The following is a 53,668-nucleotide window of genomic DNA, read 5'->3' as shown; positions in this document are numbered from 1 at the left end:
AAGAGCAACAATAATATAACAGTAACGAGTCTATATACAGGGTACCGGTACAGAGTCAACGTGCGGGGGCACAGGTTAGTCAAGGTAATTGAGATAATAAACTCAGCAAAAAAAGAAACTCAGGACCGTGTCTTTCAAAGATGATTCGTAAAAATCCAAATAACTTCACAGATCTTCATTGTAAAGGGTAGCCTAGAGGCAGGTAGCCTAGTGGTTAGAGCATCGGACTAGTAACCCAAAGGTTGGAAGATTGAATCCCCGAGCTGGCAAGGTAAAAATCTGTCGTTCTGCCCCTGAACAAGGCAGTTAACCCACTGTTCCTAGGCCGTCATTGAAAATAAGAATTTGTTCTTAACTGACTTGCCTAGTTAAATAAAGTTTTTAAAAAAAGAAGATTATATTTAAAGTAATGTTAATGAATATGCACCTGCAGAACGGCCGTTAAGACGCTTACAGGCGGTAGGCAATTAAGGTCACAGTTATGAAAACTTAGGACACTAAAGAGGCCTTGCTACTGACTCTGAAAAACACCAAAAGAAAGATGCCCAGGGTCCCTGCTCATCTGTGTGAATGTGCATTAGGCAAGGAGGCATGAGGACTGCAGATGTGGCCAGGGCAATAAATTGCAATGTCTGTACTGTGAGATGCCTAAGACTGCGCTACAGGGAGACAAGATGGACAGCTGATTGTCCTCGCAGTGGCAGACCACGTGTAACAACACCTGCACAGGATCGGTACATCCGAACATCACACCAGCAGGACAGGTACAGTATGGCAACAACAACTGCCTGAGTTACATCAGGAATGCAAAATCCCTCCCTCCGTGAGAGGCTGGACTGAGGGCTTGTAGGCCTGTTGTATGGTAGGTCCTCACCAGACATCACCGGCAACAACGTCACCTATGGGCACAACCCACCGTCGCTGGACCAGACAGGACTGGCAAAAAGTGCTCTTCACTGACGAGTCGGGGTTTTGTCTCACCAGGGGTGATGGTCGGATTCACGTTTATCATCAAAGGAATGAGTGTTACACCGAGGCCTGTACTCTGGATCGGGCTCGATTTGGAGATGGAGGGTCCGTCATGGTCTGGGGCGGGGTGTCATAGCATCATTAGACTGGGCTCGTTGTCATTGCAGGCAATCTCAACGCTGTGCGTTACAGGGAAGACATCCTCCTCCCTCATGTCCTACCCTTCCTGCAGGCTCATCCTGACATGACCCTCCAGCATGATAATGCCACCAGCCATACTGCTCGTTCTGTGCATAATTTCCTGTAAGACAGGAATGTCAGGAATGACGAACCTGGATCTCAATCCTATTGAGTCCATCTGGGACCTGTTGGATCAGAGGGTGAGGGCTAGGGCCATTCCCCCCCAGAAATGTCCTGGAACTTGCAGGTGCATTGGTTGAAGAGTGGGGTAACATCTCACAGCAAAAACTAGCAGATCTGATGCAGTCCATGAGGAGGAGACGCACTGCAGTACTTAATGCAGCTGGTGGCCACACCAGATACTGACTGTTACTTTTGAATTTGACCCCCCTTTGTTCAGGGACACATTATTCCATTTCTGTTAGTCACATGTCTGTGGAACTTGTTCAGTTTATGTCTCAGTTGTTGAATCTTGTTATGTTCATACAAATATTTACAATATTTAAAATAAACGCAGTTGACAGTGAGAGGACGTTTCATTTTTAGCTGAGTTTGTGTACATGTTGGAAGAGTTTAAAGTGACTATGCATAGATAATAAACAGAGTAGCAGCAGTATAAAAATGGGGGGGTTCCTTGCGGTCGGAGGCCAAGCAGTTGCTCTCGATGGTGCAGCGGTAGACATTTTTGAGGATCTGAGGACCCATACCAAATCTTTTCAGTTTCTTGAGGGGGAATAGGCATTGTTGTGCCCTCTTCACGACTGTCTTGGTGTGTTTGGACCATGACAGTTCGTTGGTGATGTGGACACCAAGGAATTTGAAGCTCTCAACCTCCTCCACTACAGCCCCTTTTCCTGTAGTCAACGATCATCTCCTTTGTCTTGATCACATTGAGGGAGAGGTTGTTATCCTGGCACCACATTGCCAGGACTCTGACCTCTTCTCTATAGGCTGTCTCAGCAAATGTAATGATGGTGTTGGAGTCGTGCTTGGCCATGCAGTCATGGGTGAACAGGGACTACAGGAGGGTACTGAGCACGCACCCCTGAGGGGCCCCCGTGTTGAGGATCAGCGTGGCAGATGTGTTCTTACCTACCCTTACCACCTGGAGGTGGCCCGTCAGGAAGTCCAGAATCCAGTTGCAGAGGGAGGTGTTTAGTCCCAGGGTCCTTAGCTTAGTGATGAGATTTTAGGGCACTATGGTGTTGAACGGTGAGCTGTAATCAATGAATAGCATTCTCACATACAGTGGGGCAAAAAAGTATTTAGTCAGCCACCAATTGTGCAAGTTCTCCCACTTAAAAAGATGAGATAGGCTTGTAATTTTCATTATAGGTACACTTCAACTATGACAGACAAAATGAGAAAATAAAATCCAGAAAATCACATTGTAGGATTTTTTATGAATTTATTTGCAAATTATGGTGGAAAATAAGTATTTGGTCACCTACAAACAAGCAAGATTTCTGGCTCTCACAGACCTTCTTTAAGAGGCTCCTCTGTCCTCCACTCGTTACCTGTATTAATGGCACCTGTTTGAACTTGTTATCAGTATAAAAGACACCTGTCCACAACCTCAAACAGTCACACTCCAAACTCCACTATGGCCAAGACCAAAGAGCTTTTTTGCCCCACTGTATATAGGATGAGCCATGACTATAATACAGTATATACATATGAAGTGGGTAAAAATGTAAACATTATTAAAAGTGACCAGTGTTCAATGACTATATAAATAGGGAAAAGCAGTCTAAGGAGCAGGGTTGAGTACCGGGAGGTAACTGGCTAGTAACAGCGAATAAGGTTCAGGACAGTGCACTGTTTACATTGTCTTATAAACGTACATAGGACACTGTATATAGAATTTTAACGTTTAAAAAAAAGATTAGCTGCAAAGGCTGGACAAATATTAGCTTTGCATAATACACTGCGACTCTTATCAAAATGTATTTAAAGATTCCAAATAAAAACATAGCTAGGTTGTTATAACATTAACTTAAAGCATGTTTTAATAGTTTTTTTGCACTGCATGGATCATGGTGTGCTTGAATGCAGCACTGCTGTATGGTGAGCTCAACTTGTTGCAGTTGAGTAGTCAGCCGGCTACTGCTCAAATGTTGCTGTAATAGGCCTACATGTTTCTCCTTCGCAATGATGTTTTGTTGTAGGTTTGTTATTTTGGTTATTCATTGTTAAGCTTTAGAAACCTAGGACTGTGGCATGTCTGTGCACTTTCACTCCACGGCGAGTGAAAGCCACATTGAATTCAGGCTGAAATTTCATAAAGTAGATGACAATTTACGACTCCTTAATACTCGCGAGTGCCCTAGTGTCATTTAGTAGTAATTTATGCTAGAGTGTGTCCTTTAGTAGTAATTTATACTAGCGTGTGTCCTTTAGTAGTCATTTATACTAGCGTGTGTCCTTTAGTAGTAATTTATACTAGCGTGTGAATCCTTTATTCACACGGAAATTAAACTTAGCAATGACATTTAGCTGGTAGAAGATTCGGTCAGTGTCATTAGTAATGATATGAACTGCACACTGGCTGACTCATGTGTGTGGGTCTGGGAGGAGGGGCATGTGTGGCAACGTGCTGCCATTTGGCACAGACAGTTGGCAGTGCTTGCTGCCTGATAGAAATGTGTCCTTGTGTTTGACACATGTCACTTAAACAATGGGGATTTTTACACCTGGCCAACCTCAGAGCAGGCTCAACTTGCTCAGTTCACTTTCCCCAGACTGTCAGAGTTCCCAGTTGTCTTGACTCTTGAAGGCACTGAAGTCTGAGATTTCCCAGTTGTTTTAAAAATGTAATGTGTCAAGAAACCTGCCCGTTTTCCTCAAAAGTACACAATGTCACGATTACAAAGCTTTACCATTTTCAGAGAACAAGTGAATTATATAGCAGCTCTGTATTTTTGTTGTACTTCTTGTTGACGAAATTCATGCGAATGTCCCACAATCACCCAGAATGCACCACGCGGCCCATTGACGTTGCATGGACAATGAGCGATAATATGCGTTTCCCACACTGCGGTATAATTAAGCAATAAGGCAGGAGGTGTTGTGATATACTGCCAATAAGAACAGCTTATTCTTAATAATAATAATAAGAACAGCTGTTCTTAAGCCGAACGCAATGCAGAGTGCCTGGATGCAGCCCTTAGCCGTGGTATATTGGCCATATACCACAAATCCCCAAGGTGCCTTGTTGCTATTATAAACTGGTTACCAACGTAATTAGAGCAGTAAAAATAAATGTTTGTCATACACATGGTATACAGTCTGATATACCATGGCGGTCAGCCAATCAGCATTCAACCCCTTGGGCCTTATTCCTTAATTAATCATCTGATGCTTTATCACCTGAAAGGACTGGTCGAGGCTCCTAATGTTGCTGTAACAATTTACAAACATCGCGAGACTTCCGGGGAATGCTTGCGAAGCAGGCTGAGGTTTGAGAAGTCAATGAGAGAAGTAACCAATTATTTTTTAGTTGGCACAACCTAGATTCGCGCCAATGTCTTAAGTAGTTGAACATGTTTTTACTCCAACCTTGTGAAGGTGACAAACTGACACGTTTTTATTTAATCAAAAACAAAGGAGTGTCTTTGTTTTGACAGCCTGCACATGTACAGTTCGGCGCCAGACGCCCGTTAGACCCGATGACGTTAATGCACATGTGCTTAGCTAGCCAACGTCACCTACAAGCGTGATCTGGGATTTTTTTGGACAAGCAGTTTATGCCTATCTTTATACTGTACCGTTTTGCTAAAGCTTCGTCAACATATTTCACGTGACTACCAGCGGGGAGGGGCCACTTCACGTGGCCTAAGAATAGATGCAATAATGAGGTCAATAGAATTCAACCCAAGCAATGGAAACGCGTGGGTGAAAGATGCCATAGGGGGAAAAGTGGGTGTGTTCCAGTCAGTTCCAGTGTCAAATCTAGGGGATGGTTTTTGTAATGTATGCAATGTTGACATGCATTCAATAGTTTCATCTTTAAACCCTATTATTTTCAACATTGGTTGCATACACACTGGGGCGGCAGGGTAGCCTAGTGGTTAGAGCCTTGGAATAGTAACCGGAAGGTTGAGAGTTCAAACCCCCTAGCTGACAAGGCAGTTAACCCACTGTTCCTAGGCCGTCATTGAAAATAAGAATTTGTTCTTAACTGACTTGCCTGGTTAAATAAAGGTCACATGGAAATGAGACTGAAAAAGATAATGGTACAAGAGGTTAAAAGTGTTATAAAATTGTATTATCTAATAACCTAATCAGGGTGGACAAAAAAAAAGACATCCAAAGACTCAGAGATATCAATCAAATGTAAGAATCAACCAACCTCTCCTTAAAACAATGCCGTTCTGATACAGGATATGAGATTTTTGAAACATAATATTTCACGTGAATAAATTACTGTATGGGAAAATGTCTAAAAAGGAGGAACACCAGAAAGAAACAAATATAACATTGCAGTTTCCTCTTAAGACAAGAGGCCTGCCAAACTACTACACACAAAAAATGGACGTACAAAAAGCATCAGTCGCAGACGCAACCATCCCAGTTATAATATATATTATTTCAAAGATTGAATTCATTTTCCATAACCAGTAAGTCTTTGCTTTAGTGTTCGTAGGCGGGTGGCAAATATTCCTGTAACTTGATACTCTCTATATACAACAGTAAATTAAGAACACCAATAATGACCCAAGGGCAAGCCTCTCAAACAGGATACAGTAGGATCATCAAAGAGAAAAACTAAAGGAGTGAGACGAAGACATTATGAAAAGAACAGAGCAGGTCTTGTAACCTGAAGCTCTGCACTTGAGGTCTCAGACTGAGTTCTTCCTTTACATTTGGTCTCGGAGTTTGGCAAGCCTTGAAGACAGCTCATCCTGAGAACAAAAGATAACAGGCAATGTTGCAGATCTCTAAAAACATAACATTTTCATTCTTGTGTGAAAATGGGCTAAGGACCATTTTTTGGGGCTAAGGACCATTTTTTTGCAAGCCTGGGACACAGCTACTATAATCATATCAGCATTGTTATCATTGCTCTATTATCCCAATCCTTTATTTGAAAGATCATGTTAAGTAGACAATTGAAAGTGTGGTAGGGTTTATAATAGCTCTTGTTCGGGGCCTGTTCCTGTACCTGCTCTGCTGACGCTACACTGGTGCCCACTGATCCAGTCTGTCCCTGTGGGAGTTCCATGTTCAGGTCCAACCTACACACAAATTGATGTGCATTAATTTTCTCACTTTTAAAAGATTTCTTTTCTTCAACAATAGAACCACAAAATAAGGAATTCTTACCCTGCTTCATCAGCCAATTCGTGCATCAGTGAATCCACTTGATTCTGAAACACACGTCGCTGACTGTTAGTCTCCATTGATTGTGAACAGAGCAGAATAAACTAATCTCAATAAATGTATCTTGTCATGATCTGCACTTGTATGCATTTACTGTTACAGACTTGAAGATCAAAGGCCACAGATCTGGTCAAAGACCAAAAGTCTGTCTAGCAGGAGCCCAGAAAATAATCATTACCTGTGGGGTGGTTAGTGTGGTTGTGCTACTCATGGTGTCCTCCATTTGAGCGGTCTGTACATCTAACGTCTCAAATTGATGCTCAAACTTGTCCATGAGCCCAGAGATCTAGAGAGATGAGACATTCATTAACAAATTTCCCTCTCAGATGGTGAAGAATATAACATGTATACCGTCATAAGTGTGACAACTATCAAATTGATGTATTTGACTAGGAGCAAGCTCACACACACACACACACACACTACCTTCTCCAGGTTCATACTCTTCAGTGTGGCATCCATGCCTTTCACCACTCCAGCCATAGATTTAGTGACCTGTAGAATGAACGAACATTACTAAAATAGAAAGCTACCTTGCTGTGTGGTTGGAATCAGCAATCGTTGCAGTAGTAACCTAGCACTCTTTTACAGATATTGCACCAAATTTTCCCTCCAAAGTAAAAGTGGGCCAATCTTAAGCAGAATCAATGTCTCAAACCAAGAATGTCATTGTATGAAGTCTTGTAGGAAGTAGGTATGTAAAACAACTGCACCTTGTTCATTGTGACTGCTGTTTGGACCCTGGCGGCCACTGCATCAATCCTAGCACTCATCCTTAGGAAGTTGACCGACTGGTTCTTCTGTCTGATGGCGTTTTCCGCATGGATCCGTGCCACTTCCACATTTCCTTTTTGGATAGCCTACGGTGAGGATAAAGGTTCAGTCACTACATTCTCAGTTGAGAATGTTCAGAGCTATGATGAGGTGATTGGAGGATTGACTAATGAGGTAAAAGGCCTACTTACTTTTTTGACTTTGGCCTTCTCTGCCTTTTCTTCTTTGTCACATTTCTTAGAGCTTCGTTGCAGTTCTTTGGCTGCAAACTTGAGATTAAAGAGATGCTCTGGGATGGGAAGTTAAAGGGCCAATCAGCAGTTAGAAAATAACAACAGCCTCTCTGCCACTGTTTTGGTAAAAAGCTGAGGGATGGTCTTGGAGAAATGTAACCACTAATATGTATAGACATAGCTATGGATGCTAGGACTGACCATCCATATCAAAATTATTGTTTTAACCATGTTGAGGCTTTACCGTGTTTGTTTACAAATATTGGAGTAAAACAAGGTTATATTTTGGGTTCTTATGGGGTAGGAAAGTTGAACTCAGCTCATGAGGCATTTATGTTATATTCTTCAATAATCAATGGGTACATATTTATAAGTCCACAAATGTATGTAGCGACTGCTGATTGCGTGTTTTAATACGGTTTCAAAAATGGCATAGCTACATAACTGAAGCTTCCAGTATTTGTTCCCCTTATTGGCACTCTTTACAAACCTTAAATCGATGGTGTGCTCCCACCACAGAACTAAAATACCTGTGATGTAATCATGTGAATAAAATTGAAATGCCAGCCATGCTACCAGGCAATGGGTGTCTTCAGACGAAAGTAAACTTGTTTACTAAACGTGTTGTACTGACTGTTATGCCCCTGGCAGATACACAATACCAATAACAGCAAACAAACGTTTATCTTTGTCACCAAGCCATCCAAGTATAGACTATAAGCATAAATACGAATCGAAACCTGATATGGCTTTTGAAATTCATATTCAGACGAGTCACGGACTAAAACAACAGGCCTTTCACTTTGTCTAAATTTCCTGGTGGCAATTTAATGCATCTAGTAGCTAGCAAACATTTCCGAAAGGATACTCTCCATATTCGACATGCTGGTAGGCTCCTTGATGGTCCGAGAATGAATGTAATTTTATTGTTTTTCTTCTCGATTTAGACGTAATGCAAAAGCTTTTCTTCTTCAGATATTCCTCTCCTTGATACTTCCGGCTACACTACCCAAATATAAATACGTCACGGTCACATGTTCAAGGGTGCGTTCTATGCGTTCCAATTGACGTCACTAACAACCTTATTTTTGTCAGTGGATGACTGAATGGACATGTAAAGTTCTGACATTGAATACTAAGATGGATTGTTACATTTTCTACGATATATTATGTTTACAGTTTATATAGGAATATCCCTCCCTCCATCCCTTATCTCTGGTGGTATGTCAGTGCAGAGACAATCCAATCAGGTTGGGGGCTGGGGGTTCTCGTCAGACAGGCGGTGGCGTAACTGAGGTGTGGGCGGTGAGCGAGCTTGATTGATGTTAAGGTTTGCGTCTCTGGATCACGGCAGTGAGCGAGAGGATGACTCACCCTCTGTCTGATATGATATTCACCCTCTTTGCAGCAGCTCAGCCAGTGCATACCTCCCAAGCTCCTCCTGCAGTGCTCTGTAAAGGTCTGCTCAATCACCCCTAAATTATACTTATGCTGCTTTCAAAACAACTGGGAACTCGGAAATCTCAGACTTCAGTGCGTTCAAGACAACTGGGAACTTGGGGAGAAAATGAGCTCTGACTGGGAAAAATAGTTTTGAATGGTCATCCAACTCAGAATTCCAAGTTGGGAACTCGGGCATCTTTCTAGCGTTCCGACTTTCCGACCTGAAGATCATAAAGGTCATGATTTGACCTAGAACAGGCACAAACCCTCTTATAACACTATCCTAGACTCCTACAATAATTTTCTAATTGTCATCTGAGTGGAGTTGTAGCCTACTTGCACATCGTTTCAGCCCTTCACATTAGCCTTTAGAGGACATCTATTTACAAATGTTGAAAACATTGCAAACATAATTATTCTTTGTGGTGTGGATAGGGCTACCTACACAGTTTACATTTCTTTGAATCTGTGTATCTGTCTAATATAAATGTCACACCAGTGCATCACTAATCACTTGACAGACAGACGAGATAGATAGATACACTACATCACCAAAGTATGTGGACGCCTGCTCCTCGAACATCTCATTCCAAAATCATGAACATTAATATGGAGTTAGTACCCTCTTTGCTGCTATAACAGCCTCTGCTCTTCTGGGAAGGCTTTCCACTAGATGTTGGAACATTGCTGTGGGGACTTCCTTCCATTCAGCCACAAGAAAATTTGTGAGGTCAGGCACTGATGTTGGGCAATTAGGTGTGGTTTGCAGTCGGCGTTCCAATTCATCCCAAAGGTGTTCGATGGAGTTGAAGTCAGGGCTCTGTGCAGGCCAGTCAAGTTCTTCCACACCGATCTCAACAAACAATTTCGGTATGAACCTCGCTTTGTAAACGGGGGCATTGTCATGTTGAAACAGGAAAGGGCCTTCCCCAAACTGTTGTTCTTGTCATTGTACGCTGTAGCGTTAAGATTTCCCATCACTAGAACTAAGGGGCCTAGACTGAACCATGAAAAACAGCCCCAGACCATTATTCCTCCACCAAACTTTACAGCTGGCACTATGCATTTGGGCAGGTATAGCGTTTTCTCCTGGCTTCCACCAAACCCAGATTCGTCCGTCGGACTGCCAGATGGTGACCCGTGATTCATCACTCCAGAGAACGCATTTGCACTGCTCCAGAGTCCAGTAAGGGCAAGCTTTACACCCCTCAAGCCAACACTTGGCATTGTGAATGGTGATCTTAGGCTTGTGTGTGTAACAGTATAACTTTAGACCGTCCCCTCACCCATACCCGGGCGCGAACCAGGGACCCTCTGCACACATCAACAACAGTCACCCACGAAGCATCGTTACCCATCGCTCCACAAAAGCCGCGGCTCTTGCAGAGCAAGGGGAACCACTACTTCAAGGTCTCAGAGCAAGTGACGTCACCGATTGAAACGCTATTTAGCGCGCACCACCGCTAACTAGCGAGCCGTTTCACATCCGTTACACTCACCCCCCTTTTGACCTCCTCCTTTTCCACAGCAACCAGTGATCCGGGTCACGACACCAATGTAACAGTATAACTTTAGACCAGCTGCTCAGCCATGGAAACCCATTTCATGAAACTCCCAATGAACAGTTATTGTGCTGACATTGCTTCCAGAGCCAGTTTGGAACTCAGTAGTGAGTGTTGCATCCGAGGACAGAACATTTTTACACGCTACATGCTTCAGCACTGTTTGTTGCTCCTAGAAGCATCCACTTCACAATAACAGGCACTTACAGTTGACCGGAGCTGCTCTAGCAGGACAGAAATTTGACAAACTGACTTGTTGGAAAGGTGGCATTCTATGACGGTACCACATTGAAAGTCACTCACTGAGCTCGTCAGTAAGGCCATTCTACTGCCAATGTTTGTCTATGGAGATTGCATGGCTGTGTGCTCGATTTTACATACCTGTCAGCAAAGTGTGGCTGAAATAGCCAAATCCACTAATTTGAAGCGTGTCCACATACTTTTGTATACATTGTGTAGATATCTGATAGATAGATAATCCCATAATGAACAAACAGAGCTTCGTGAGTTACCTTAAAGTCGTGACGCCAGATTGCCATGGAAACTAGACTACGCTCGCAGCTGAGAGAAAACAGTGCGCTGTAGAACTTCAGTTTGTTTCCTTAAGCGCCACTGTCGTGTTGGGTTGGACAGCGATCAAGAACGAACCTACATCTTCTAAAGATAATAGCGCATTGTGCACGGTGTCTACGGGTCGGAGATCCCAATTTAACCTGTTGGATATCACTTATTGTTGTTTTGCTTACTATACTTTGGCTAAGTTCTACCCTTTCCTCAGCAGTCAGGTGAGTAGGCTAAAGTATATTATTTAATTGTATGATCATTGTCATGCTACATTTGATACAGGAATCATTTCGAAATGCATAAGGTTTGTGCTTTATTATTTCTTTATGTCAATATCAATCAAATGCACATTTGGTAGGCTAATGAAATGCATTGCTCACGGATTGATTAAACAATAGCAAACAGTGTTGGCCAGTGTGTAAATTATACCTTACAATATTGCATCAGATGAAGACGTGGAAGAATAGGTGTAGGCTAAACTCAACATGTTTTATTTTTTTATTTTAAATAGGCAATTTTATTAGTTTCTGTTCAATAAAATGTGTTGTTAATCATTTTTATATAGCTTACGTGGTCTGTGAGTGTTTGCTAGACTAATAACGGGTTTGTAAATATTATTTTGGTAAATTGCATAGACTGTGCACGTGCATTATGATTTCGATGAGAATAGGCTAAAAATGACTGTAAAATAAAATAAAAACTCAAAGAGAACTGATTGATAGGCTAGCCTACACCATTTTTTACTAGATCGAATCTGATTATCAAGAACAACACTCCCGGCTTTAGCCTTTATACAATATTTGTATAGCAAATGTCTCAAATATACAACGAGAAATTGTGAATATGTGAGAAGTGGCGATTGTTTTTTTTACACGCATGCAGAAAATCCAAGAGAAGACGCAGCGAGAGTGCTTTATTCAGTGACTGTATGACTCATACGGTCTTATCTAAAGAGTGGGAGCAGGCGGGCGGGCGGGCGAGATGGGGTTGCACATGAGACCAAAATTCTGCAGCATGCGACTATTATTCTAGTACATGATGGATTCCATAAGAACTGTCCGTGCAAACTTTTGGAACATGAGGGAAAGTAGACTATACATACCCCAAGTGTTGACCTCCCACCACTGTTCAAGTTAAATCTGTAAAAGTAAGCTAACCTGATTTGTGGGATATCTTCTTAAAATGTTTACATAGCCTTATTGATTTGTTTATACACAAGAGTATTATTCAATGAGTTCATTTATCAATTACTAAGTTGACAATAAAGCCATTATAACCTCAAACAAGGTCAAGGTATGCTCAGTCATATTACTTATCCTCTAAGAGAAAGTTCCAAGCTGGTCACCTTCCTGTTGAATTTTTTATTTGACATCTTCCACCCCCTGTGTGCATGTGTTGTGTGTATCTTTGTGCGTGTACTGCTCTTATGCTTAGTAGTAACACCACATCTTTTTTAGTTTTTAATTGTGCAATCTGCGCCTTTGGTGTCTCTTGTGTTTCAGACACCCCTGAACTCAATGTGAATGAATGATACTATGAATTACTTAGTAGTGTTTCTTCCCTTGTCATAAAACACAGAATGTTTCCCATTGAACACACATTTTGTTGCATAAAATTACCCAGCTGACTGTACGACTGAATTACCCAGCTTCTTCCAAATACAAATACAATATTGTCTCCTTTTGCAGTTAAACCCAAGATAATTGATCTCCAAATGGATAGAAGATTCCACAACTTGACTCTGGAGCAAGTCCAGACTCTGGACCAGGTGTTGACAGAGGTGATCCCCATCCACGGCAGAGGGAACTTCCCCACCCTGGAGGTGAGACCCAAGGACATCATCCACGTGGTGAAGGACCGGCTGTTGGAGAGGGAGATCAGGGTCAGGGACATCCGCCTCAATGGCTCCACCGCCAGCCATGTGATGGTCAGGGACAATGGCACGGGCTACAGAGACCTGGACATCATCTTTGGAGTGGAGCTGCCCAGACAGGAGGACTTCCAGGTCATCAAGGAGGTGGTGCTGGGCAGCCTGCGTGACCTCCTTCCCCGTGGGGTTAACAGACGCAAGATCACCTGCCTCACCATGAAGGAGGCCTATGTGCAGAAGATGGTCAAGGTCTTCAATGAGCACGACCGCTGGAGCCTTATCTCACTGTCCAATAACAGGGGTAAAACAGTGGGGCTCAGGTTTGTAAGTTCCCTGCGACGCCAGTTTGAGTTCAGTGTGGACTCCTTCCAGATTATATTGGACCGTATGCTGGAGTCATACTGGGAGACTGAGAGGAGGCAAGAAATTCAGTGTGAGGGATTGGAGTCACACAATGGCATTGTGTTACATCCAGATAGAGGGACAGAGAAAGCCATAATGGTACCCCAGTATTCTTCCACCTCTGAGAATCTAAAAGAGGATAAAGACAAAGATCCAATGATGACTCGCTTCGCTGACAGTCCGTGCCACAGTGAACAGGTTGTTGTTCAAGAGGAAGAATCATCACATCCAATGAATGTGCATGCAACTGGAAAACAAGAGCCACTGGAAGTGTTAGAGATAGAGAGAGCAGAGCTAGACCTGGGGACTCTGGAGAATGAGGAAGAGGTAGAAGAAGAGGGGGTGGTAAAGGTTGATACAGTACTTGAGATAAGAGTAGAGGAAAAAATGCCATTTGTTCAGAATACAGATTATCCCTCACTTATATCCTCCTCCAAAATATTGACAGACGTGATGGAACCTCTGGTGTCAAATATATCTGTAAACCCTCAAAGTAACATAGAGGAGTCACTGATCTCTGAGTCAAAAGACATCAAGCCATCCCCAGTGTTGCTCACAGAGAACTCAGTGCAAGAACAACTTCAAGTGATGCCTCAATCCACATCCCAAGCCTGCACTGCTGTCACACAAAACATACATCTTGAACATTTATTCCCTCCGCCAGCCAAGAAAACCTGTAACACATCCCAGGGAATTGTCCCTGACTATTGCCCCTCACCTAAACCACCAAGGAAGATGTCACGGAAGATGAGCAGCATCTCATCACTCCCTGAAAAATGGTCTTTGTTAAAAGATTTGTCAGATCTGACAACACAGCTGTTTGAGCCTATAGAAATACTTCCAACACCTCAACCAAATCACTCTTTATTAGACACTGATCAAGGCCATTATTCATCCTCCTCAGGGTCCAGACAGAGGAACTCAGAGGGCACTAAAACATTCACAGACCACCTTACTCCAGCCGTTTCATCCCAGGATAAAAACATCTCACCCCGTACCGTAGAACAAATAGTCAGGGTGAAATATTCAAAAAAGCCTCCAGACTCAGAAGCTTCTGAGGAATCATTGTCCCTTCAAACAACAGGGAACCAAGTCCCAGAGACTGAACCTGCTGCTACTCAGGAACTAGCGCCACCAGAGACAACCACGGTCTGTCCACGGGCAGGGGCAAGTTCGGCCCCAAGGGACAAGGCCAGCATCACTGTGGTAGCAGAGTGCATGTACGGGGACTTTGAGCAAGCCATGGATCATCTGCGTTTCCGACTGATTGCCACCCATAACCCAGAGGAGATCAGAGGAGGTGGGCTTCTGAAGTATAGTGACCTGCTGGTGAGGAACTTCAGGCCAGCCAGCGAGACAGAGATCAAGTCCCTAGAGCGCTACATGTGCTCCCGCTTCTTTATTGACTTTCCTGACGTTAGCGAGCAGCAGCGCAAGATCGAGGCCTACCTGCGCTGCCACTTTGTTGGCGACGAGGAGACTAGCAAGTATGACTATCTGATGACCTTGCGTCGGGTGATAGATGAGAGTACAGTGTGTCTGATGGGACATGAGAGGAGACAGACACTCAATATGATCACTGTCCTGGCCCTGAGGGTACTGGGGGAACAGAACGCCATCCCCAACACTGCCAACGTCACCTGCTTCTACCAGCCTGCGCCATACATGGCTGACCCCATATTCAGCAGCTACTACATTCCCCAGTCAGCACAGCCACCTCTGCTTTACCACCCCTACCCTTTACATGTCCACATGCAGACCGGCCTGGTGTAGCCCCAGCATGTGAGTGGGGGAGAGCATGCGGGCTGCATTCTATATGGTTCTACTCTGTAACCAGAGGCACAAAATTGATTTTAAAAAGAAGAGGCATGAGCGCAATTTGTTCAATGCTTTGAAAAGACGCTGCCTATGACGTGAGACAGCGGACACAAAATGGGGAGAGTTGGAGCTTTATCTTTGGATAAAGGCCACCACGTCACTCTTTTCAAATGAAAAATGTTTTGATTGGGAGAGAGAATAGCTGATTACTCACTGAGAGCAAGCTGCAAGGGAAAATGTCACAGAGGGAAATGACAGTTTACGTGGCTGTTTCAGCTGCGGCAGCAGGCTAGGCTTCGTCTTTGTTACCTTCCTGTGACGCGGGAATCCTGTACTGTCAATTAATGACAAAGTTGTTCAAACATGACAGAAATACTGTATGAACAGTTGACTGAACGTTTCTTATCATATACTACAGTGAGGTAGAGGACGGGCAAGTATGCTGCAGTGGATGAAGGTATAAACACTTCAAAATAATTAGACATACCATAGTTGATTTAGACAAAAATCACAAGACATTATGTTGAAATTAGACAGTATCTGATCAAGCCAAAAAACTGCGCTGTGTTTTAGAGAACCTGATGAGTTGTTCTTCACGAATGTAAGTGAATGAACTTTCTTGAAGTGATCACACTTGTGTTTAAAGGTAGACTCAGCAAAATGACGTTGCCACAAGCAACACCACAGGGACAGCAGGTAGCCTAGTGGTTAGAGCGTTGGGCCAGTAACTGAAAGGTTGCTGGATCGATTCCCTGAGTTGACAAGGTAGAAATCTGTCGTTCTGCCCCTGAACAAGGCAGTTAACCCATTGTTCCCTGGTAGGCCGTCATTGTAAATAAGAATTTGTTCTTAACTGACTTGCCTATTTAAATAAAGGTTCAATTTAAAACATTGTCCCCAAAAAATATTGAGATGCAAGACCAGTCACACACAGTATCTGCACAGGTTTGCTTTAAGCTGTTCACAGCATTGTAGCCTGGGCACTGAAAAACCAGGGAAGTTGAGCCTCGCGCTTTAACGCTCTTAGTTCTTGCGGGAAATTGACCCACTATGCTGTCATATCGCTGAATCTACCTTTAATATTGTATTGTAACGTCACAAATCTTGATATGACATCATCAGCTGTGCTTAGGTCTTGGGAAAATGTGGCGTAGAGTACATATTGATTTGTTTTCTGGGTGTTAATGTCTGACTGCATCCTTGGTAAATGTTTGAGTGTCTAATGAGTGACTACATGAATTTATCAGGGCGAAATCAGGGTTGTTAAGATAAGACAGATTCCAAAGTGTTTTAAACTATCACCCCTCAGTTTCGTTATGTGGTAGTATTTAGAAGTAAGATTTAGAGATCTAAGTTGTAACTGTGAGACAGAATGACACTCACACCAAACATAGATTCACTGTTACTTATTTCTGTGTGCCATTTCATTGTAAAAGACACCCAAGAGGTCATATGTAAAAATAAAAAAAATAAAAAATGTATTTTCAGCACAGGCGTGGCGGAGGTGAGTTACCCTAACGGGCAATTGAATCTGAAGCACAATGTAAACGTACGCAACCTTGTTGTTAATTAGTGAACTATAGATGTATCGGATGTATGTGTGATTCACCAATTCAATATCGATGAAAGTCTAATGTAAATGTAACTGTGCAGTAATCTGGTACTTCTCATAAACCATAGCGTTGATTGTAATTGTAATACAGTAATCTATGTTGGGATTCTTTAGGTATAATCATTTTGTCTCATTATCGGAACTTTATCTGGAGCTACTGTCATGTATCGGTAGAGAAACATCATGCATTTTCATGATCTCTGTATCCCCATTCATATTCAAATATTTGCTCAATTTGTATGGTCATTTTGATAATAAACCTCATTGAAACATCCTCAGATTACTTGCATACAGCCTCTAGACAGTGATGCTGATTGCACTGGAGTGAAAAGTATCTGGTTGATGCTGAATGTAATTATCATGGCTTTCTGACAGGAGGTGACTTCAGCATTCCAAAGGAAGTAACACACTTAAAAAAAAAAATGTATTTTTTTTACAGTTTAATAACAGCGCAAATTGATACATTTGCCTGTTTCCATCCAGAGACCCTCAACATCACTGCAGTCTTTCTGGGCGTGCTGAAGCACCATGCGTCAGAGGAGTGTTAAGTATTGTTGCTAGCTGAGTGTCTGACTCATCTCTCCAGTCTTCAGTGCATTATCTAGTGGAGGTACCTCCATCACAAGGCTAACTGGATGAAAACCAACCAACCATACCACCAGACTTGTCCACTCTCCTCCTAGCTTCCATACCCTGTCCAACACATAGGCTGCTACTCCTCCTCCTCACTCTCTCTGAGATAGAGCAGGTAACTGTGGGACAGTGGTGTGGGGTAGTCAGGGGCAGAGGCGGGGTGGGACTGACATCACTGCAGAGATATGGCCCATGGTGCATCTTTATGACTCATCATCATGGCTCTTTGAGGGGGCAGCCAGAGATGACTCACCAAGCCAGGGATGGGTTTTAAACAGCCAGACAAGAGTGGCTATTGTGGAATACACAGGGCCTGGTGAAGAGTGGCAGCTCAGCTTGTGCCAAGTGTGTTGACTGGCAGGATGTGAAAATCCTGCCGTGATGACTCAAACAATAACACGTCAACAGCATGGGGTCTGGGAAAACAAATGAGGTACAGGAGAAAATGGCTGGAACACATAGAGGAAGTGTGAATTCACAGTACCATTTTGCCATGAGTAGTGGCATAACATTATATACAGTGGGGAGAACAAGTATTTGATACACTGCAGGTTTTCCTACTTACAAAGCATGTAGAGGTCTGTAATTTTTTTATCATAGGTACACTTCAACTGTGAGAGACGGAATCTAAAACAAAAATCCAGAAATTCACATTGTCTGATTTTGAAGTAATTAATTTGCATTTTATTGCATGACATAAGTATTTGATCACCTACCAACCAGTAAGAATTCCGGCTCTCACAGACCTGTTAGTTTTTCTTTAAGAAGCCCTCCTGTTCTCCACTCATTACCTGTATTAACTGCACCTGTTTGAAATCATTACCTGTATAAAAGACACCTGTCCACGCACTCAAACAAACAGACTCTAACCTTTCCACAATGGCCAAGACCAGAGAGCTGTGTAAGGACATCAGGGATAAAATTGTAGACCTGTACATGGCTGGGATGGGCTACAGGTCAATAGGCAAGCAGCTTGGTGAGAAGGCAACAACTGTTGGTGCAATTATTAGAAAAAGTTCAAGATGACGGTCAAATCACCCTCGGTCTGGGGCTCCATGCAAGATCTCACCTTGTGGGGCATCAATGATCATGAGGAAGGTGAGGGATCAGCCCAGAACTACACGGCAGGACCTGGTCAATGACCTGAAGAGAGCTGGGACCACAGTCTCAAAGAAAACCATTAGTAACACACTACGCCGTCATGGATTCAAATCCTGCAGCGCACGCAAGGTCCCCCTGCTCAAGCCAGCGCATGTCCAGGCCCATCTGAAGTTTGCCAATGACCATCTGGATGATCCAGAGGAGGAATGGGAGAAGGTCATGTGGTCTGATGAGACAAAAATTGAGCTTTTTGGTCTAAACTCCACTCGCTGTGTTTGGAGGAAGAAGGATGAGTACAACCCCAAGAACACCATCCCAAACATGAAGCATGGAAGTGGAAACATCATTCTTTGGTGATGCTTTTCTGCAAAGGGGACAGGACGACTGGGCCGGATGGATGGGGCCATGTATCGCGGGATCTTGGCCAACAACCTCCTTCCCTCAGTAAGAGCATTGAAGATGGGTCATGGCTGGATCTTCCAGCATGACAACGACCCAAAACACACATACAATCATACAATGTGATTTTCTGGATTTTTGTTTTAGATTCCGTCTCTCACAGTTGAAGTGTACCTATGATAAAAAATTTGACCTCTACATGCTTTGTAAGTAGGAAAACCTGCAAATTCAGCAGTGTATCAAATACTTGTTCTCCCCACCATATCATGTTTTTCTATGGTGATTAAAGTGGGCATGTTTGTATTGTGTTTAGAGAATGTGACAAAATGAGCCAAATACCAGGGGCACCAAGTTGGGAGAATCTATGTCGCTCCTTTATTTTAAAAAACAAAACACAATCAAAAATATTGTGTAGAAAAAAAAAGTCACGTTTATTATTACACCTAGAATGTCATCATTGCTGGATTCAGAAACTACTAATCTGCTGCTTAAAGGCAAGTCCATTTACCATCTACTATATTAAGAGAACATGTTCACAAATGATTGAGTAGGGATTTATCCATTGGCCCTAGTGATGTGTTTTCAAACTATACCCACAGTTTGCAGATGACAGTTACTGCTGTCTCGCGATTAACTAACGAAAACCTTGATTGATTTTGCAGTCCCATCTCTTTCCCTAGTGTGGCAACATGACTAGCAGTAGCATGGCCCATCAGATGACACCTAAGGGGTATTTCAGAGACCCTAAACCAGAGTGTAGTAGGCTGATTCATGGGGTAGTGGAGCGGGTGGATCCTGTGGGCATGGGGAGCACAGGAGGGCTGAGTCCTGGAACACTTAGCGTATGACACACAGAGCACCTTATGTTAGGAAGTCGAAGGAGAGAAGAGAACCTGGCTGTCTGTAGCCTTGGTTTCTGTTTCTTAGGCAACGTTGCCAAGTGGCTCAGCTGTGTCGGACCCTCCGACCTTTGACCAAGCAAACACAACCCTCTGGTTCAATAATGCTCACAAAACAATCTATCACAAAACAGCCCAGAAAAGGTGTATTTGTATGCAAATGTGTTGAATATTATTGGCACAATTTATCTGCGCTTTGCACACAAAAATAAAAAGTCCTTCGTTGTTTAGAACTGCATGGAGCGAAATCTGTTCTTTGCTCTTTGTGGCTTGTCTGGTCATCCAATATTGTGATTAAGAGTAAAATCAGAGGGCAGGATAGCATACTCAGCCCAACAAAAAATCTCAAATTCAGCTGCCACATACAATAGATACATGTGCAAACATTTCACCATCATTAATATTAGCTAAGGAATAATTGCAAAGTGTATAATACAGTGAAAAAATATAAATATTTCTGTAGTAAAAAAAATGTCCTTTTCAGTATGAGGTGGAAGTGAGTGGTGGCTATGGGCGAGCCTCTCCCCAAAGTACCATGATGCACTTTGGTTTGTGTTTGAACCAATGACTGGTTTGAACATGCTGGGTTGAAGGACAGTGCCCTGGAAGTTATAAATTAATGCGTGCATTTGATTTAGATCAATGAAAGTATGTTCCGACCAACAGAAATAGAACTCAATGGTAGACCCTTATACAAGCGCTTTGCATTTCTCCTTTCCAATTACCCACACTCTTTCACTACACTAGCTACCACACTAGACATCACTCAACCATAACAACCACACGCTACAGGAAGAGGATACGGCAAAGCCTCTATTAACCTATTGTATGTGCAAATATACAAACTCTACAGAATTGATAAGGATTACGGGGGATATAGCATTGAAAACATTCAGTGGCCCAGGAGTTAACTAAGGAGGTCTGCCTCTGATTCAATGGCAGAACATTGTACTGTAGGCATGCAGCATTTTATTAGTAGACATAATTAATGATGAAAGAAGTCACCACCTCAACTAATTAGAATCAATACGTTCCCACGCAAAGATAGTCTGAGAACTAAAACCCACAGACACAGCAGTCCTCTAAGACCTAGCCTGGATGCCAAAAATAGATTAATGAATGCGGTGAATGAGCACACCAGAGTTGACCTCCCAAAGTGAAGGATGGGGGTTGGGGAGGATGAAGCATAGTGGGAGGGTTAGCGTCAATCAGACAACCCAACACTGAGAGGGGGTCATGTGGAAGAGGGTAATTTAGGGAGAGCTGTACTGTAGTGTTCAGACAGAACACAAACAGAGAGAAGGAAAGGGAGCATCAGTCTGTCTGTCATCCAGATGTAGAGGACAGCAGAGCTTAGTCTCCTTGAGCTATAATATTTGAGCACCAGTTTTTGGCATCTCTTGAACCTTTGTTGTTGTATGATCAGGAAGATCGGAGGTGAGAAGGAGGGTAAGAGAAAGATGGGGGAGGAAAACTGAGGATGAGAAGGAGAAGAGTTATAGGTTGATAGAAGAAGAGGAGTAGGGGAGTCTTTAAGGCCCAGGAGAGCAGTAAGTAAGGCGGAGGTGAGTGAGTTGACTTGTGGGTCCATGTTGATGAGTAGCTTTGAAGACCAGGGAGGGAGATTCCTTGGCAAGATAAGGAGCACCACTGCCAGTAGAGTCGTAAACAGTCTCGTACACAAAGCAAAATGATACAAAAATCAATAAAAAAATTAAAGCAAAATCCCTGAAGTATTAATTTAGTCAATTGTACAGTCTCCAGTTTCACGCCTGGTGGGTAAGGTAGATAGGTGGTTGGTAGAAGGCCCAGTTTAAGGTGGTTTGAGGGGGTTGTGTGAGTCAGTGGTTCCAGCCCATAAGGTGGCTGACCCGGGCCTTTTCGGTCATGCGGCGTAGCCGTCCTGAGCGGGACATGCCTAGGTTGAGTGGGTCCTCTGTGGTCCCTGACTCGTCATCTGACTCGTCGTTGTACAACACTGTCCTGCGGCCCTGGTTCCGAGTGTTCACCTGACCAGACTTACTACGGCTGCTGCTTTTCTGACCGCCCTCTGCCCCACCCTCACCCTGCTCTGAGTCCTCCTCTTCTGATTCCTCCATTTCCTCAGGCTCCTCTTCGTCCTCAGGCTCCTCTTCGTCCTCAGGCTGCCCCCCTTCCTCTTGCTGCGGTGGCTGTGGCTGCTCCCCCTCTTCCTCCTCCTCCTCATCTTCACCTTGTTCGTCTTCATCCTCTTCCTGCTCCTCTGCCTGGACTCGTGCTCTCTTGGCTCTTTCTGGAGCCTCCTCTTCTTCCAGCATCCTCTTCCCAGAGACGGCCATCTTGCCCTTGACTTTGTGGCCCGTTTTTAAGCGGGGAGCTTTGCTGTAGTCGTGATCTCCCCCGTCCACAAACTTTCCAACCTCTGACTCACTGTCCGACTCACTGTCTGATGAGGAGGAGGATGATGAGGAAGACGAGGAAGACGATGACGAAGATGAGCTATTGGATCCTCCAGATCCCTCTCCCTCATCCTCCTGCAGCACTCGTCTCCTGTGGCTCTGTCTGGTGCCGTTAGTGAGAGGTCTGTTACCCTCTGGGGGGGGGGGGGGGGGAAGAGAGAGAGAGGGGCACACAACGCCTCCCTGTTAAACATAGCACAGCAACACCTACTAAAGTAGCCTCCAGTAACTGCTGCCAAGTAGACTTACATGATAACCCTTTCTTATTGTGTGATTTTGGCAGCAGTGAAAACATAGTAATGATGTGATTAACTGCAGCGATTTAACCAGGCTGACTCCAAACATTCAAGCAGTTGGCAAAATCATACATTTGTCTAGATAGCGTGGTGAAACAGCTCTATGAAGGACTATTTATCCACTGCCTGCTGGAGTTGGTTACCCTGTGTAGTAATACCTGAGTTCTTGACGGGAGTGGTTTGGCTGCGGGTGACACGGTCGGCCCCTGGACCCCCACTGTGGCTTCCTGTCCCTGAATTAGACGATGATGAGGGTTGGCTGTCCTCATCCACCATCACACTGCTCGTCTCTGACATTGCAACAACAGCAGCACGTCACGTAACCACCCAACCCACAGTTCACACTTCTCTAAAACACATACCGCCACACAGCGACACAAACATACACTCACGACAAGAGTGTTACCTTGAGATGGCCTGCGAGGCCGCTTCTTGGATGAGGTCTGTAATTCTTTTGGTGTTGGTTTCTTCCTTGACTTGTGCTTCCCTTTAGGACTAGAGTTAAAGAGACACCAAGACATAGTGTTTTAGGTGGAATCTGAATAGATCCTACAAGGAGTGGAACATAATAGTTGGGGTTATTGCAGTGGATTTAAGAGTTGTAGAGAAGGGTTCCAGCCAGGCCAGTACCTGGAGGGTCGGCTGGTGGGAGGGGAGCTGCCTCCGCTGTGCAGTCTCTTCCTGTAGCTGACACTCTGGCGACTCTTCCTCCGCTGGTTCTGGACTGCAGACTTGTAATCCGAGATGATGGAGATGATTTGTCTTTCAAAGAAGGCTGATAGGCTCAGGGTCATGGTGTAGATCTGGAGATGAAACAATGAAGATCAAAAATACCATTCTCGCACAAAACACAGTGTGCCTTCAGAAAGTATTAATTATTCCACATTTTGTTACAGCCTGAATTCAAAATTCTATACACAATACCCCATGATGACAAAGCAAATACATGTTTTGAGAAATTTTTGCAAATGTATTGAAAAGGAAATGCAGGAATCTAATTTACATAACTATTCACACCCCTGAGTCAATACATGTCAGAATCACCTTTCTGAGTATGTACAGTTGAAGTCAGAAGTTTACATACACTTAGGATGGAGTCATTAAAACTTGTTAATCAACCACAAGTTTCTTGTTAACAAACTATAGTTTTGGCAAGTCGGTTAGGACATCTACTTTGTGCATGACACAAGTCATTTTTCCAACAATTGTTTACAGACAGATTATTTCACTTAATCACAATTCCAGTGAGTCAGAAGTTTACATACACTAAGTTGACGGTGCCTTTGAATAGCTTGGGAAATTCCAGAAAAAGATTTCATGGCTTAGAAGCTTCTGACATAATTTGAGTCAATTGGAGGTGTACCTGTGGATGTATTTCAAGGCCTACCTTCAAACTCAGTGCCTCTTTGCTTGCCATCATGGGGAAATCTAAAGAAATCAGCTAAGACCTCAGAAAAAAAATTGTAGACCTCCACAAGTCTGGTTCAGCCATAACAAAAGGGGTTAAATACTTATTTTTTTAAATAAAGAAAAAAAAGCTTTTATTTTGTTATTTAATACATTTTTTGTAAAAAAAACTTTTTAATTACCCCCGTTTTCTCCCCAATTTCGTGGCATCCAATTGGTAGTTACAGTCTCGTCTCGTCGCTGCAACTCCCGTACGGACTCGGGAGAGGTGAAGGGCGAGAGCCGTGCGTCCTCCGAAACACAACCCAACCAAGCCGCACTGCTTCTTGACACAATGCCCACTTAACCTGGAAGCCAGCCGCACCAATGTGTCAGAGAAAACACAGCGCACCTGGTGACCGTGTCAGCGTGCACTGCTCCCAGGCCCGCCACCGGAGTCTCAGTGCGCGATGGAACAAGAATATCCCTGCTGGCCAACCCCTGCCCTAACCTGGAAGATGCTGGACCAATTGTTTGCGCCCCATGGGTCTCCCGGTCGCGGCCGGCTGCAACAGAGCCTGGACTCGAACCCAGAATCTCTAGTGGCACAGCTAGCACTGCGATGCAAAAGTGTTGAATGCTTATTGACTCAAGACATTTCATCTTTTCATTTTTAATTAGTTTGTAAAAATGTATAAAAACCTAATTCTACTTTGACATTATGGGGTATTGTGTGTAGGCCAGTGACATCTCAATTGTATCAATTTAAATTCAGGCTGTAACACAAACATGTGGAAAAAGTTAAGGGGTGTGAATACTTTCTGAAGGCACTGTATAAGGGTCAGGGTTATAAATTGTTGAGATATAGTTGACCCACCGCATTTCTTTCCCCTCTTGAATCTTGTAAAGAACTCAAGGGCACTCATCCAATCAACGTTAGTTGAGGTGCAACCCAAAAAATGTATCCTCATTGAAAATCTTGTCAGAATCAGTACACTAACCTGTGACTTCTTGTTGGGCGTGTAGGCCTTGGAGTTGCTGAAAATTAGGCGGACATCTTTGGCAAACTCCATGGGGTTCTCGTAGTTCCCGATGATCAGAGTCTCTGTTACAGTCCCCAGGTCCATGGGAGTGTCTATGATGTCTCGATAGTCCTTGGAGAGGAGGGAGAAAGTGCAGTGTTTAGGACATCTGAAACCACAAAGTAACTGTCCAGTGTTTCCAGATTTCTATGAAATATGACCTATAAGCAATGTTCACCCAAGTTATTTTTTTTCGGCTAGCTGTTCTATCATTCAGCCTACAGTAGCATCCAATGTCTGGTGTTCAATGTAGGCCTACATTCCATGAGATTTTAGGAAAAAACAATATGCAAGGCTTGACGTTAACCTGTTAATCCACTTGTCCTTCGGACAAGGTGACTGAAAACGTTGTGTTGTTTGATGTAAAAAAACACTTTACAAAATAAAATGCATTATTAATCCCATACCGTTATTACAGAGAATAAGACAAATTATGTTAGCCTCTGCCTATTGGCTACCGGTCTCAAAATACAACACTGCCCCTTTTAAAGACAAGAAAAAGCTCTTTACCTGACTCACTTTTCAAAGCTGTAGAAATGTACACATTTTGTGCTCTTGTAGGAAGCAATCACTCCCCCATTGCTGACTACAAATTATATAGAACTGGGCTAATAACTCACTAACTAGCAAAGGATATGAACAAATGTGCACAACGTGGCTACATGCAGCCCTCACTTTGATCTCAAAACAAGCGCATCTACTCAAGACCGGTCATGCTGTAAACACAGTCCAGTTCAAAGTGAATGGCACAGATCTATATATGGCAATGGTATATTTGCATATAGCTAAAGGAGTCCTGATATCTCCAGGAGTGATAAGTATAATTGTTCTCCTAGGCAATCAGCAATTAGTACAGGGAGGTGAGCTCTCCACCTCTGCTAGGCAATTAGCGTTAGTTCTTCAGTCTCCGCTGGTTCTCAGTGGCAGCTGTGGCAGTTTTGTTGCAAAACTAAGACCGTCACTGAAACAAAGAAGGTGCTGTAGAGTTGTTCTGCTGAGTTATTTGAGGAAGGAAAGAGAGGAAGGCTCCACACCACTCTCTTACTTGAGTATCTGAACTAGTTATTTACAGATTCTCATTTTGCTCTTTTGTAGCTTTGTCAAGTATGTGTGTGTTTTCTATACCTGTTTGAACCTCTCCCTGTAGGCTTTACAGACAGACGCTCATCACCCCTTGGCTGCAACCCTTCTAATTTAATGTACCCTGTGCGCACAACCCATGTGGAATTCCAGGTCGTTTGGAACTGCGGTCAAGAACGCAGAGTTCATCTCAGCCTATGCTGCCCTTCAGTCCCTTTACTTTTTTGGCCCTGTTGGGCGCCATGGATCACCCCAGAGAACACTGCTACTCCAGCAGCTCTCATCATCTGACTGTTTTCTCTCATAGTCCAAGAGCATCTGGTCGTTGCGGTGGTGGTACAGGTCTACTCATTTATCTTAAGTGGAGATTCTGTTTTCTCTCTCACCTGTCCAGCTCCTCATTTGAATTGCATGCCGTCACTGGACGATGGCTCACCACTCTTTGTACATGGCGACTTCAACCCCCTGATGTCTGCCTTTAATTTCTTTCCAACTCTCATTCACCTCCTTGCCTCTTGACCTCATCCTTCCCCAATCAACTCCAACTCACAAGGCATAATATACTCGACCTCACCTTTACTAGAGGCTGTTTGCCTACTAATCTCACTGCACCCCCCCTCCAGGTCTCTGATCACTACTGTTTCCTTTTTCTGTCTCCCTCTTCTCCAACCCTACCCACTAACCAGAGGGTCATGCGGCGTCTCAATCTTCGCTCTCTTCCATCATATCTCCCTTCTGATTCTGCCTCTTTGACCCTACTCTCCTCCCTTTCCGCATCCTATGACTCGCACTGTCCCCTTTCCTCCAAGACAGCTCTCCCCTCCTGCTCTGTGGCTGAGTGACTCATTGCGAGCTTACAGAACAGAGCTATGGGCAGCTGAGCAAAAACTACCATCCTTTCACTCCCTCCCTCTGTATCAGCTGCTAAAGTCATTTTCTACCACAAAATTCCAAGCTTCTGACTAACCCTAGGAAACTCTTTTCCACCCTCTCTGCGGATGACTTTGTCAACCACTTTGAAAAAAGGTTGACGACATTCGCTACTCATTCACTCAGCCTATTGAGTCCACTGGTCTCACACACACAGAACTACCCCTACGCCTTGACCTCTTCTCCCCGCTCTCTCCAGGTGACATCTCTTGAACTTATCACTTCCTTCATCAACTCACCCCTGACCACACACCCTCGACTTTAAATTGTCCAGAGTTGCTCCCCTCCTCAAGAAACCAACACTCGACTCATCTGACGTGAAAAACTATAGACCTGTATCCCTTAGGATTGCATCCTACGTTGCTTTACGGATGACACCCATTTACCCCCCGACACCCAGGTGGCAACACGCAACTTTGCGTGCCTGGCAGATATCTCAACTTGGATGTCGGCCCACCACCTCAAGCTCAACAAGATGGAACTGCTCTTGCTCTTCAGGAAGGCCTGCATGCTCAAAGACATCTCCATCAAGGTTGACAACTCCTGTGTTGCCCTCACAGAGTGCAAAGGACCTTGGCGTGACCCTGGACAACACCCTGTCGTTCTCTGTAAACATCAAAGTAGTCAAGCGCTCCTGCTCTATAACATCCATAGATTACAACCCCACCTCACACAGGAAGCAGCGCAGGTCCCAAGCCAGGCACTTGTCCTCTCCCGTCTGGACGACTGCAACTCGCTGTTGGCTCGGCTCCCCGCTTGTGCCATCAAAGCCCTAAAACTTATCCAGAACGCTGCAGCCCGCCTGGTTGTCACCTCACTCCTCCGCACACTCCACTGGCTTCCAGTCAAAGCTCGCATCCACTACAAGACCATGGTGCTTACCTACGGAACAGCAAGAGGAATTGCCCCTCCCTACCTTCAGGCTATGCTCAAACCCTACACCCCAACTCGAACCCTCTGTTCTGCCACCTCAGGTCTCTTGGCCCAGTTCAAGCTCTTCTCTGTTCTGGCACCCCAATGGTGGAACCAGCTTCCCCCTAAAGCTAGGACAGCAGAGTCCCTGCCAATCTTCTCAAAACATCTGAAACCTTTTCAAACAGTATCTTCAATAATCCTCCTCCTCACCCCAACATACACACACCCCAAAATATGCACTTGCATAGCTCTGACTCTATTAATAACTATATTTGAGGAAAAATGTACTTTCTATGCCCGTGATATGTGGTCGTCCCACCTAACTATCTTAAGATGAATGCACTAAGTATCTCTGGATAAGAGTGTGGTAAATGTAAAAATAGGCCTACTTGAGGTTATGGCGCACTGGCCTGTGTAGAGTACGGGCTGAGTCATGAGTGTCAATGCAATGGAATCCTACTCCGATGCGTTCTACCCACAACAAAATAGCTTACACAGTTTTGCATATTAAGTCTTGCAGCGTTCGTTTTGTTTTCAGTATGTTGCATTGAACGTGGATTATTGCATTGATTCGATCACAATTCCTACAGTAAAGGGAAACATTGATAGTGTTAACTAAGGGGAAAAGACTCTACAAAGTTGAATGAAGTTCAATCTCGTGCTTCTCTGCGGGGGCTGATATTTGCCTAGAATGAATTACAATAAGAGTGAAAGTTTTCCTTCCAAAAATGGTGATTAAGGATGTTAATTAAAAAATACGATTTTCTGTGTTGGAATGATGTGGGCACAGTCCAACAACATAATGATGTGGGCATCTACTGGTCATTAAAAATATTCATGCAAGTAGACCACTGATTGGCCAGTTCATCCAACATGACATCATGTTCTATGAGGAAACAGCAAGCATTTTTGCAACTGTTTGAGATACAAGTTGTTGTGGGTGGGGTTTGGCCACAAATACGAGTCAACAACATTATTTGGGTATCAGTTAGCAGGATATTAACTTTTAAAAGTTTTCACTGGACAGTTACTTTAACTCAGAATTGAGGACAGGTAGGGGTGCGTCACTTGAGTGGGTTGAGTCACTGATGTGATCTTCCTGTCTGGGTTGGCGCCCCACCCCCCCTGGTTTGTCCCGTGGCGGAGATCTTTGTGGGCTATACTCGGCCTTGTCTCAGGATAGTAAGTTGGTGGTTGAAGATATCCCTCTAGTGGTGTGGGGGCTGTGCTTTGGCAAAGTGGGTGGGGTTATATCCTTCCTGTTTGGCCCTGTCCGGGGGTGTCATCGGATGGGGCCACAGTGTCTCCTGACCCCTCCCGTCTCAGCCTCCAGTATTTATGCTGCAGTAGTTTGTGTCGGGGGCTAGGGTCAGTTTGTTATATCTGGAGTACTTCTCCTGTCCTATTCGGTGTCCTGTGTGAATAAAAGTGTGCTCTCTCTAATTCTCTCCTTCTTTCTCTCTCTCTCTCGGAGGACCTGAGCCCTAGGACCATGCCTCAGGACTACCTGACATGAAGACTCCTTGCTGTCCCCAGTACACCTGGCTGTGCTGCTGCTCCAGTTTCAACTGTTCTGCCTTATTATTATTGGACCATGCTGGTCATTTATCAACATTTGAACATCTTGGCCATGTTCTGTTACAATCTCCACCCGGCACAGCCAGAAGAGGACTGGCCACACCACTTAGCCTGGTTCCTCTCTAGGTTTCTTCCTAGGTTTTGGCCTTTCTAGGGAGTTTTTCCTAGCCACCGTGCTTCTACACCTGCATTGCTTGCTGTTTGGGGTTTTAGGCTGGGTTTCTGTACAGCACTTTGAGATATCAGCTGATGTACGAAGGGCTATATAAATAAATTTGATTTGAGGTAGTTTGTAATACTTCTGAACCACTACAGTCAGAGACCCTCAGTTTCTCTGATGTAAATGAAACATATGAATGAAACATATGAAACATGGACTGGTTTCCCAGACACAGATTGAGCCTAATCCTGGAGTAAAAAGTATCTTCAGAGGAGAAGCACTGTTGCTTTTTAGTCCAGCAGCAGGTTTTATTTTGCTCAGAGAAAGCAGGCATTAAAAGGAAAACTCCACCCGAAAACTATTTTGGTTTTTGTTTCATTAGTCTATTGTTGATATAGTCCCAAAATATTATGCATGTCACCAATTAAGTTTTCAAAATACAGAAATACAGCCGGTGTGATGCATTTATATATATATAAAACGCGATCGCTGACATGCAAAACACTTTGGGACTATCAACGATGGACTATACCAAAATATAGTTTTTGGGTGGAATTTTCCTTTAATGTTAGAATCCGCATTAGAAGAAACTTCGCCCCAGCCCATTTCTTATAGTTTTTGTTTATGAAATGGTAGAGCCTCCAGCACCTTGCAAAAAATTGTAATACATACTCTGCTGTTCTATTGCACGTACAATGATGTGCAATGATTTCCAAGTGGGAAGTAATATCTTTGTAATATGACAAACGTGTCAGTTACACCATTACTGACTCCAGCTTTAACATGTCACTGTGGGGGAACATGTCAGATTGTTAAGCACTCAGATCCTAAGGCACTAATCCTGTAGCAGGCTGTTATCCTTTCTGTGTGTGAGGGGTTATATAATTGGTAAGGATTATGATAACAAAGAGAGGAGGAGGAGCCTTACTTGGTAGGTGAAGAGGTCCACAGGCTGTCTGAAGGGCTCAGAGTCAGGGCCATCCATCATACGCCGCAGTAGTTCCCGACATTGGCCCCGCCAAGCACGCACATCTAACACCACCCCACGCTTCTTAGGACTGTGATTGGCCCGCTGATAGTGGGAGAGTGTGAAGGTGTCCAGTTAGGTTGATACAGAAAAACATTGGAAAAGTGAGATAATGGGGAACAGGAATCCCAGTCATTGCAACAGCAACGGATATTCCATGTTTGAGATGAATCCTTCCCTTACCTGTTGTCCTGTGGAGGTCCCTGGAGTGTCAGAGTCCATGTCCACCTCAGCAGTCTGCACACCAACACACAGACACATGTACTATTAGTACTGCGTAATACACCACCAAGACAATTCAAATATCACTATGAACTCGAGGTGTATACACACACATCTTCATGTTTCACCTCATCCTCTCCACTGCTCAGCTCCGTCTTCATCTTGTGGTACAGATCTAAGATGTCTGTGCAGCTCTGGTCCCTGACAAAAACACACAACAAAACAGCTGGTCTTATTTACAGTCAAAACTAGGTTCTTAATGAGTCACCATTTCACAAAGGGAAAATCTACACCATTCATACCCAATGTAGCGGAGGAGCACATCAGTCACCACCTTGGCTGCTGCCACGATGGGGCTCTGGGGCTCGTTGAAAGTGCGGGCGTTGTGCTCGATGTAGCGCACCTCCCACATCAGAGCTGAGATCCTCCTAGGAGAGATGAACATCCCGGGGGAATAAGCTGAGTGAGAGTCACTGATCTCCTCAAACTGGAACATACCAAGTCCAAATTACAGCTAAGATACAATGGGGCTAACTGGAGGATTAGCAACAACTACAATTGGCTTGAAGGATTATTCCAGTGTGAGTGGTTGGTCTGAGTATGTTCTGAAGTACTGCAGTGTGTAGGCTGAAAGGCCAGTGCTGACCTGTAGAAGCGGTTCTCCAGCCGTCTGCGGATGGTGCTGAGGTCAGTGGGGTAGGCCACCACAGTGCAGTAGAGAGGGTAGTCCCGCAGGTCCACTGGTGACGCAAATGCCTTGGCCAGGTCTACCCAAACACAACACACGCATTAATCAATACCACGCCATATCCAAGACCACTTCCGAATACAATCGACTGAGACTTAAAAATCAGGGTCACCCATGGCTCAATTCATCCAATATGACAAGCAGGACTTCCTGTGTGGTACCGGTGACATACCCAGTGTGAGCAGCTCGTCGATGCCAAAGATGACCCTCTGGCAGTCCTCGTCCCGTGTGTGAGCCCCCCACTCCCCCTCCTGGGGGCTGTAGAGGCGAGCCTTCACCTCCTCCTCTGTCACCACCACCCCGTCACCAACATCCTCTGGCAACTCCGCTGGGGGAGGAACACAACATGTCAGTCAGAGAGACCATATTGCGTCATTGGCTGGCTACTCAGTCTCACTATCAATAACCGGATCTTAATTATCATACTAAATAGAGACTGCATATGTTAAGTGATTGAGTGTGCTAGCTAGAGAGATATTTGAATGTGTAAAATTCTGGCTGCAAACTCAAACTGCATTATCCAGTAGATGATCTGAGATGGTTGAGGAGCCACTGATAGAAGCAGTGATACTAACCTTCATCAGGAATGGGCTCCATGTCCCAAGGGCTCATCTTCTCCCTCTCGCTATTATCCCACCTAGTCAAGAGAAATCGCAACTTAACATTCAGTATCATAAGACATTAATATTTTCCTCCTATTGTGTGTAAGCTACAGTATGAGCTATTGAGGCAAACACTGACATAACCCTCCAGACTGTGTAAGCGGAGGTCTACAGTATCATCTCTATCTATTTAACACAGTGAGATGCAGGGTACACATTGACTCACTTGACAGTGTAGCACTGGAACAGGCTGTCTGGGTACTCTGGCTGGAGTGGCTGTTGGTCCTCCACTGAGCCAAACCACCAGGCGTCATCGATGATGCTCCGGAAGCGCATACCTAGCAGGGACAAATCATGCTCGTTTCAGTACATGCTGGTCCTTGAATCACCACAAGGATGTATGGGAGCATGAACTGAAACGATACATCCCACAGAACACAAACATGTGGAAGACTGCAACACATTCCTTACATGGCACACAAATAAAGAGGAGTGTAGGAGATAAACAGGTAGGGGAGTAAACTGGGCACATCCTCTGACAGGCTTGTGTTCTGCATGCTGGAGAGAGGCTGGCGGAGGGAAGAAACACTAACCTGTCTGCCAGTTGTGCTCTTTAGCTTCGTCATAGAACTGCTGAAGCACCAGGAAATCGATGACATCCGGCATGTCATGGTACCTGAGAGAACAAGGACATGTCATTCATTGCCATATTCTTTTCACACAAAATAATAAGATGGATGACTTACTTTAGGGAGAACGACTCATTGGTCATTTTGCCTGAGATGGGGTGCAGGAAAGCCAGTTTTAGACAACAGAGGGTGGGGGGGCCCACTTCATACTTGATACCAACTACCTTCACAGACTCCTGGTCCTGAACGACGAGAAAACAGACAGAGAGAGGGGGTGATAAGAGGAATAAAACACCAGGCCACATTAAAGATATGGAATCCATGAAGGACATACAAAATACATAAAATAACATAAAGTAGACAAAGGAAGCAATGTAAGTGTTGAGGGTTGGTCTCACCCTGAGGTTGAGCTTGTTCCAGGACTGTTTCTGAGGGTTGATGCTGTAGGCCTTGGCCCTGCGAACCGCCCTGACATAGGCCTGGTGGCCCTGCCTGAAGTACATCAGCTGGTGAGCAATAGGAAGAGAAGGGTCATCATACAGGCCACAATGTCTATCAACTAGGACACGAACCTTGCACTATCGTATAAAATGCGGTAGAGATTAAGCGCAAATGTCAAAATGTGAAGATATTTTGTGGGGTACTCGGCTGAACCTCATATGGCCCATCAGGCAGTAGGGTTCCTTACCTCATCACCCATCTGTGGCACAAAAGGCGAGCGTCGGGGGATGGTCTCCATGATCCAGGACGGGGGAAGCCATTCCTCCGCGTCACAGCCAGCCAGAGACAGAGACGAACTGGGTTTCTGAGCACAAAGAGACTGGGTTAAACAGTCCGCAATATCACACATGCTAAGGTAACGAAACTTTCCCTCTCATTAGGCCTCAGCACATAAACTAGCTACAAGCACTATAGTCTGTATAGCCAGTAACTGAGATACACCATTTTCAAGCAGCCCGTTGGCTGCACCATTCCCTGCCCAATGCCCATGTCTCTACTGTACATTCTGTGAGCTCACCTTCTGTTTGGTCTGCTTGGGCTTCTTCTTCTCCTTCGCCTGCTTCCTCCTGGCCTCCTCTCCCTGGCCCTCCGCCTCCTCCGAGCTGCTGGAGCCACCGGGCGGCCGCACCTGCCTTCTGCTGGTACGCTTGGGGGGCTGGAGGTTGATCCCCGCATCAGCTGTCCAATCAGAGTAGTCACTGGAGGAGACACTGAGGGGGAGAAGAGGAGATACATCTAAAATGTAGAAATTGTTCAAATTTGACCCTAATTAAAGATGTTTCAATTTAAAACCCATTCCATTTGGTTGTAAGTATAACATATTTTGATTAGAGGGGAAGAAAACACAAAATAAACTGAGACAATAACATCTCAGCCAGGTCGGATATTAAAGTTAATGTAAAAAAAAAATCATACAGCTATCAGATCTAGCCTACTTCTAATACATGTTCAACATGAACTAGTCACAAGCTGCTACTGTACTAGAATTGGGATCATTTGCTTTAATCTTTTGACCTAAGAACTACAACAAAAACAGTAGCTAATTGGAATTACTTAAATTGTGAGTAGAGGCATTCAGCCATGGAATTCTACACATTCTCATTTGGTTAAATAGCTAGCTAACGGTAGCATAACTGGCTAGTATTTGCTGATATCTAAAGAAACGCCTGGGAAAGTGTTTTTGGTTAAACTTTGACTGTTTAGGAGATGATAGACATTTACCTGGAACTGCTGTCACTCTGCCACTGTGCTTCCCCATCAGAGGAAGCATCGCTGGCCTCTGCCTGCTCCTCTGCCTGTAGACACATGGAAACATGATTAGACCTCTTCTAACATGACAACACCAAAACCTCTGCTACTTCCAAGAACAACAGACTACAACCCCCCCCCCCCCACCTCTCCATCGCTGTCTGAGTCCATCTGGCTGTCAGAGTTCCTCCGCCTATCCACAGGGCGGCGATCTCGTGATGAGCGGGTCTGGTACGCTGGTGCAGGTCTGGTCTGCTTCTTCTTCTTCCTCTGGGTTCGCCGCAGGGAGCGCTTGCATGGAGCCTGCTCCTCGGTCTACAGGGTGGGAAGGGGTGAGAAGTCGTTAAATGATAGAAAATAAGCTATTGGTATAAACCAGTGGTTCACAAACTTTTAATAGTCCCGTACCCCTTCAAACATTCAACCTCCAGCTGCGTACCCCCTCTAGCACCAGGGTCAGCACACTCTCAAAATGTTTGTTTTTTTGCCATCATTGTAAGCCTGCCACACACAGTATACGATATATTTAATAAACATAAGAATGAGTGTGAGTTTGTCACAACCCAGCTCGTGGGAAGTGACAAAGAGCTCTTATAGGACCAGGGCACAAATAGTAATAATCAATTATTTTGCTCTTTATTTATCCATCTTACATATAAAACTTTATTTGTTCATTGAAATGGTGAATAACTCACCACAGGTTAATGAGAAGGGTGTGAATAACTCACCACAGGTTAATGAGAAGGGTGTGAATAACTCACCACAGGTTAATGAGAAGGGTGTGAATAACTCACCACAGGTTAATGAGAAGGGTGTGAATAACTCACCACAGGTTAATGAGAAGGGTGTGAATAACTCACCACAGGTTAATGAGAAGGGTGTGAATAACTCACCACAGGTTAATGAGAAGGGTGTGAATAACTCACCACAGGTTAATGAGAAGGGTGTGAATAACTCACCACAGGTTAATGAGAAGGGTGTGAATAACTCACCACAGGTTAATGAGAAGGGTGTGAATAACTAACCACAGGTTAATGAGAAGGGTGTGAATAACTCACCACAGGTTAATGAGAAGGGTGTGAATAACTCACCACAGGTTAATGAGAAGGGTGTGAATAACTAACCACAGGTTAATGAGAAGGGTGTGAATAACTCACCACAGGTTAATGAGAAGGGTGTGAATAACTCACCACAGGTTAATGAGAAGGGTGTGAATAACTCACCACAGGTTAATGAGAAGGGTGTGAATAACTCACCACAGGTTAATGAGAAGGGTGTGAATAACTCACCACAGGTTAATGAGAAGGGTGTGAATAACTCACCACAGGTTAATGAGAAGGATGTGAATAACTCACCACAGGTTAATGAGAAGGGTGTGAATAACTCACCACAGGTTAATGAGAAGGGTGTGAATAACTCACCACAGGTTAATGAGAAGGGTGTGAATAACTCACCACAGGTTAATGAGAAGGGTGTGCTTGAAAGGATGCACATAACTCTGCAATGTTGGGTTGTATTAGAGAGAGTCTCAGTCTTAAATCATTTTCCACACACAGTCTGTGGCTGTATGTAGTTTTCATGCTAGTGGGGGCTGAGAATCCACTCTCACATAGGTACGTGGTTGCAAAGGGCATCAGTGTCTTAACAGCGCGATTTGCCAAGGCAGGATACTCTGAGCGCAGCCCAATCCAGAAATCTGGCAGTGGCTTCTGATAACATTTTCACAGAACCGCTTGTTGCAATATCGATGAGGCTCTCTTGTTCAGATATCGGTAAGTGGACTGGAGGCAGGGCATGAAAGGGATAACTTATCCAGTTGTTTGTGTCATCCGTTTCGGGAAATTACCTGCATAAATATCCTCTTCTGTTGTCCTGGTTTCCAGTGGTTTGCCGAAGAAGATGTCTTCCTTAATTGACCCCCCATAAACGTAACGGACATATACCAGAATCTGTGCCCACCTCGTCTGTTGACTCATCCAGCTGTAATGCATAGAACTCACTGGCTTGTATGTGAAACAGTAATTGTTTCAAAACATCTCCTGCCATGTCACTGATGCATCGTGAAACTGTTGTTTGATGAAGGCATTGTCTGTATAGTCTTTTTGGCCTGTTCCCCCAGAATTGTCCCACCCATAGCTGCGGCAGCAGGAATAATTAAGTCCAATAGGATGGGTCTTGCCTGTCCTAGCCACTTGGTAGCTCATCATAGATGACGTTTCTAGCCCCTTCTTATTAATAGTGTCTGTTGCTTTTATACATGTATTACTACTCGAAAGTTGTCTTAATTCTCGCTCCAAAAACTTCTGTGGCTTATTTTTCAAATTGGCATGTTGTTTCTAAATGTCTGCGCAACAGTGAAGGTTTCATTGAGTTGTGAGATAGTACTTTTGCACATATAACACACTGTGGCTGAGAAAAGGCACTACTCCCAATATAAGTGAACCCCAAATCAATAGTAGTAGTAGTTCAAATCATATTTGCGCCTCTTCGATGGTCCAACGTCCCCGTCTGTTGTTCGTTGCTTTCCCGGGTAAGGGGTCAGTAGCTATTCGCAAGCATCAGATTCACAACTGTCCATGTCCATGCTAGCTGGGTAACAACAAATGTGGAATTACTGATGCTAGCATTGGATGTGCTCGTGGCAGCAGAACAACTTGTGTCGTCAACAGGTGCAGTACTGCAGAATGAGCAGCAGCTACGTTTGGCTACATATGGACCGTTCGTGGAAATCCCTAGAGAGAGTAACGGTTAATGTGATTGGATGTTAATTATTTAACTAGGCTACCTGTATTTGACAATGTGTTGTTATTTCGCTGAACACTAGATGGTTTCATTTTATTTTTGATATTGAAACGAGGTGAGAGAAAAAAACTCACCTAAATTTATAGCCCCTTGGGACTGATTGAAAATGTGAAGACATTTATTATTATTTTATATTATTATAAAAAAATATATGTGAATGACATTTTTATTTGGCGTACCCGTTTGGGAATAACTGGTATAAATCAACAAAGGGAAGGGGGAAATTTGTTCTGAAAGAGATAGAGAGCTGTGGGACAGTAGTGTAGAGACTCACCTTAGGAGCACCGAGTACAGGTTTCCTTCTCCTCTCTGTGTTGTAGAGGGAACACTCCACCTCACCTTTGGCCCGCCTGGTCTCCTCCATCACCCTAAACAACACAAACACACAGCTTCAGTCAGCCACTGGGGGATATCTGTCTAGGAAATCTTACAAATAGTCCTAGGCACAAATTTAAGAGGATGGACAGGAATGGTTAGAAAAGAAGGTTCAAGGCCATCTCAGGTAGGCCCTCTGGTTATTTAGCCAGTCTCACCGGAGGACCCCTTGCTGGACTTCGTTGACAACCACCCTCCTGCTCCAGGCCAGCAGGTCCCTCTCCGTGGCCATCTGACTGCGAGGGGCGTTGTGGTGCATTTGACGCACCCCCTCCACCTGACCACTCCTCCTCAGGCCCACGTTAGGGGGCGATCCCACTACCTCTGCTCCCTCAACAGCTGCAAATGAGGGAAAACATTCAACTTGAATTCATGACTACAAAATCTGAAATCCAATATGCAGATGCAATCCAATAAGAAGATTCAAGGGGCATCCCCATATGTACATTGAACAAAAATACAAAATGCAACAATTTCAAAGATTTTACTGAGTTACAGTTCATATAAGGAAATAAATCAATTGACTATCCTGCAGGTAAAGAAGCCGGATGTGGAGGTCCTGGCTTGGCGTGGGTACACGTGGTCTGCATTTGAGGCCAGTTGGACGTACTGCCAAATTCTCTAAAATGAGGCGGCTTATGGTAGGCTAATGAACATTCAATTCTCTGACAACAGCAATCCTGGAAATAGCAGTCCTGCAGTCAGCATGCCAATTGCATGCTCCCTCAAAACTTGAGACATCTGTAGCATTGTGTAGTGTGACAAAACTGCACATTTTGGAGTGGTGTTTTATTGTCCCCAGCGCAAACAGGGAGGTAAACAAATTTGTGGCCAAAATTTGAGAGAAATAAGCTTTTTGTGCGTATTTTACTTCAGCTCATGAAACATGGGACCAACACTTTACACATTGCGTTTCTATTTTTGTTCAGTATAAATATGGTTACATGAGACTGACACGTACCACCCTCTCCTTCAGGCACTCCATCTTGGTCCCGCCTCTCATCCGGTTGGTTCTGCAACTCTCTGATCAGGACATCCAAAGGGCTTTCTCCATGACCCTCCTCTGCTGTTTGCTGGCCGATCACCTGCTCAACCACCTCACCATCACCTAAGCAACAGAGAAGTAGGTTAGAAATCCCAGTGTTACTCACATTTTGATTCAAGAGCCTAGTAAAGAATTATTGTTGAAACCACTAAGAAGCATTGGTAAGGAGGTTTACCATTCGCCATGTAGCCAAGCTGGGGCACCAGATGCTCATCCTTGCAGCTCTCCCTGCCGGGCACCAGGCGCTGGTAGTGGGTGGGGTGGGGGTTACCGTCCACATCCACAAGGAAGGGAGGGGGCATAAGGTGGGGCGCCTGCTGGGTCTGCTCGTCCAGGACAAAGTTATTGGCGTCTCGGATTAGCGGCCTGAAGTCAGTGTGGAAGAACATTTGGTCAGGAATCTAGAGGAAGGATATGGAGGAAGAGGAGCTTTGTTATTCTTTGTAACATTTTCTCTTTACAAGCGATACGATAACATGTAACTTACACATCTTTCTCCAAATGAGCCACGTGGAGAGGCCAGGGACTCACCTTCTCATAGGGTCTGCTGCAGCCAAAGCCAAAGATGAGCAGGTGGCCATGGGAGTCAGTGCAGGCAAAATGTTGTCCATCAGCTGAGAACTTACAGTCAAATACAGCTCCGTGACCTTGGCCCTCAATCTGAGACAGAGAGAGAAAGGCTTGTATGAATGTCTGCCAGGGTAAAACACAGCCACCAACACAGTCACCATGTAATCAATCTCCACCATGTTGAAGAAGTTACGGATCTTGGATCCCTTGGAGAGGTCCCACATGTAGATGTTGCCGTCGTGGCCGGCAGAGAGCATGATGCGGTGGTCAAAGGGGTGGGCCTCCAGGACAAACACCTCATCATCATGACCCTGGAGGAACAGCACATTCAGTCGTAACAGGTCTCACTCACTGAAGAGACCAGAAACATACAGGTAACTGCCAAAACAAAATAAATACTTGAGTAAATGAGGGATACAAAGTATATTGAAAGCAGGTGCTTCCAAACAGGTGTGGTTCCTTAGTTAATTAAGCTATGAACATCCCATCATGCTTATGGTCATGTGATAAAATTCCCAGTTGCCCATTATTTTGGCTACCATGGCTAGAAGAGATCTCAGTGACTTTGAAAGAGATTCTGGAGTGGCGCCTGAGACAACGTTTTCCACCACCATCAACAAAACACCAAATTATGGAATTTCTTGTGGAAGAAGAGTGTAGTATTCTTTTTAATAGAGTTCCAGACACATGCCAAGGTGCATTGAAGGTGTTCTGGCAGCTCATGGTGGCCCAATGCCCTATTAAGATACTTTGTTAGTGTTTCCTTTATTTTGGCAGTTACCTGTATCTAGTATGTACAGTACCAGTCAAAGGTTTTTACACACCTACTCATGCAAACAATTTTCTACATTGTAGAATAATACCAAAGACATCAAAATTATGAAATAACACATATGTAGTAACCAAAAAGTGTTAAACAAATTCTTCAAAGTAGCCACACTTTGCCTCGATGACAGCTTTGCAAACTCTTGGCATTCTCTCAACCAGCTTCACCTGGAATACTTTTTCCAACAGTCTTGAAGGAGTTCCCATATATGCTGAGCACTTGTTGGCTGCTTTTCCTTCACTCCGCGGTCCAACTCATTCCAAACTATCTCAATTGGGTTAAGGTCAGGTGATTGTGGAGGCCAGGTCATCTGATAAAGCACTCCATCACTCTCCTTCTTGGTCATATAGCCCTTACACTGCCTGGAGGTGTGTTGGGTAATTTTCCTGTTGTTAAACAAATGATAGTGGTAAGCCATGCTGGTTAAGTGTGTCTTGAATTCTAAATAAATCACTGACAGTGTCACCAGCAAAGCACCCTCACACCACCTCCTCCATGCTTCACTGTGGGAACCACACATGCAGAGATCTGTTCACCTAGCCTGCGTGTCACAAAGTCACAGCAGTTGGAACTAAAAATCTCACATTTGGACTCATCAAACCAAAAAGGACAGATGTTTCTTGGCCCAAGCAAGTCTTTTCTTATTATTGGTGTCCTTTAGTTGTGGTTTCTTTGCAGCAATTCAACCATGAAGGCCTGATTCACAGTCTCCTCTGAACAGTTGATGTTGAGATGTGTCTGTTACTTGAACTCTGTGAAGCATTTATTTGGGCTGCAATTTCTGAGGCTTGTAACTCTAATGAACTTATCATCTGCAGCAGAGGTAACTCTGGGTCTTCCTTTCCTGTGGCGGTCCTCATGAGAGACAGTTTCATCATAACGCTTGATGGTTTTTGCGACTGCACTTGAAGAAACTTTCAAAGTTCTTGAAATGTTCCGGATTTACCGACCCTTAAAGCCCGGCCCGGAGGCCGTATGCGGCCTGATTCAATATGACCCGTGGAATCATGCTCAGATCAAATCATTTGCGATAGTAAAGTTTAGAAAAACATATTTGTTATTCCAATTAAAAGCACAATGAATACTCGCCTTTGTGTCATGATTTAACTCCCACCGCTTGTATGAGATTTATTTTGAAGACACGTATAAATAACAACTGCACGAGGACAGACAGTGACTGACAGGCTGACACACACGTCGCAGTTACAAATAGTAGCTAGCTAGAAATTGCGCAAAAGTTAGTTTTTCAAAGAAAAGGAAAGCAGATGAATGTAGGCTGGACATTGAAATCTTTTTTTATTGGTGTATCAGGGAAAGCTGTGTGCTTAGTGTGCAACGAGAGCATCGCTGTCTTGAAAGACTACAACTTGTCCCGACACTTCCAGACGAAGCATGCAGAGAAATATAGGAATATGCCTTCTGAGCAGAGGGCAAGTGCATCGAAAGAGTTGCTTTCTCAGTCGCAAAAACAGCAAAGACTTTTTATAAAACTGCATTCAGCAAACAACAGAATTGCAAGAGCTAGCTATGTACTGTCCCATAAAATTGCTAAACATAGCAAGCCATTTGATGAGGGCGAATTCATTAAAGAATGTTTAATTGACTCTGCAGCAACACTTCTCCCGACAAGAAAGTGCTGTTTGAAAATGTTTCCTGTCAAGACGAACAGTGACACAGCGTGTCGAGGACATCGCAATGGAACAACAATTGAAAAACAGGTGAAATCATTTACCTTATTTCTCCTTGGCCCTGGATGAGAGCAGTGATGCACGTGACACGGTGCAGTTGTCGATATTCTTACGAGACATAACCCCAGACTTTGAAATGACAGAGGCGCTTGCTTCAGTGCAGTCAATGAAGAGCACAACCACAGGGAAAGATTTATTGGAGGAAAATAATAAGTCTGTGACAAAGCTGGGACCGAGTTTTGAAAAGTTATCCAGTGTGGCCACTAATGGGTACCCAAACGTGACAGGAAAAAACATTGGCCTTTTGAAAAGGATACAAGATCAAGTAGCTGAGCTGAACCCAGATCAGAAAATAATTTTCCTGCATTGCATTATTCATCAGGAGGTACAATGAAAATGAGCCATGTTGTGGATACAGTCACTAAAGTGGTAAACTTCAATAGAGCAAAATGTTTAAACCACAGGCAGGTTGTCTCACTGCTGGAAAAGAGAGTGGAGTCATGCAGATCTCCCCTACCACACAAATGTGAGATGGCTGAGTTTGGGGAAGGAACTTAAAAGGGTGTGGGACCTGAAGTCAGAGATTGCTGAATTTTTCAAATGAAAGGAAAATGTGGATTTCCCTTCACCGTGGACATCATGGCCCTCATAAATGAACTGAATTCCAAACTACAAGGGAAGGGCCTTTTTGCACATCAGATGTAGTCTTGTCAAAGCCTTCAAGGGAAAATTACTCCTCCTGACCCGCCAAGTAGAAGCCAACAATCTCACCCACCTTCCGACACTACTAGTCTGTTCGCTATCAGATGACCAGCAGGAGAAGTATACATCACTACTAGTCTGTTCGCTATCAGATGACCAGCGGGAGAAGTATACATCACTACTAGTCTGTTCGCTATCAGATGACCAGCAGGAGAAGTATACATCACTACTAGTCTGTTCCCTATCAGATGACCAGCAGGAGAAGTATACATCACTACTAGTCTGTTTGCTATCAGATGACCAGCAGGAGAAGTATACATCACTACTAGTCTGTTCGCTATCAGATGACCAGCGGGAGAAGTATACATCACTACTAGTCTGTTCCCTATCAGATGACCAGCGGGAGAAGTATACATCACTACTAGTCTGTTCGCTATCAGAAGACCAGCAGGAGAAGTATACATCACTACTAGTCTGTTCCCTATCAGATGACCAGCAGGAGAAGTATACATCACTACTAGTCTGTTCGCTATCAGATGACCAGAGGGAGAAGTATACATCACTACTAGTCTGTTCCCTATCAGATGACCAGCGGGAGAAGTATACATCACTACTAGTCTGTTCGCTATCAGATGACCAGCAGGAGAAGTATACATCACTACTAGTCTGTTCGCTATCAGATGACCAGCAGGAGAAGTATACATCACTACTAGTCTGTTCCCTATCAGATGACCAGCAGGAGAAGTATACATCACTACTAGTCTGTTCCCTATCAGATGACCAGCAGGAGAAGTATACATCACTACTAGTCTGTTCGCTATCAGATGACCAGCAGGAGAAGTATACATCACTACTAGTCTGTTCCCTATCAGATGACCAGCGGGAGAAGTATACATCACTACTAGTCTGTTCGCTATCAGATGACCAGCAGGAGAAGTATACATCACTACTAGTCTGTTCGCTATCAGATGACCAGCAGGAGAAGTATACATCACTACTAGTCTGTTCCCTATCAGATGACCAGCAGGAGAAGTATACATCACTACTAGTCTGTTCCCTATCAGATGACCAGCAGGAGAAGTATACATCACTACTAGTCTGTTCGCTATCAGATGACCAGCAGGAGAAGTATACATCACTACTAGTCTGTTCCCTATCAGATGACCAGCAGGAGAAGTATACATCACTACTAGTCTGTTCGCTATCAGATGACCAGCAGGAGAAGTATACATCACTACTAGTCTGTTCCCTATCAGATGACCAGCAGGAGAAGTATACATCACTACTAGTCTGTTCCCTATCAGATGACCAGAGGGAGAAGTATACATCACTACTAGTCTGTTCGCTATCAGATGACCAGCAGGAGAAGTATACATCACTACTAGTCTGTTCGCTATCAGATGACCAGCGGGAGAAGTATACATCACTACTAGTCTGTTCGCTATCAGATGACCAGCAGGAGAAGTATACATCACTACTAGTCTGTTCCCTATCAGATGACCAGCAGGAGAAGTATACATCACTACTAGTCTGTTCGCTATCAGATGACCAGCAGGAGAAGTATACATCACTAGTCTGTTCGCTATCAGATGACCAGCGGGAGAAGTATACATCACTACTAGTCTGTTCCCTATCAGATGACCAGCGGGAGAAGTATACATCACTACTAGTCTGTTCGCTATCAGAAGACCAGCAGGAGAAGTATACATCACTACTAGTCTGTTCCCTATCAGATGACCAGCAGGAGAAGTATACATCACTACTAGTCTGTTCGCTATCAGATGACCAGAGGGAGAAGTATACATCACTACTAGTCTGTTCCCTATCAGATGACCAGCGGGAGAAGTATACATCACTACTAGTCTGTTCGCTATCAGATGACCAGCAGGAGAAGTATACATCACTACTAGTCTGTTCGCTATCAGATGACCAGCAGGAGAAGTATACATCACTACTAGTCTGTTCCCTATCAGATGACCAGCAGGAGAAGTATACATCACTACTAGTCTGTTCCCTATCAGATGACCAGCAGGAGAAGTATACATCACTACTAGTCTGTTCGCTATCAGATGACCAGCAGGAGAAGTATACATCACTACTAGTCTGTTCCCTATCAGATGACCAGCAGGAGAAGTATACATCACTACTAGTCTGTTCGCTATCAGATGACCAGCAGGAGAAGTATACATCACTACTAGTCTGTTCCCTATCAGATGACCAGCAGGAGAAGTATACATCACTACTAGTCTGTTCCCTATCAGATGACCAGAGGGAGAAGTATACATCACTACTAGTCTGTTCGCTATCAGATGACCAGCAGGAGAAGTATACATCACTACTAGTCTGTTCGCTATCAGATGACCAGCAGGAGAAGTATACATCGCTGCTGCGTGCTTTGAGCGGTGAGTTTTCAAAGTATTGGAAAATGACATGCTGTTGGTTTCCTCTCCTTTCACCTTCAATGTGGATAACGCTCCCACTGACCTGCAACTTGAGCTTATAGATCTTCAGTCTGATGTGATTGGATAACTATTCAAAACAATGTCACTGACGAGGTTCTATGCATCTCTCAATGAACAAAATGCTCCAAAGATTAAGAGTCATGCTCAGAAGATGTTTGCACTGTTTGTGTCAACCTTGGTATGTGAACAGACATTTTCAGTGATGAAATATAAGCCAAGGCAGAGATCATCTCTTACGGACTCTAACCTCAGCAATCCTGTGCATAGTGACGTCAGAAACTTATGCCTGACTTCCCTGCTCTAGTCAATGTCCATCAGAGACTTCACTCCTCATACTGATTGAGTAGTTTAAATGTAATGTTGAGCTCTCGTTCTTGTGTTTTTGTGCATATCCGTTAACAAGAGTTCCGTATAAATCAGGCCTTCATGGTAAATCAGGCCTTCATGGTCATTGCTGCAAACCACTACTAAAGGACACCAATAATAAGAAGAGCCTTGCTTGGGCCAAGAAACACCAGCAATGGACATTAGACAGGTGGAAATCTGGAGTCCAAATTGGAGATTTTTGGTTCCAACCGCTGTGTCTTTGTGAGATTCGGTGTGTGTGAACGGATGATCTCCGCATGTGTATTTCCCACCATAAAGCATGGAGGAGGAGGTGTTATGGTGTGGGGGTGCTTTGCTGATGACACCGTCTGTGATTTACTTAGAATTCAAGGCACACTTAACCAGCATGGCTACCACAGCATTCTGCAGCAATACGCCATCCCAGCTGGTTTGGGCTTAGTGGGACTATCATTTGTTTTTCAACAAGACAATGCCCCAACACACCTCCAGGCTGTGTAAGAGCTATTTTACCGAGATGGAGAGTGATCTGCATCAGATGACCTGGCCTCCACAATCCCCCAACCTCAACCAAATTGAGATGTTTGGGATGAGTCGGACCACAGAGTTTTAATTTTTTAAATTTATTTGACCTTTATTTAACTAGGCAAGTCAGTTAAGAACAAATTCTTATTTTCAATGACGGCCTAGGAACAGTGGGTTAACTGCCTGTTCAGGGGCAGAACGACAGATTTGTACCGTATCAGCTCAGGGGTTTGAACTTGCAACCTTCCGGTTACTAGTCCAACGCTCTAACCACTAGGCTACCCTGCAAGGAAAAGCGGCCAACAATTGCTCAGCATATGTGGGAACTCTGTTGGAAAAGTTTTCCAGGTGAAGCTGGTTGAGAGAATGCCAAGAGTGTGCAAAGCGGTCATCAAGGCAAAGGGTAGCTGTTTTGAAGAATCTGTTGAACACTTTGTTACTTACTACATGATTCTGTGTTATTTCATAGTTTTGATGTCTTCACTATTATTATAGAAAATAGTAAAAACAGGAGATAGACATCTACTCACAGATAGCACATGCAGAAGCTGGCCCGTGGTGGAGCTCCACACTTTGAGCAGGTAGTTAGAGACCGCTGTGACAACCGTGCGGTCACCACGGTCCCAGGCCACCATTGTCGGCACCAGCTTGGTCTTGTCCTCGCCATTCACAACAGCAGTCCTGTGACAATCGCATACGTTAAATACATGCTAACCACTTACTAATGAGACAGAAACATAAACCTATTTGATGCTGCACAGAATTAAATACTGCTGCACAGATGTCAATTCTGGACACTATTGCAGCTGGACAGCATTGTCTTACCCTGGCAGTCTAGTGGCTATGTCCAGAGTAATGCTCTTCCACTCCTGCTGCTGGTAATGCCATATCCTGACTGTGCCGTCACGACTACCACTCACAAACCTCAGACTGGGACCAGACACAGCAGTTAGAAGCCACACAGCAACAAATCAAAATAGTTTTTATCTAAGAGACAATTGCACACACTAACCTGTAACTGTTGTTACAAAACTGGACCACCACAACTTTGTCCTTGAAGAAGAGGTAGGAGTTAACAAAAGGAGTAGTGAGAAACAAACTATGAACAGTGCAAGTGCTCTGTGATCTAGCTCCATTGATCCTCTCTCGCTCTTATGTCTGTCGCTCTCCATCTCTGTTCTTCTCTGCTCTGTGTCTTACCATGTGAGAGTCCAACTCAGAGAGCTTCATGGGTGTTTCAGAGCCAAGGTAATACACCCTGATTACATGATCCGTGCTGCCTGTAGCCAGGAACATCCCACCTGATTCAAAGAGCAAGGGAACAACACGTAAGTACATTAAACTAACAAACAGAACTAGTTCTGTGGCTTTGTGAAAACTTGCCTTGATCAAATAGTCATTTGAATTCAGTAATTAACTCCATAATTCAGTGAAACGGTGAAGTGGAATAAATGTAATGCAAAGCATGTTGTTTATTAGTGGCCACCTACCACAGCTGAAGGAGGAGGTGGAGATCTGGACCCCAGGCCTTGACCGCTCAATGAACTTGACTGGCCGGTCACTGAGGAGGAATCAGAACGCAATACAGGTTAGGTTCACCTAAACCACAATACACCTGACTGGTTGAAAATAAAAATAAACATTGCATTCTCATCCCATTGTTTTGCCTCAGACAAACTCTGCTGTCCAACACTTACACGAACTTCATGCTGAGCGAGTGCCATTGCCAGAAACACACCATGCCGTCTGCTCCGGTGGAGGCCAGGTACCGCATTGGTCCTTTAACCGCCGGACAAAACTGAGGAAGACAGGGGGTGTCACACACATTTCTCAAGCAGAAAGGGTCACAAAATGACGTTGTCAAAAACCAACAGGTTTCATGCAAGATATTTTACATGGCAGAAGGTAAATTCCTGAATATTGAAGGGAGTAACTAGGTTCTTATTGCTTAGTCCTGAGGGCTGTCCTGACCTGTATGGAGGTGATGGAGGCTGCATGGCCCTGCAGCACAGTGATGGGGGCGCAGGTGCGCAGGCACCACACTCTGATGACCTTGTCACAGCTGGCTGAGGCGATTAGCGTGTTGTCGTAGTTCACCGCCATGTCGGAGATCTCGGCCGCATGGCCACGCAGGGTGGACAGCAGCCGGCCATCATCTGTGGACCATATCTTTACCAGACAGTCATCAGAACCCTGGAAGGAGAGGGGTCACGATGAGACACCGGCAACATAGAGAATGACACACTTCAGAGGGAACTGACAACAACTGTCTTTGGTATTCCTTCTCTCCTCTTTTGTCAGACTCTTACTGTAAATATCCGTCTGCCACTGCGGTCGAAAGCCACACAGTACACAGAGGACAGGTGGCCCAGGATGCGCCTGTGCATCTTCACATGCTGATAGGTGTAGGATGGCAGAGCATGGCCGAAGCGGGCAGTGCCAGTAGCCTGGCGAGCACCCATGATGGACACTAGACGGCGAGAGAGTAGAGGTCAGTTGAGCGGAGGTAAAATGATTTACAAACACTTAAATATGTATTGTTCTGTAGTGTTACCAATAGTTTACATGTTTCAGGGATATATGTTTATTAATGGGGTACTGTGAGATTCAATTAATCTACTTACTCAGAGTCAGATGAACTCGTGGACACAAATTTTGTCTTGGTGTGCAGTATGAAGGAAGTTAGAGGGTACCTTTGCTGGCGTACCTGTAGACTTCTAGTCATTGTGCTAACGCTAGTTAGCATTGGCTCGCGAAACTACCTCCAACGGCCTTCATACTGCACGCAAGAGCCATAAAAATGGTGTCTACGAGTTCATCTGATTCAGGCTTAATTGCCAGAATTTCGCAATTTTCCTTTTGAAAGCACAGCTTACCGATGCTCGGGGGCTTCCCAAAGCTGACTGGGGGTTCTGGGGGTCGACCCCGGTGGAGCGCAGCAACAGCAGTTCCGCTCCATTCTGTGTGGCTACAACCTAACAGACAAAAAGGAAGGCATGATTCTAAAGCATTACAGACTGTATGACCTGGGACATTTATTCTGCATCTGTGTAACCAAATACCTATGTAGGGATTATGACATTAGTTAGTATTTGATGATGAGAGAGAGAGAGAAACAGTGAAGAGACGGGGGCTCACTTTTAGCTGTGCGAAGCAAAGACTGCCTTCCCAAACCCAGGAGGGTTTGGACCCCAGGGACACTAGGTGGGGCCTCCTTGTCTATGAGAGGACCTATCTGCTGGCATACTCTCAGCAGGTAGTCTGCAGGGATGTGCTGGTTTAAGATCACCTGTGGACACATGAGGGAAAACAGCCATCAGATAGACCTGTGTGAGTGGAATCAGTAGTGAAACGTCATCAAAGCAACATCAATATACCGGAATAGGACCATATCCCTAGCCACTTAGATATGACATTTACAACCTATACAGTGAAGACTCATCATCATAAGTTAGATGTTATGTTCTGTCAGTAAAACATTCACACGGTAGGTCAGAAAGTGCAGTGTGAGCACAAAATATGAACTCCAAATTAAGGCCTCTTTACACCGTGGCTGGGGTCAATTCGAATGGAAAGCAGTCAATTTTTAGGAAGTAAACTTAAATAATTCCAAATGCGAAAAAGCACCATCTATTTTAAAATACTTCAATAAATGGAGGAGTAAAAGCCATTTATTTCAAAAGGTTTTCAATTTGGGATTTTTAAATTAAAATCACTTCCTGCCTTCGAATGGACCCCAGTCCTGCTTTACACTTCACAACTTTGATGACACATACTAGTTCCAGGAAAGATACTTCTGTAGTGTAAAGAGACAGAGTTAAATTCAAATCTCGAGAGATGTCTCCCATACTACCTCCGGGCATCTACACCATATACCCACCACACGAGTTGTATAGTGTAAAGACAATGGCTCTCCCTCACCATGTCCCTGCAAGAAGTAACTTTATAGTTAGAATTTCTATCCTTATTTTATTTGTCTATATACTGTGGTATTTACGGTACGCTAATAGGTGAACACACAACATGTAAAGTGTTGGTCCCATGTTTCATGATCTGAAATAAAAGATTCCAGAAATGTTTCATACCACAAAAAGCTTATTTCTCTAAAATGTTGTGCACAAATTTGTGTACATCCCTGTTAGTGAGCATTTCTCATTTTCCAAGATAATCCATCCACCTGACAGGTGTGGCATATCAAGAAGCTGATTAAACAGCATGATCATTACACAAGTGCACCTTGTGCTGGGGACACTAAAAGGCCACTATAAATGTGCAGGTTTGCCACAACACCACAGATGTGCAATTGGCATGCTGACTGAACGGATGTCCACCAGAGGTGTTGCCAGATAATTTAATGATAGTTTCTCTACCATAAGCCACCTCCAACATTGTTTTAGAGAATTTGGCAGTACGTCCAACTCGCCTCAGAACCACATGTAACCACGCCAGCCCAGGACCTCCACATCCGGCTTCTTCACCTGCGGGATCGTCTGAGACCAGCTGATGAAACTGAGGAGTATTTCTGTCTGTAATAATAATCCCTAGTGAGTGGGCCTATACCCTTCCAGGCCCACCCATGGCTGCACTCCTGCCCAGTCATGTGAACTCTATAGATTAGGACCAAATCCATTTATTTCAATAACTGCTTTCCTTATATGAACTGTAACTCTGTGAAATCATTGCATTTATATCTTTGTTGAGTATAGTTCAATTCAACATTTGCTACATTGCGTGACAGTTTGTACTGAACACCATGTTTCCCCAAGACGGTGCGCATTGTTCTTCAACAGCCTTCTTGAGGTACATTTGCTTCTGTTTGGTGGGTGTGGCCTGCTCAATATGGATGTGACCATTGAAATCGCAAAACTCGTGCAACCATAATTCAACTGGTCGTTCAGTACCGTTTCCGTTGAATTAAACACTGAACCCCGTTTTGTCGTATTGAATCCACCCCAGGAATATGGCTTTGGTCACACCACATCAAAGGCTAACTTAGCTAAAGTAAGGATAGTGTAAACTGAAAAGTTGTACATCTGATGTTGAAGAGAGATCGATCTGCTGAACAATTCATCAAATGGCCACCTGGACTGTTTACATTGACAACCCCCCCTTGGTTTTTACACTGCTGCTACTCACTGTTAATTATCTATGCATAGTCACTTTACCCCTACCTACATGTACAAATTACCTTGCCTAACCTGTACCCCCACACATTGACTCATTACTGGTACCCCCTGTATATAGCCTCTGTTATTGTACCGTGTTACTTTAAAAATAAAACGTTTTTTACTTTAGTTTATTTAGTAAATGTTTTCTTAACTGCATTGTTGGTTAAGGGCTTGTAGTAAGCATTTCACTGTAAGGTCTACTACACCGCTTGTATTCGGTGCATGTGACAAATACAATTTGATTTGATCTTGACTTCAAAAATGCAGCTGTTTTCACATTTTGGATTCAGGGTTCTCCCCAAAGAATGCGAAAAAATACTGGGGTGAAACATGACATTAATATGCCCTCTATAACAAGTCATACTGTTGTAAACAGGTAGTTGTTGCCTGTATGAATTTAGTTAGTACACACAATCAGACAAAGTGAGCGATCTCGACAGCCAAGGCCAATCAGAATCACCATCCTTCTCTTCTCCCCGGCTGGCTGAAATAGTAACTGCGATTTCATTGGCTGTATGCTAAGATTGACGTTCTCCAAGCCTTTGTACAGCCTCGTTCTGTTTGCCCTCGTTTAACCCCTCCTCTTTGCACACACAAAACGGCAATAAAATTTATATATTTGGTCAGAAATTAAGTAATCAAATGCCGGCTATTACTAAAATGCACAGTTGGTGTGAAAATAACACACTATCATCCATCAATTAAATCCAAAGATTTAAAAGCCGGGAAATATTTATATAAAAACGTACCTATATTATTGAAAACTGTTACTGGACTGATTAGATTAAGAACTTATTATAATAACACTCACCCAGTCTTGGAAGTTTCGTTTGTATTGTTTGCCGTCCCAACTCCATCGTTTCGGGATCAACTAGAAGGGAGGCACGCGGTTAAATAATTGCATCAAACCACAAATACAATAATGTATTTGATATACTGTTAATGCCTCTATCAATAAAAGTATACCATGCCAATAAAAATAGAAAGCAGTCAATATCGCGGAAACGAGACGTGAGAACAAGCTAATACAGACGAGAGCGGCGCAGCTTACCTCATACTCTTCTAGTTCCTCAACCAGTATCTATGGAGAGACAGTTGCTAGTATTTATCACACATTCAGTCCTATTTAGCTAGATAGCAATTGTAGCTATCAAAGTTCTTGATATAACTTGTCATTCGTACCTGTGCCGATTTTTTACACGGTCCCGACTGGAGAAATCTAGCAATGAGGTAATACAATTCTGAAAATGCAGAGGCGCATTAATTAGCCATTCAATAGCTACGCTATCCAGGTAGCTAACTAGCCAGCTAACATTAGCGAACTAGTTAGCTAGGCTAACTAATATAAGCCCTAAACAGTGTTTGCGTTCATATTTTAATAGAGAAATAAACACTCAGCACCCACCAGCTTCGATTTCTGAGCACTGTTCTTCTGCCATCACTTGATAAGAACACCGACATTTGATTCATTAAAGTGTATTTGTAGAATAGCCACAATAATTATTTCCACAGCAGCGTTCGGCCTTTTCCTTTCTCAAGCTAGCTAGCTAGCTGTATCTCACCGCCTTGTGCTTTGTTAGCGCCCTCCCGCGACCAATGAGAGCAAATCTGCAATTCCAGCACGCGCCACTTGGTGTCCATACCACCTGGTTTTGGAGGACAGGTCATACAGTACTGAGCCCTTGATCATTATTACTCTCAGTTCCATTACATGACATATAAGATTAAAAGTCATTGGATGAAGGCCTCTTCTGTATGGGGGAGTTTCGTTAAGAGCCCCGCCGCTCATTCGGAACATTAACACGCATTGCTTGTGGTAAGCAGAAATGTCTAAGATTTTACTGAGTTACATACAGTTCATTTAAGGAAATCAGTCAATTGAAACAAATTAATTAGGCCCTAATCTATGTATTTCACATGACTGGGAATACAGATATATATATCTGTTGGTCACAGATACCTTAAAAAACAACTAGTAGGGCGTGGATTAGAAAACCAGTCAGTACCTGGTGTGACCACCATTTGCCTCATGCAGGGTGACACATCTTCGCATAGAGTTGATTAGGCTGTTGATTGTAGCCTGTTGAATGTTCTCCCACTCTTCAATGGCAGTGCGAAGTTGCTGGACATATAGTTGGTACTGGAACACGCTGTCTTACACGTCGATCCAGAGCATCCCAAACATGCTCAATGGGTGACATGTCATGGTGAGTATTCAGGCCATGAAAGAACTGGGACATTTTCAGCTTCCAGGAATTGTGTACAGATCCTTGCGACATGGGTCTGTGCATTATCATGCTGAAACATGAGGTGATGGTGGTGGATGAATGGGGCGACAATGGGCCTCAGGATCTCGTCACGGTACATCTGTGCATTCAAATTGCCATTGATAAAATGCAATTGTGTTCGTTGTCCGTAGCTTATGCCTGCCCACACCATAACCCCACCGTCACCATGGGGAAGCACACAGCTAATCT

General features: G+C 44.0%; 3 protein-coding genes across 4 annotated transcripts; 1 reads left to right on the top strand and 2 right to left on the bottom strand.

Annotated features, from left to right (window-relative positions):
- Positions 1 to 5,394: 5,394 nt before the first annotated feature.
- chmp1b (chromatin modifying protein 1B) lies at positions 5,395 to 8,769 on the bottom strand. Its single transcript, XM_020464772.2, has 8 exons — positions 8,407 to 8,769; positions 7,497 to 7,594; positions 7,245 to 7,391; positions 6,958 to 7,026; positions 6,710 to 6,817; positions 6,475 to 6,518; positions 6,314 to 6,386; positions 5,395 to 6,053 (listed from the first exon to the last, which is right to left on the bottom strand). The coding sequence occupies exons 1-8, from the start codon at positions 8,420 to 8,422 to the stop codon at positions 6,009 to 6,011; spliced, it is 600 nt and encodes a 199-aa protein (XP_020320361.1). The 5' UTR covers positions 8,423 to 8,769; the 3' UTR covers positions 5,395 to 6,008.
- Positions 8,770 to 11,077: 2,308 nt separating this feature from the next.
- LOC109872509 (uncharacterized) lies at positions 11,078 to 17,083 on the top strand. Its single transcript, XM_020463774.2, has 2 exons — positions 11,078 to 11,328; positions 12,796 to 17,083. Exon 2 carries the CDS (start codon positions 12,822 to 12,824, stop codon positions 15,150 to 15,152), a length of 2,331 nt encoding a protein of 776 aa, XP_020319363.1. The 5' UTR covers positions 11,078 to 11,328; positions 12,796 to 12,821; the 3' UTR covers positions 15,153 to 17,083.
- A 2,204-nt stretch (positions 17,084 to 19,287) lies between these two features.
- Positions 19,288 to 52,764, bottom strand: LOC109872490 (bromodomain and WD repeat-containing protein 3). 2 transcript variants are annotated; one of them, XM_031807832.1, is made up of 40 exons: positions 52,597 to 52,764; positions 52,374 to 52,432; positions 52,243 to 52,272; positions 52,003 to 52,062; positions 49,162 to 49,312; positions 48,900 to 48,998; positions 48,333 to 48,493; positions 47,995 to 48,216; positions 47,721 to 47,821; positions 47,514 to 47,584; positions 47,224 to 47,324; positions 47,036 to 47,076; positions 46,849 to 46,953; positions 46,554 to 46,704; positions 39,652 to 39,786; positions 39,437 to 39,565; positions 39,081 to 39,306; positions 38,822 to 38,968; positions 38,019 to 38,199; positions 37,760 to 37,853; positions 34,831 to 34,998; positions 34,657 to 34,730; positions 33,953 to 34,145; positions 33,623 to 33,739; positions 33,333 to 33,440; positions 33,052 to 33,176; positions 32,899 to 32,981; positions 32,532 to 32,643; positions 32,279 to 32,340; positions 31,876 to 32,031; positions 31,602 to 31,722; positions 31,258 to 31,383; positions 31,069 to 31,156; positions 30,917 to 30,970; positions 30,635 to 30,778; positions 24,963 to 25,115; positions 23,206 to 23,378; positions 22,982 to 23,070; positions 22,734 to 22,865; positions 19,288 to 22,413 (listed from the first exon to the last, which is right to left on the bottom strand). In XM_031807832.1, exons 1-40 carry the CDS (start codon positions 52,628 to 52,630, stop codon positions 21,683 to 21,685), a joined length of 5,307 nt encoding a protein of 1,768 aa, XP_031663692.1. In that variant the 5' UTR covers positions 52,631 to 52,764; the 3' UTR covers positions 19,288 to 21,682. The 2 variants fall into 2 exon arrangements, with proteins under 2 accessions (XP_031663692.1, XP_031663693.1); XM_031807833.1 differs by having other exon boundaries at positions 19,348 to 22,413; positions 31,084 to 31,156.
- Positions 52,765 to 53,668: the final 904 nt, after the last annotated feature.

This window comes from Oncorhynchus kisutch, linkage group LG28, assembly GCF_002021735.2.
Source record: "Oncorhynchus kisutch isolate 150728-3 linkage group LG28, Okis_V2, whole genome shotgun sequence".
Lineage (NCBI taxonomy): Eukaryota > Metazoa > Chordata > Actinopteri > Salmoniformes > Salmonidae > Oncorhynchus > Oncorhynchus kisutch.
Note: the sequence above shows the minus strand (reverse complement) of the source record. Positions and strands in the feature narration are given on the sequence as shown.

Excerpts from the sequence above, each read along its gene's own strand:
- LOC109872509 (XM_020463774.2), top strand. The coding sequence starts at position 12,822 with ATGGATAGAAGATTCCACAACTTGACTCTGGAGCAAGTCCAGACTCTG.
- LOC109872490 (XM_031807832.1), bottom strand. The coding sequence starts at position 52,630 with ATGGCAGAAGAACAGTGCTCAGAAATCGAAGCTG. Across the intron at positions 33,441-33,622 it reads TGCCACAGATGGGTGATGAG|CTGATGTACTTCAGGCAGGG; the intron begins GTAAGGAACCCT and ends ATTGCTCACCAG. Across the intron at positions 32,644-32,898 it reads AGAGCACAACTGGCAGACAG|GTATGCGCTTCCGGAGCATC; the intron begins GTTAGTGTTTCT and ends TGTCCCTGCTAG.
- chmp1b (XM_020464772.2), bottom strand. Across the intron at positions 7,027-7,244 it reads CAGCAGTCACAATGAACAAG|GTCACTAAATCTATGGCTGG; the intron begins GTGCAGTTGTTT and ends TTCATTCTACAG. Across the intron at positions 6,054-6,313 it reads GTGTAGCGTCAGCAGAGCAG|GATGAGCTGTCTTCAAGGCT; the intron begins GTACAGGAACAG and ends TTTTGTTCTCAG.